We start from the raw sequence: 72,089 nt of genomic DNA, 5'->3' as shown, positions 1-72,089 counted from the left end.
TTTAAAGTTCCTTGTTTGGATTTCCTTACTTTGTCCCAGACAGTAATATAGGCCCCCTGTCTTGCCAGGAGCTGTTGTTGAATACCGAACTCAGCCTAATTTGTGCTGGGGAGGTTCGTTTGGGCAGGCTAAAGATAATTCTGTATGCAGCTATAATTGTATTGTCGAGGGTCTTTGCGTCTCTGCCTCTCTGTTCCTCACTCCCACAGGTAATTGTTGGGAGGAGTTTAGCATAAATTACTTGTACTAGGGGTAGGAGAGAGGGCCCAGAGAGTTTGCTGTTTAGTGTTTTTAAAGAGATTGACAGAGCAAGCCCTTTACCTCTGATGCTCGTTCTCTGCGCAGTAAACTGTCCGCTGTTTTCGATCTTTACTCCTAGGTATTTATACCCTGACGTATCATCGATTCGTGTGTTGTTCCAGTACCAAGACGTCGATTTTCTCTTGTTCTTACTGATGGTCATTGACTGTGTTTTCTCCAAATTTATAGTCAGTTAGTTTGCTTCAGAATAGCCATGTGTTGTATTCACAAGGTGTTGTAACCCTACCTTTGTGTGGCTTATTAAGACTTGACTGTCTGCGTATAGAAGACACAGTAATTGAAGCCCTCCCAGCTTGGGAGCATGAGAGTTGCAGCTGTTTAGGGTTGGTACAAGGTCACCTAAAAACAGATTGAATAGTGTGGGAGCCAAGACGCAGCCCTGTTTGAGGCCTTTATTGGTTAGTATGCGCCTTGACAGAAGTGATCCATCCCCCACCTTTATCTGAACCCAGGTCTCAGTATGAGATTAATCAGCAGGTCCAACAAAGGCCTCGGAATCCCCCAACCATTCAGTTTGGACCATAAAATGTTACGATTTATATGGTCAAAGACAGCCTTGTAGTCTATAAAACAGAAGTGGATGGGCATTTTGTTAGATTCAGCCTTATCTATTAACATACCCATAGTTAGAATATTGGTCGTTGTACCAACTGATTTGGTGAAGCCTGTCTGGTTGACCGGAATTAGGGATTTCTCTGTGGCCCATGCCTGCAATTCCTCCAACAGTATACCTGAAAAATATTTTGCCTCGTTGTCAATTAGGGCCACCAATCGATAATTTTTTGGGAGAGCCTTGTACCCTGCCTTAAAAATTGGAGAGATGATAAAGCCCTTCCAGGAACCTGGCAGGCTGTTGAAATGTCTGATGTCCAAAAAAAGGGGTTCGAGTGCTATTGCCCAACCGTTTGCATCTTGTTTGTAAAGAATGGGCGGGATTCCATTCGGTCCTGGGGCTCCCTCTCTTCTTCCTTTCTTGATTTGGCGCTTGATGATGCTTTGTAGACTTGACAGTTCCTCATTAAAAATTGGGTTCTGACCATCTTGGATGTTGGTGCACTTTTGGGGTGGCTGTGCTTTATATTCTATAAGAATATCCATCACACGATCCGGTATTAACCCCAGGTTGTTATCCATAACCTGATTAAAGTGGTTTCTAAGATAGCTTGCCCATGTTTCTTCTGTGATGTTGGATGAAACTCCATCATGCATCGGTCCTATGAAGGAGTTTATGGTTTTCCAAAATTTTGCCCCGTCGCTCCGTTTAGTATCAGAGTGTAGTCTTCTTGCCCACATGTTATCCTCCACAGATCTATTGGTTTCCCATTTTAATTTTTTCAGTGTTGCTTTTAGTTTCCGTAAGTGATCGTGCTTCCCTATGTCCATGGCGTTCTGCTGAATTTCTCTCATCATGTGATAAATTGCTTTTTTTGTGCCCCTAATTTTCTCTTTGTACTCTTGCCTAAACTGTTCCATGCTGCCCAGTTTGACATATATCTTAGGTCTTCTAGCGTAGATGGACATAGTTTTTGTGAATTGTTCCCATTTCCCAATTTCACTGGATCCGGAACTGGCTCAGAAGTAAGCGTGAGCGCAACATCTGTTCCGCTCGCGGATTTTGCGGATTTTCTGTAAATTCGCAATCCGCGAACTCCCGCGAATTTACCGAAAATCCACAAGCGGCGGATCCGGGAGGCAAAAGTTCAAGCCTTCAAGCTTGAAGTTGTTGTAACTATTTTAGGATGGCGCCGGCAAGCTGCCAGCGCCATCCTAAAATAGTTACTAAGTTAGCTTCAACAGGAAGCACTAATAGATAAAATAAAGCAGGTGCTCGAGCACCTGCTTTATTTTATCTATTAGTGCTTCCTGATGAAGCTAATTTAGTAACTATTTTAGGATGGCGCTAGCAGCTTGCCGGCGCCATCCTAAAATAGTTACAGGATGATGGGCAGCTCACTCAAGGGACTCCTGCGCACATCGGCGCGATTGCATAGTAACACACACATGGTCGCTGGAACTAGTTGAAGCTCAAATTCAGTGACTCATTCATCAGCCCAAAAACAATCGTGAGCGTCGTCGAGGCTGGGCAGGTGTGCCTTCTTCCCAAATCTACCGTCGAAAATCAGCTGTGATGCTGGATAGAGGCCTTTGTATCCTTGACTTTCACGAGCGCAATCCTCGTGCTGTTCCTGTGACCAGGAGCTTCTTTCTCTTCATCTGCTGCTCTGATCGGTCTCTGACCATTTATACACACAAAAGGCACTTGAACTTGCACAGAAGACCCCCCCATTTTAAGAATCCGCAAATCCGCAAATTCGCAGACTTTGCGAATCCGCAAATCTGCAAATTTGCGGATTTGCGTATTCGCGGACCCGCAAAATTTGCAAATTTGCGGATTTGCGTATCGTGGATCCGCGAAATCCGCCCATGCATACTCAGAAGTGCTGTTTTGACCTTTCTATTAAGGTTTCGTCAGTTGCTACCTAGTATTTGATTTTTTTTTGGTTAATGGTATAAACCAACTCTGTTGGTGCTGCGGGTCGCCTAAATTTGAGCTTCACAATTTTAAGGGGGATTTCTTGGGGACAGTGGTCGCTGTCTGTTTTTTTGCCTATCCGGAAAGAGGTCGTATATTGAAAAAAAGGTAATGAAATAAAAGTGTAATCCAGTATGGTGCTGACTCTTGTTGAGTGAAATGTTGTGGCCAAGGGGCTGTCTCCAGCAAACCTTCCATTTAGTGCCATGATGTTGAAATGTTCCAGATCTTCTAATATCTGTTTTCCTAGTTTTTTTTGTTTGGATACTTGTGACTTCCCTTGTGGTGGGATATCACAAGTTGAGTTTTGAGTTAGGATCTCATCATCTGACGTGATTTCCATGAGGTTGAGGTTAAAGTCCCCTGTGAGCACGAGATTTGTTATTGGTCTTTCCCTTATGCACTCCTCCAGGAAGTTGCATAATTCTTTGGCTGCCTTTGTTTTCGTTTTAGGATGGACATAGGCGTTGATCAAGGTAAATTCAGTTTCAACATTTCCTGGCTTTGATTGTGCCAAAGGAAAGTTTACTGCCAATGTCGCTAAAGAAGATGGTCCAACTTCTTTGACCGTGAGGGCACTTGTGGCTGAGACATAAGTTACTAGGCCACCTTGGAGGTGCCCATATTTGGCTGTCCTTTTTGCACCAGTGAAGAAACCCAAATATCCCTGAAGATGAGGAGGGTTTGCTAGCCATGTCTCTTGTAGTGCCACAATATCAAAATATCTTATATAGTCTACAAACTCTGAGTCAGAGATTTTAGTTGCTAGGGAGGTTGATATTCCACGAACATATACGTAGCAGGTTATGCTTGCTCTCTCTGTAGTTTGGGCCGGTTTGTCATTTGTTGTTGTTTATTGTTCTAGCAAACCATCTTAGATCTGACAATCCAGTTGAGGATAACTTATCGTCTCCAATCCGTCGAGTAATGCCGGTGTGTTGATCATTGCTTGTTCCGCATGTCCCTACCGCTCTTCTGAGAACCGAAGTTCTGTTTTTTTTTGCAGTGTCCTGATCCTCCGCCGTTACCCCCGGAATTAGTATTTCCGGGTATCTTGGCTTTATGTATGGGATTATTGTTATCCCCCAGTTTTTTAATATCTCAGCCTCAGCTTGTATTTTCTGTGAGATTGCCATAGTTGCCCAAGTTGCTTTAGTTTTTTCTCTGCCCGTACCATCATCATCTATGAATTCGATTGAGACCAGATCAGAAGTTTTCACTTCTTCCAGAGAGGGGATGTGAGATAACAACCGTAGGATGTTGCCTCTATTAAGTGTGTCATGTCATCCTTTCGAGATGTAGTCCGGATTGAACCATGTGGCACCTGTTGCGTTCCTTTGTTCGTCTGTAATCCTTGTCCCTTTGTAAATTTGGCTTAATGATATAGGCTCAACTCCTCGTGTTACTGATGTTTTTGCCTGGTTGGTGTTAACTTCTTTCACATTACTTTTTACTTGACCGGGTATATGTTGATTTGGTGCAGAAGGTTTAGTCAGTTGGTAGTTCTCTTCGAGCCAAGGGGGGTAGCACGTGGGTTACGCGTTTTTTGCGGGTGCTGGTGTTTTTCTTTCTGATCAGCCCATGTGTATATGGATGGAGTCACTTGAGTAATGGTAGCCAGTTGATTGTCCGGTGTCCCTTTGCACTTCCTTAACTTTTTAGGCTCCGGGTTGTTCCCAGACCATTTACCCAGAATGTGTTCTTGTTTGATAGTTTGAGTGGGAGTAAAACAAGTCATTGTGCTACTCTTTGGTAGTCGATTCTGATCGGGTTCAGGAGATGATTTACTGTCCCCGGGGGATTGGAGGCATATAATTGGCCTATCTTGTAGTGGGGCTTCTAGATCTTCACACATTGTATTTCCAAGTATATTCAAATTCTCAATTGTTTGCCCCTTTCTGTTGGTAATTTGGGTTGATGCTGTTACCTCTGCAGGAGTCCCTGCTGTGCTAATGCCTCCCTCGAGTTGGAGTATGCTTTGTTCTGCAACAGGGGTTCTCCCAAAGAGATGCATAAATCCTTCGCGGTTGGAATGTGTTTTTTGTTTCCTGCCTTTACGTTTTTTTGCTCGTCTTTGTTTAGCGTTCATTTTTTTGTCTGTGTTGACTTCTGCCAAGACTTCTGAGAGTAGAACACCTAACGTTCCAGTTTCACTGGCCTCTGTAGTTTTAGGCGTGTGGGATAGGACGTCTTTTGTATTGAAGTGCCCTTGTTTATTAGTTTCCAGTGATTCTGTGTTGCTTAAGACTTCGGTTCCTTTTCCAGAAAGGCCATCAGAAGGTTGGATTTGTAGACACTGTGTAGGCCTTTTAAGTTGAATGCACAGATTGCTCAGTATTGTTGAAAGTGTAGACAGTTTATCAATAATTGGGCCGCATCCACATCCACCTCTGTTGCCCCTGTTTACGTCTTGCGATTGATCAAGCCTATTTTGAAGAAGCGTATTTAATGTGCCCAACTTCCCGTCGATGGCAACCACAAATACAGCCAATGTGTCTAATAGCGTTAATTGAGTGTCCATCTTGTCTGATTGGTAGTGAAGGGCCTCTACCAGGAGCTGTATTGTTTTTAACAGGCTGGGCCAAGCGCTTTCGTGCTTTATATATTTTGGGGTTTCTTCTTGGCTTCCTGGAGTTGTTGTATCATTTTGAGCTCCCTTAGGCGCGCCCGGCCCCTCCGCCTGTTGTTCCCGGATACCTTAAGTTGTCTTGATCAGTGAATTTGCAGTCATCCCGCTTCTGCTCTTGTCTTGTGAGTATGCAGCAATGAGATCTTCCCACTCTTCCTTTCCCAGGTATGAGGATATTTCTATAACCTCTGAAGAAGGAGTTGTTGACCTGTCTGCTTTGTCTATCTTTCTTCCAGACCTCGATGTTGTATTATAGTTAATCCCTTGTACGTTGTATGGTGTTGCTAGAGCTACCAAAGAAAGATAATTTTCTTTTCGATGCTCCTTTACGCTCACATCCTTATTTTTGGTATCACTAGATTGCTTTGTTGCCTCTTGACTTCTTTGATCGCAGATCATTAATGCGTCGGTTGCGATACGCATGCTGGTGCGCGTGCTGATTGTGTTTTCCTCACGAAGTGGACTGCTGCTCCCAGCAGTGTCGCAGATGTCTATTTAACTGTCTTCTAATTTGTCTACTGACAAATCTTTTGCATTGTTAGAGCTGTGTACTTGGATTAGGTTGGTTTCTACTACAACTTTTCTTCCAACCTTTTTCCAATGGTTCTAGTTTCCTGGGGCATCCAACTTTTGTTATGCTGAGGGGTTGATGTTATTTGCGGTGAGCTTCTAGCTGTTGGGCTAGGGCTTTCCTTGCTGTTATTGCCACTCTGTATGCCGATAAACTGTAACGGCTGGAATGGTTCAATAGGTGACTGTAGGCCTGGCAATTCTTTGGTGTTTGAAAGTAAGGTGTCCCCCGGGTTTTTTAAGAAGCAGAATTTTGTGTAGATTTTTGGCTGGAACATGGTTTGGCAGTTTTTTGTTTTATTTTTTCCTGTTTTTAATGTTTGCTTGATTCTTGAGCTATTTGTATCTGCTTAGTCTGATGTTATGTTAATTAGTGAGCAATCGCTCTGTATTGACGGCCTGGTTTTGGATGGTGGTTCTTCCCTGGTCCCATCAAGCGTCTTGGAGGCTCGTTTGCGTTTTTTTATGCCTCCTTTACTCATCGGACCTCCTCGGACGCGTTCTGACCTCATACTGCACTAGGCAGACCGTGGGTCGGCAAGATTCGAAGGACAGAAGACAACCTTGATGTTCCACAATGCCCACTCAAGCGATTTTGCCCCTTTGCCTTTGCCTTTGCCTTTGCCCCCTTGCCCCTGCCTTCAGCTTCTGCTGCCGCTGCTGCTCCCAAAAAACCACAGCAACCACTGTGTCCCAGGTTGTCACAGGGAGATAGGCAAGGCAAACTAGACTGCTTTCAAGAAAACCTGGAGGCTGGTCCGACCCACTGCGCAGCTGTCTCTAGTTATAGTTCTTGCTCAAGGGGGATTTTTAGCATTTGAGCAAGTTTTGAGCAAATTTTGAGCAATGTTTTGAGCACTGACTTTTTTAATGCCTTTTTGGAGGGTTTTTTTTCGGCGGCTCTGGCCCCAGGAGAAATGTTTTGGCGGATCCGGCCGTGTTGGAGAGAGAATCAGCAGTCTCAGCGGCTTCAGCCGCACCAGAGGCCGTTCGACCGCAAGAGAAAATGTCCAGCATCTCCGGCCGTCAAAGGGACAGCCAGCGGGACAGACTCCGGCCGCTCTGCACCAAAAGGACAGCCGAAAGGACAGCCAGCGGCTTTGACCGTGCCAACAGCAACTGCCGACCTGCCTGGCAGTTCCTGGTAGCTCCCACCATGGAGAAAATGCCCAGTTGTGAGAGTAGTTACCGGCGGCAGCTTCAGCGGCCCCCGACTTCAATCGCGGGATCGAGTGTCTCCTTGAGTGTCTCCTCTGTGCGGCTGCGCGTACAGGCTGGGAATGGGGAAAAGCTCTGAATACAATATTAATAGGGCATTGGAATTCTTGATACGGAACCCAACATTAAACTGGGAAATAAAGACCACACCTAGAACATGGCTTTTGTTCAAAGGTCTCTCCAGTCTCCACTACTGGCATATTTACTTCATTATGCAAGAATAAATATTATTTGGACAAGACCAAAAGGGAAACGAGGCACTAAGTTGGAATAGTAATTGATAGAATAGAATTGATTCCCTATACCTGCCTAGGAACTACAAAATCAAAAGCTGAATTGACAAGGCAATTATGCCCCTTTCCTGCTGCCAAATGCCAGAAATAACTCAAGCCCTCTGAAGTGGATGCTTCTACAAGCTCATCCCAAGCTTTTCCAAGCAATTATCTATTGCTCAGCAACAGATGCTTTCAACATAAGCTACGTCTATTTGAGACCACCTTTTGAACTTGTTGAAATGTTTACCTGCCTTACTCAGCTTAAGCCTGGTTTCTGGAAAGGTGAAGTTGAAACATCCACCACAATCTGGTTTAGCCTTCGCTTGCCAATTCTTTTAAAAGAGGATCCAATCTACCAATTACATTCAGCAAAACTAGCAAAAGCCCAGTTTTCAGATAAACCAGGATTTAAGACTTTAAAATGTAATGGAGGCATCATTGAACTCACAATAGTAATACACTTCCCAAGGCTCATGTTTAATTAGCAAAGCAGCTTGTGGCCTTTTTTGAAGATTTCCACTATTGTGTTATTACAATGTGGAGAAGAAAAGAAAGAACAGAGACAGATAACCAGAGGCACAGTGTTATGGTCTTCCTGGTCTCTGAGAAGGACCATCTGTAGTTTCCATATAATGCCATTAGGGATATCTGTGTTGTAATCAAAATCACGGTCTTCAGTTAAAAACTACACTTTGTGACCCAATATAGCATTGAAATTAACCAATGCAGTAATATATTTAGGGCTATTCTCCAACAACGACTAGTCATTAAAAAAGGTGAATCAATAAAAAGGAGAGAGACCATGCCTGAAAACAACGTTGCACAATTAATTACCAATATAGATGTTCAAAGATACTAAAACAGTATAACTGCCATAAGGTTGGTTGAGTTTGTGAGGATAGGACAGGACCATCTTTCAATGTAAAATTAGGAGTGCCCTTGGTACCAATACCTTGATGAGTCTGATTTAGTGACAGGGCAGCAAGAGTATGGAATGCTCAGCAGTAGTAGAAATTAGAAAGGTATTGCATGCAAGATTCTTCTAAGCATGTAATATGAAATTTATATACAAAAGACAACCTATCTGGAGGAATCATCTAATGGGTGATACAAGCGAAGTTCCAAGATAACATAGAAAAAGAAGGGCATGAAGCATCATTAGTGATATTACAAGAACTTGCATTATGACATCAAGGTATCAGATAACGTTTCTAAACATCTGTGCGTCCGTCATTAGTATACAAAGAAAACAGTGCTCTAATCTTTTTGGAAATTGTTAAATCAGTAGTTTACCCCTTCAACACTGCGGCAGGAGCAAGGTGTTTAGGATGGCAAGGTGCTGGGGATGTCTTGGCAATATCCAGAGGCACACATTTTCAGAAACACAACTTGTTTGCATAAGGAAAGCAATATTTCCAATGGGGATGCCCTTAAACAGTAATTTTGTGTTAGAACCTTACTGAGAGGTTAACTGAAAGGGCCAGTTGTTTGTGAGTCCTATAAAAACTACCATAATCATGTTTGCTTCTGCAATACAACCCCCAGCAGAATACACATTCTTAGTAATAGCTGTCACTCTAAATGGCAAAACAACAGAATCATTGCAGTACTTGGTGGAGTTTTCATCCAGGAAACAACACCATTAAAATGTCAGCCATCTCCAAGGTCCAGGAACAAGCGCATTGGTTCAGCAAGAAATAGTGACTTGTTTCTAAGTGAAGTATTGTTCTTAATGGCAGTTCCATGAGTGAGGAATATGTTTCAAAAGAGCCACAACCGGGGCTATGGAGGATAGACCCAAATAAACAGCTCAAGTGTCTTAGAGGATCAGGTCACTTGTCTACAAGCCTAAGTGAAATGAGAATCTGTATCAAGGGCGGAGGGAAGCATGAACATACATTGCTCAAAAGATATAGGAATATGTAAAAGTACGCTAGGTGGAGGGACTCACCCTATGCAATTAAGTCTGAGGAGATTGTTGGCCAAAAAAGAAATACTAGTCATATAGATCGAACTCTCCCTCATGTTCCTCTAGCACTACAACTTTTGGCATCCTCTGTTCTAGTGTGTACATTCTTTAAATTACATTGTTCATCAGTCGCTCAACATGGTCCGAAATAAAAAAAACAGCATCATGGTCATGTAGGAACCACTATTTGCTAATGTAATCATGAGTTGTATGGATGCACATCCTTTAATAGATTTACCAAACCAGAATAGGTTAGAGACTGGTCTGTAATTACACAGAAAACTGGAATTTACTTATTTTTTTCTGAATGTAGGCCTGTTTTCAGGACATCAACAGAAATTCCCTGGGGGGAGAGTTGCATAGGTAGAGCCACATTAAAAAACGGAGGTAAATTTGCTTTGCTACTGTTAGCATGAATGATATTCTCAGTATTTTTGGTGGGTTTGAGGTGATTCAGGGTAAGAACCTCAGTGCTCATTAGGAGAAAAACATCCCAGGTGTTTTTCGATTTAGAGGAGGAAATTCTTCTGAGATTGAGGAGGAAGAGAATTTTTCTCTGCTGGATTTGTCTGAGAAGGAGGGTTGAGGTTCATTGCATTTTCATTTAAGGGACTTTCCATAGATATGACTGAGGAGGTGTACCAGAGTGAACATGCAGGAAATTGATTCATACAGATTTGAGGAACAATCATGTCTTGTTTGAGAAAAGTGGCGTGTAAAGATTCCCCCCTAAAGTTTTTAGTTTATTGTAAAGCATTGGGGATTTGAAAGCATTTTCCGTGACTGTGGCTGTCGATTATTTTCTTTAGGAGAATTACAGAGAATTGGAGAATCAGGGTTGACTTGGGTTTATGTATTTTTGAAGTTATTGTAATCCTTTAGCAGACCTCTTACGTTTGGTTAAAACCAATACATCTTGAAAGAATGTTGTCCTGGAGACCAAAAGGCGATACATTTTATGGGCCTTTTTGAGTTCTTTAAAAGCTGGAGTTTGGATTGCAGAAAAGGGATTGAAGGGGACAGCTGTGAAGGGACAGGAAAAGGTCAGACCATTCTAGCCACATGTAATGAACGATTCGATTGCCAGCAAAATGATGTATAATTGCCTTTTTTTTATGCGAGTAGGGAGGTATACGTTTTGCCGGATGCCATGACGACGTAAAAGGGAAATGTATTTACCATAGGGATCCTGTGAATTCAATATTTTTGATCTATGTTTTAGGCCTCAGACTTTTGTTTGCCATAGCAAACTTTTGAGTTGTTGAAAGTGTAGGCTGTTTGTTGATAATTTGGTTTCGATCTTGAATATCTGCTAAAAAGAACAAACATGGCTGATATAAAATAATAAAATGGAATTCGTCCATTTAACTGGATTACTATATTTTAGAACTGCAACTAACTTGTAATAGGATAAGGAGATAAAGGGATTATTATAATTTCTGCCCAAAAGCAAAGCACATAATAAACTCTCCTGGTAATGGGACAGAGATGTAAAAATGATCACATCATCACAAAGATTTGCGAAAGTTACCTGGATGTGTAATTTAAGGCTACACAACTTGTGGTGATTATTGTAAATGTATTCGACATCTGTTAGCTGCTTGGGTGCAAAAGTGACAGTGGTAACAATATCACAGCTGATTAGTTCACAGTTCCACAACGCAACTCCTCAATGCAGTAGAAATGAATGCCAGTAATGTAGATACTGCCACAGCCACATATGCGTATTTGCCAGCATCTTCTTAATCTGGGTGCAAAGGCGTTTTGAGGGGTGTGGGGCTATTCAATACATAACTTTACTTCGAAGCTGAGGAGACAAAGCAACAATAGGAACTGTTCTACTCAAAATCCGACACAGCAGGCAAACTAAATAGCGTCTTGAAACATGCTGATTACTCTATTATCAAAAATCCTCTTTGGAAAGCGTTTTTTAAATTGTACATCTGACGTGTCTACAACTCTCATCAATGGCAGGGTAAGCCATATCATCACTTTCTTTAAATCCACATCTGCTATATAAAGCTGTGCAGTATTAGCAGTAGAGAGAACATAACACTTGAGGGAGAACAGCGGAAAAATGCTGCTGATGAGGGGTGAAAGGCTGCAATGAATAGGGATACTGACACCTGACTTGGTCCTTACTGGAAACCGAATGTAGCCAAGGCAAATTTAATTACTTTCGTCAGACAACAAAAGGGTCAGAAGCAGTTCTGAATGGCCTCTAATAAACTATTCCAGTATTTCGCACTGTATGAACGAGGAATACAATTTCTCCGAAACTGCAAATGGTGTGGAAAACCACCCATTACATTTAAAACTCGGCCTTTATAACGTGAGTGCCATTACAACGCATTACCATTACCATGTAGGATTTTACAATGCATATGCCTTTAACACTCATGCCTTTACAACAAATTTCATAGAGAAGGCATGAATAGTAAAGGCATGTTCGTTTTGAATGTAAGTGTCAAGTAAGCATTAAGCATTCATATATACATGTGGGGAGTTTTTTTTTAATGGTTTATGGTGTGCATTTTCAGGTTTCTATATATATATTTCCTACTTGTGGGCGCCAGTATGTGGTCATAGTTAGGTCCTAGTTTCCATAGGAAAAGCGCTTTTTGTTTTGCCAATATATTTGGCGCTGATTGACAAATCCTTACAAAACTTGGAAGACTAGCTTGACACTCACTTCAGCTGCTATCCTGAAAGTTTCGGGGTGATCCATCAAGAAGGGGCCAAGAAAAAGGGGTGGTCCCGAAATGTGTTTTAATCATGGAATTATCCCAAATTTGGCAGAAAAATCCAAAGAAGTGCCTTTTTGTGATTTGCTGGAAATCCGTTGTGGAGTTATTAAAAGAAATTCAAATTTGTATATGTAGGGACACAGAGGATCTGTGCCCCGACACGCAGCTATGTGAACCCACATGCCAGGAGTTGCTCTGTAATTGGCTGGTCACAAGCTGTATCGAAAGTTGCGGCTGCTGTTTAATGAAGGGGAAGCGGTCCCGGGGAAAAAAATAAACATAAATAAGTATACAATGGATTAGGGTATTGTAGGGATCTCTCAGGGATCCGTTATGAGTTTCAGAATGCTGAAATCGGTCTTTTTTCCATGTGGATTGAGTCACACAGTAATGCATGTACTTACAGTAGACACTGACACATCCAATCACAGACCCACTCAGAGATGCATGCACCCACTCAAAGACCCACTCACAGACTCATGCATCCACTCACAGAACCACTCAGAGTGTCCGTCACCCACTTAAAGGCCCAGTCACAGACTTATACACCAACTCACAGACACACTTAGACACTTATGCACTAACTCACCCACTCAGACTCAGACACTCATGCACCCACTCAAAGACCCACTCAGACAGTCATGCATCAACTCACAGAGCCAGTCAGAGACTTATGCAGCGACTCACAGGCCCACTCAGGCACTTATGCACCAACTCATAGACCCATTCAAAGACTCATGCTCCCACTCATAAACCCACTCTCTCACACACACACTCATAGACCCACTCAGAGACTCTCTGACTCACTCACAGACTTACTTAGAGACTTATGCACCAAGTCACACACCTATTCAAACTCATACACCCACTTACAGACTCACTGAGAGACTCGTGCACCCACCCGCAGATTCACATAGAGACTCATGCACCCACTCACAGACTCACTTAGACACTAACACATTTACTCACAGACCCACTTAGAGCCTTATTTCCCCACTCAAAGACCCATCCAGAATCTCATGTACCCACTCATAGACCCACTCTCAGCCCCCAGAGTACCAAATCATATGGGAGAGGTATCATTGGAAAGGGGAGAATCTCCTCTTTCCAATGGTACCCGTCCCAAGTGGATCCCTTCTTGGGGATCGCTGCAGGAGGGTGAACCCAAAGCAGGGATCCACCCACTAGACACCAGGGAGTAGGTGCTTTTGCTCCCTCCATAATAATTTGAGCTTAGTCAGTCATTCTGCCCCCTGAAAGGCAGAGGGGGCAGTAGCTCCAATCTGCCCCCCTGGGGGGCAAAAAGCACACTAGACTGGAGGGATTCTTTTTTTAATGTTTAGGGTTGGGGGCTGCCCTAAGTGGGTACTATAATGACCCCAACTATCCCCCAACGTTTCAGCAGTCTTTCTGCCACCCCCGGTGTGCAGATGGAGGCAAAAGCCCCCAATGTGCCCCTCAGGGGCGCATAAAGCCCACTAAGCACCATGGATGTTTTTGTTTTGTTCATGTTTTATTAAAGAGAGGTGGAGGCTGTCCACAATGGGTATACCAATGCCCCCACCAAAGCACCACAGAGACAGTCTGTTTGTCCCCTGGGGAGGCTGTTGGGGGTTATTACCCCTAATCTGCTCCCCCACGGGGGGCACAAAGCCCATCACCAGATATATTTTTTTTTACTTAGGGGTGTGGACTGCCCTAAATTGGCACTATCCTGCCCCCACACCTACCAAAAATGTGCCACTGTGTTTCTGACCCCCAGGGGTTCATATAGGGGCAATATCCCCAGATATGTTTCCCTGGGTGTACGAAAGCCCACTAGACAACAGAGATGGTTGTTTTTTTTATAAAGGAGAGGTGTGGGTGCTCACAAACACAATTGGCATACCAATGCCCCCACCACCTGACACAAAGGAGACAGTCTTTCTGCCCCCCAAGAGGCAAATGGGGGTAATTACTCTCCATCTGCCCCCAGGAAGCAGAAAGCCCACAAAACACCGGGGAATATATTTTTTATAATACCTAGGCGTGAGGTTGCCCTTAATGGTCTCTATAATGCCCCCACTCCTCCAAACAATTTCCAACAGTCTTCTGCCCCCCCTGGGGTGCTGATGGGGGAAAGAGCCCCCAATCTGTTCCCCAGGGGTGCAAAAAATCCACTAGGCACCAGGGATGATAGATTTTTTTTATAAAAGAGGAATGGGGGATGCCCACCATGAAAAAGCTACTGCCTCAACCCCCAAAATGAAAGAGACAGTCTTTCTGCCCCCCTGGAGGAAAGATGGGTGCTATTTCCCCCAATCTTCCCACCAGGGTCGACAGAAAGTCTACAGGAAACCATGAATTTCTTTTCTTCCTAAAAGAAGGGTGGAGGTTACCCATAATGGGTGATGCCAATGCCCCCAGACCCCCCTTCCCCAAATAGCCAGAGTCTTTCTGCCCCTCCTGTGTGAGCAGAAAGCCTACTAGGCACCAGCGAGATGTTTATGGGAAAGGGTTGTTCCCCTTTTTTTGTGAACACATTTTGCCTGCTTCTGCTCCACTTGTGGACTAGCGCTTGGCTGGCAGTGTGCATGGACTATCGCTTGGCTAACAGTCTGCGTGTATGGCACATACTTGGTAGTGTGCGTGGACTATCGCTTAACTGGCGGTGTGCATTGATGGCGCTTGGCTGGCGGTGTGGCTTGCCTGGATCCTCCAGCATTTTATTACCCAGAATGCCCTGTATTCTTCAAATTAAGCTAACAATTCACACTTTCCTCACTTTTCTGTGTGGAAAATATTTCGGATCACTGTGCTGGCACAAATTTACCACCACCCATTGTTTATCTCAGTCTTCTGAAAAAAAGTGATACCTCATTTGTGTGGGTGCCCAAAGTAGAGAACCTAAAAAAGTACAAAATAAAAATCTGATGGGGAACCAAAGTGGGTCCAAAAAGGCAGATTTCCATATGTTTTTAGGCTGACACTGCTTTGTGCACCCACACAAATGAGGTATAATTTTCATTGGGAGACTGAGGGGAATGCTGGGTAGTGGGAAATGTGTGCGGCCGCGGGGATCTCACAACCTTGCCACACAGAAATGGGAGGAAAATTTGACTTTTTAGAGACATTCGACGTCTGTAGGGGGATTTGGGCAAGAAAACATTAGGATTTCGACACAAGCCACGTATACCTGAACTCCTCTGGGTTTCTCATTTTCAAAAATGTCTGGCTTTGGTAGGTTTCCCTAGATGGCTGCCGAGCCCCTGACCAAAAATGTTTACGATTTTTTTGGGGAGGCCTAGGGGAACACAGAATAGCAGAGCAAGTGTTATTACCTGATGTATTTCTATACATTCCTACCTTCAAAATGTAAGACAGTGGGTCAAAAGGAGACATTTTGAAAAATGCCCTCTAATTCACATGCTAGTATGGCTCCCCACAAATTCAGAGATTTGCAAAATACCATTGCTTCTAAACTCCATATCTTTTCCAATTTCTGAAATGCATAGATTTACTTGGTGCCTATTTTTCACTCTTTATATTTTACCAAATGAATTGCTGTATGCCTGGTGCACAGTGAAAAACCATTGCAATGTGCAGCTCAGTTATTGCCTATGCGTACCTCGGGTTCTTGGTGAACCTACAAGTCCTATATATCCCCTCAACTAGAAGGGTCTCACTGACATAACAGTCAGCTTGTAAAAATCTGCCATAGTTAAAAGAAGTTGCAGGTGAAAATGTAGGCACAATTGAAGCTAGTATGGTGCTGGCAGAAACTACAGCAAACTTATGACCTAGTGGTACAGTAGAGTGTTTGAAAGGAGGTTGCCATGGCAACTGTGCTAAAGCAGTATGGTGGAAGGGTTGCAAATACTTTGGGGCTAATTTATAAATCCCTTGCGCCTCCAGTGTGTCACTTTTAATATGGAGAACAGTGATGCAGTGGCACCTTAATGGGCTTGTAAATAAGCCCTCATGCACTTTAACATTTGAAAAGATAGTAATTTAGAGTTAATATAGGCATATTAACAAGCAACTATCACCACCAGAAGTTACTTGTTGTGGTGGCGATAGGGGTTTGCCTTATTTACAAGGCAGTGTTAGGCCACTTAACATGGCTTTACGACTCCTTGTAAATAAGACATTTCATGCTATGGTTAGCATGAATGGAGTGGGCAATGAGTGTTGCAGTGGGTGTTTTGCCGCAACACCCATTGGTTTTGATGCTGCCCCATATTTACAAGAGTGGTGTAGATATGGGGCAGCGCCAAAGTTAGATATGGGGTAGCGCCAAAATTAAGACCAGGGAAAACCTGGTCTTAACTGGGCTCAACAACGAGAAATACTTTATTTCTCCTTATTTGTGCTGTTTTTATATGTGCTACATTGTGCAGCACACATAAAAACACAAAAACACCATGCATGATTGTTTATGACCAGGAAGGTGTTCCTTCCTGTACATAATCAATCATTTTAAAAATAGCGGTGCAGGGCTGTCCAGTCTCTGCACCACCAAACCTGTGTGCACACAAACCGCCATATATTTCTTTTGAAGTCCCTGTCGGGCGTTCTTTGGTGTTCCCACATTGGTGCCTATGAAATAGGCACCTCAATAGGAACAACAAAGGCAGCACCTGCAAGGCATGGACTGGTGCAGTCCATGACATGCAGGTACAGGGGTGCATGCCCACAGAGTAGCAAAACGTGTGCCCCCCTGCATTTGCCCCATGGCCCAGGGGCACCAGGGGGCCCTGCATGGCCCCCTTTCTTTCCTCTCCACCACAGTTTTCATGAAGGAGGAACTGCCATTAAAACCATTGCTCTGGTCCCTGGCTGTTGTGGTAGTGCAATAGTGGCCCGACTGCCCTAGTAGTAATACAGCGGTCATAACACTGGTGGTCCGTGAACCGCGAGACTCAATCAGGCCCTCAGTAAGAAAAGTAGTTATGAACTGTCTCATATCATATAAATAAGGTGAGTAAAATGTTTTTGGGTTGTAAAGTGCATATTTTTACATATAGAATTGTTACCGTATGTACAATTAGTATATTTAATTTATTTCTGGGGCTGTAGTTGAGTGCTATAGCTATGGTTGAATTTGTAAGTTATACAGTAGCATACACATTGTATGTTAGATTGTAAAACAGAGGGATGAAAGAATATAAATATGTGTAAGGCATTCTACTGCAGAGCTAGTGTCTGCATTTTACACTACCAAGTCACCCATGTAGAGAACGGTCCCTTTAAACATGTCTGAGGTCTCATAGACTTGAGCTTGTGTATGCAGTTTTATTGATAGGCAGACTTGGCGCTTAAAACCCTTTCACAAGCTTTATTGTAGGGTTTTACAAGCCATAAGCCACCCCTAAGGTGGACTGTTTCTAGGCAAGAAGGTATGTCCCTGTGTGCATGAAACCTAAAACATATAGTTGGAAGTTTCAGTGAGCTACATGAATACTTGCAGACCCATATGATCAGTTCTACATCCACTCATTCACCCCGATTTGACTCTAATATAAGTACATTCAAAAGGAGAGAACCTAAAATACATGCCCTGAAACATCTAAACATTCACTCACATGAAGAGACGCAACTCTTATGTATCTATCACTAGTGGAGATGGTTGCACATTCACCTAAATAGCCCAATATTAACTAACAATCCACTGTACTCTTTCATATACATTTAGGGACTCATTAAGTAAGAAAGATAGGCAGTGAAGTATCAACAAGTTACTTGCATACGGACCCTCCCCCCACCCCTTCCACATTGTTTGGGGATGGAGGTTATATGTACCAATCTGAATTTTGGATCACCCATAATGTCAAGTGATTCTTCGAGCATTATTTCAAAAATGTGTTTTTGTACAATCTGCCTTACAATTTGAAGCAAGAAATATATTGAAATTCAAAAGATAATAACAGTGTCATAAAATTCTACAATCCCAAATAAAAAACAGTAAACTCACTCACATGAGTAAACTTACGACGCATGATAGGAAATACATACATAATGGTGATGTGAAGAGAGAAAATTATGTTTTATAACATAGACTTTTGTGGTGGTGGTTGCTTACAGTATTGAGCCTCACCATCTGCTCAAACCCAAGCAAACCCACCAACCCTAGACATTTTTGAGAAATAGAGATTCAGAAAGCTAGTATAGTATGGCTTACATTGATCCCCACCCCTTTCTATCACCCAAAATCCCCAGCAGATGTTGAAATGTGCTTCATTTCTTTGGTAGAATGCTCTAGAAATTGTGAGGAACTGCAAAACTCTCATCTTCCAGCATTCTGAAACCTGGCCCAATAAAGAAGTTACCCCAATAGCCTATTACTCAGACCAGTAACAGCCCAAAAACAATCTTTTACAAAGGGCCATTTTTTAATACGTGATGTATTCGGACTTGGGCTCAACAGGCAGTCAGGGAATCTACCAAACATAAACATTTCTGTAAACCTGTGATATTCTAGGTTGGTATGGCTTGTATAAATATCACTAATTCTTCTTCGCAGAAAGTTCTGAAATCATCACATGTTGCGTTATATTATAGAATTTCTTCGTATTTACTCGAGGACACATTTTATAATCATCGATGAATGACAAAAGTAATAACGCCCATTATTTCTACACTTGCCACTATAAACATGGTACAATGGTTGTGTGGGTGGGTCTATCAAACAGGACTGGTATGGGCCAAAAATGTAGTCATGGGAACGGAGAGAGAGATTCTTGTAATCTGATTGATTTTTTTCCGTTGTGAGTTACTAGGGAAAACTAATATCCGAAAATATTTCTGAAAACAAAACGATTGGTGTTCTTAGTGGAGTGGCACCACTCTTATCTCCCTGCTGCTAATACAGCATGATCGTGCAAATGCACAGAAGACTAAAAGGGCATTCTACACTCACCTTACCGGCAAGGAATGACAGTAATGGCAAGACCATGCGTTCGCAATTTTGGATTGGGCAGGGGTCTAAATTACAGTGGCACACCAATTGGCACAGGATAACTTTCTTCCTCACAACTTAGGGAAACTCGTCATGCAACACCCTAATGCTGTCTAGTGTGGGCTCTCAGGTATAGGCACCCTTCCAAGAAAACAAATAATAGCAATCTTTATTAGGAATATTTTATTTGGCAGTATACTGGACTGGTCCTCATTTTTTTTAATATTTCCTAAACGAGGTCGGAAAGGCCACTTGATTTTCGACTTTATTTATCTTCCCATACATCCAGATATGATCCATGTTAAAACGTAAAAACATTCTGAAAGATGTCTTTTCAGAGACAATAACTTAGGTAAAAACGGACACAGCACCACGTCTTGGGACTCAACTGTGGAAGCATTGACACTGAGCACTTCAATGCATGAGCTTAAGGCAATGAGTTTTCTATTGCTTCTGTGGAATCTTCTACGGCAAATAATAACAGATAATTGAAATTGATACATACAAATCTATCACTCTTCAAAGCCCAACTTGGCACCTCAAAAAGTGTTACGATGCCCTAGAAAATTGGGTTGTTTCAATTACTGAATGGAATAAAGCTGTTCCTCAGCTACAAAGAAAACTAACAGAATAAAACATCACAGTAGATGGCACAATGCGAGCTTATACAGACTCCTTGAAAAACAAGATGATGATGATATCTTGGGACTTTCGGTGACCTTTCCTCCCAAACTGTTCAAAGTTGATTTCATTCAGGCCGTGGATTTTTAGAAAGCACAGACACTACAATCAGGACAAAGCTTGACCAGAAATTTGCCAAGACTGATCTTAATGCGTCCTCTGTCACCAGTATACAGGAATTATCCAGTAAATGCCACACCTCAGAAGAGAAGCATTTTAGTTACAGGGTATCCGTACATTCTTGTGATCTCCCGTCCATGGTCGCCAGCACCTCTGCCGGATCTAGGATGTCATATTTGATTCCACACTGTTTTAGCACTGAGGTAGGGGAGCAATTTTCTCCAGAGACACTAATCTCATAACAGAAGTCAGCAGCAAATAATAGTCTGGTACCCCGTAAGAATAAGGGTAATAACTAACATTTATTGGTCCCACATGGTTTGTTTTGTACTGTAGCCCACATATCTTCAGAATTATCTCCCACCCTTGCAATCATGTCAAAGGTTATTGTTCTGTGTTACACACATATGTTAGTGTTCCTAAGTATGACTGAGATACCTCACAGTCTTTTTTGTACTTTATATTGAGAAACAAATTTACTATTACCTTTTCCATCAATACTAGACCCTCCTCCTACAGCCACAGAATCAGGCTCAATGTTTTAGTTATTTCGACAACTAAGGCCTCTCACTCAGGTCCCTCAGAGTGAATAGCCTCGCCAGTTTAGGTAAGAGAAAACACGTACTTTCCCACCTCAGATATAAGAAACCAGATAGAGCTCTACTATAAGAAATGCACGTGCCACAAGCAGAAGAAGACAAGAGGCATCTCAACTGTAAAGTGATAGTGGCGCCCAAATTCAACAGTGTGAGTCTTCCAAATTCTTAAAATACCCAAAGTTGTTAGGAGAAGGGTCGCTATCCTCATTAATAAATACCTCCCAGCAAGAATATTGAAAACTCTGGCACACCCAGCGGGACACAGCCTTTGTTAAAATTGCTTCCAAACCATGTCCTGGGAATAGGCTGTATCTATGCACCCAATAACAAAATGTCCTACTTTTGCTAACCTGAACAAATCTTCACAGAAATGAGTTGAGGGTAAGTCATAATTTGATGAGTCTGGATCTTAAAGGCAGATTTGGTGCTAGACTGGTCAGGATGACCTGACTTCTGAAATACTGCAGATAGAGGATTCACTCATGATTTAATATTCGGTCAGTCTCTCAACGATCCTTAGAGACATTTTCCAATCTACAGAACAAGGTTATTCTTTCATATGTTGCATGCACAAAATGTAATCCAGGTTAGACTTCTTCCTATGAGAAGCAGGAATCCTCCTATTCCATATGTACCATCAGGTTCAGTTGTGTATTGAATCACGGCCCAATCAACTTACAGATTGACCTAGGCCTTGTGACTCCAGCAGATAGCACTTGGAGGATTGACCCCTGAAGTATAAACAGCCTGAAGTCAAAATATTCTGTTACAATTTTTTGAAGATGATCCAGATCTTAATACATGCTTAGGGGCCTATTTATGAGAAACTAATGCAGCGCAGTGCCGCAAGTTAATTTGCTGTGCCACACTATATGTGTTTTGAGGCCATCGGATGCAACATATTAACAGCAACATGTTGCATCTCCGTGTCTTTCCCTGCTGTGGCTCACAAACTGCTGCCATGCCCCAGCACAGTCACCCTTGCACCATGGTGCAAGGATGCCTGTGTCGTGGGGAGATTATTTTTGTACATTAAGAGGACCTTCCTGCACAAAAACAATCACCTGAGGTGATTTCCTCTTCCAATGGGTGCTGTTGAATGCAGCGCACATTGAAAGAGGAAAAACGAGGAGAAATGAAAACATTTCTCCTCGTTGCAACTCTCCACACCACCCCTGGGGGTGTCGTAGCATTCCGACACATTTCCAGGATTAAGATTACTCGTAAATCTAGAAATGCATCAGTGGACATGGGTGTTGTGTTGGAACACCCACAGCAACACCCATGTCATGCCCCTAACATGTAACATGTAACAAGGTGACGCACTGACGGTGCACAGGGCTCATAAATAAGCCCCTCAGAATCCTCTTTCCAAACTCGCTGGGCAACAGAGAAATCCGATATGCAAAGTATTCTGATGACAGATGCCATGATGATACTGAAAAGGCAGTCCAGAGAGAAAATTTCAATGGAGATAGAAATGTCAGGTCTTCATTGGCTCTACTGGTTTGCTCCCTACAGCTGATAATTTGCAAACTCTGGCAAGCAAGCAGTATAAATTGAGCACCCTACTCATGCAAGATGCGCAGAGAACTCCATATCACTTTGAAGAATGTCATTATGAGCAAGGTGAAAAGATGCGCACATTCTCGCCCAGCAGCTGAAACAGAAGGCTAAATTCGCAATTTCGGTGATCTATGACGAACCATCCACTTGGCTTACCCATCCCCATATATTACTAATGTGTTCTGTGGACTTCTGCATTGATTTTAACAAGGTCTATAAAGGCTATATCTCTTTGGCTCTCAAGCTGGGGAAAGACCCTTTGCTTTAGGACAATTACCAACCCTTTTCCTTAAGATATTGTGATGGACAAAGTCCTGGCCTAAAGATGGTAAAAAGCTATACTCACACAAATCCTAGGTTGGGTTTTTTCATAGCTGTTTATCCTGAAAAAGTCTGTAGACACTGCTGCATCTCTTCTAGACTGCCCGCCATAGGGATAATGAAAAGGTGGCCCTTTCCCTCCATACCAAAAAAGTATGTGACCGAGTGGAGTGAGGCTAACATTTTCACACATTCACCAGGATGGGCATGAGCTAAAATTTCTGCTCCTTACCAAATAGTTATATGAAGCACCAACAGCTGTGTTCAACTGCAATGACTTCCTCTCAGACACCTTGCAATGAATCCAGCTATCACCTTTACTTTTTCTCATACCGTTGGAACCAGTATAACTGGACAGCCACTACCCTGATAATATCTTGGTTTTGACAGCCTAGATCGGAATCTTAAAATTCTACTCATGCGGATGATATTCTTCTTACCCTGGTCTCTCCAAAACATTCATAACCAGTACTGTTATCTCTCATATCAACTTTCTCAAAATTGTCTGATTACCAAATAAACTGGACTAAAAGCAAAGCTCTGTTTCTCACATTTTGCACCACGGCTCACTCAATCAGACTCCACCCATTCCAATGGATGCCTTGCCACATGAAATATCTATGAATATTGATTAGAAACAACTTCATGGAATGCTCAAAGATGATTTGGTGCTACTCACAGAGAAAACCAGCACATACTTTGCGAAATGGTGTAAGTTAAATTTGTCTTTTTGGGGAGCTTGGTCGAGTATAAGCTAAATGCAAAAATTGCTGACAGTGATCTCAAACTGCTAAAGATCGAATTATATAATGTGCCACAACACGTATTTAAACTGGCATACCATTTTACAGCTGATATGGAACTCCTGGAGTGGGTAGCGATTGAGAACCATCTACAGAAAGGTGCAGGAAAACCACAAGTGATATATCCACAGAGTTTATCCTCAGCAAATAAAGAGAATCCCATTTTAAAGAGATGGAGAAAGGTTCGTAATATGGTACATAAGCTCCTTCAGCAAAATAGCTCCCTTAATATGCAATCTCCCAATGTAGAACAATGCTGTGATTCATCTTGAGGGTCAACCCTTACATTGCCTGCACTGTATCCTGACAGGGATAACAGCAGTGAATCACATTCTTTCTAAAGGCTCTTCTAATTCACTTCAGGACCTCTGTTAGGAACTTGATTCACCTTCTATCCTTTTCGGTGCTACCTCTAATTGAAACACTGCTTTAATAAAGTGACTGTCAGTCATCTACTAGTTATTTCTAGGTCTACCCTTTTCTCTAATTTGAAATATTGGTACAGCTACAAAAACCAGGCTTCTGGCTTATACGGCAAACTGATCAAGGAGCTCTTCCTCAAACCAACTGCCAAATATCTAGGGAGTAAACGCCATCCTGTATTTAAAAAACATACAAAATTTCGGTGTCATAAACAGTCCACTTGTCTGACAAATCATTTCCTGTTAATGAAACATAAAGCAGAAGATCTGAAGTGGGTGATCCTAGAACGTCCTTACATCCCACCACACATCAGTGATAATTCAAAGTTTTTATTCATTAAGGAGTGGATTTTTAAACTCCATAGTGACGGCAGAGGATTGAATGACTCCATTCCGTGGATGTCTCTTTAAGCATCTTGTAATACATCCACATCCTTCAGTATAGCTTATTCTATCTTTAGTTGTAAAGAGATAGGAATGGATACAAAAAGCTTTAAGGCTTTTTGTCTAAGCTATATCGTTTTCTACAGCTATTTGCTTGTATACAATCGTCTGCAAACTACCTTATCACCTCCTGACGATTTCGAGTGGTGGTTAGTGCATCCTCCTGTGTGACTTTCGCACTGATCGTTCCATCACTGACACCTTCATCTATGTGTTAATATAAAATGATATTTGTCACATTATTTGACTCGTCTGTATGGATATAACTAGTTAAATTTCTAAATATTACACGCACGACTGTGTTTCCTTATACCACAGAGATTTGATATCGGGAACACTTAGATAGCTTGTCTGGTTACTAAAGCAAGCTCAGAGTACTATTGTCCCCTTAAATCTTTGAGGAAAGATGGATGCCGTACGGGTTCAGCATTACATTTCTTTTTCTTTTTGGTCACATTAAGTGTCACTGTACATAACAGTAGAGTTGCCGGCTGTTTTTTGCAATCTCAACTCATCGGGCTACTGCGATTGCGCGGCGGATGCGCGTCTCGCTGTTTCGATGATGCACGACGCCCACGCATGCGCCGCATTCAATTGAACTTTACATCTTTTGTACCTTTTCGCCGTATCTATGGCGATCATGACATCAGCATAATAGCTGATATCTGCATACTTTATAGTTAGCAGTCATCTTCTTCTTTTTTAATAACAGTAGAGCGGTTTTTAGTAGTTCACTATTAGGTAAGGCTTGTCCGACCAGTACACTGCGCAGGGGATAAGCGTCTTGCCGTCTCATTGACGCATGACGCTGGATGCCCTATCCCTTATGCACATGCGCGGAGTGTCCGCGTTTCGTGGAATTCATAACACCACAATAACGTGCAAGCCTGTTAATTGAGCCACGATTACGATTTGTCTACACACATGCGCAATGATAAAAGCGCCTCGTAATCACTAATCAGCCTCGATTTTGGCGGGTGAAACTGAGCTAAACAAGCTAATTATTCAATTGACTCCAGTATAAAAAGGAAGAGGCCGGGCCAGTCGGTACCTCCACTTCCTCTCGGATGCCAGAGAGAGGTACCGACGGGCAGGTTAGGTCTCTTCCTTCTGGTACTAGTGATCAGCCTTTAAAAAGTAATAACAAACAAGGTCTAGTTTATGACCCTGGAACTACTTGGTTTTTTAATTAAATCTAACCTATGAGGGATTGGGGAATGTAGTGAATAGTTCCCTATCTTGTTGTTTGGAGTATGTGCTCACCTCTTTTCCTTTGCCAATACCTGTGTGGTTGGGACTATGGTCTGTATTGATTCCGTCCACACTTAGATTGTTAGAGATTGGATGTAACAGCTATTGGCTGGGGCATATAACTTTGGTATTTATGCCTCATTCTTCTTCTTTACACATTAGAGCGGGCCTCATATTCCCGAGCAGTTGCCGGGTGAGGTGAAGTCGTCTCCCACGCAAAGCGGGGTGAGTATTCACAGATAGGTCATTTTTTCTGTGAAATAGTTAGTTTGCTCAAGAACAAGCTGAGTATAATATACTTATGCTAGTGTGTTGTCTGTACAGTTTCTTTGTGAAAATGTGGATATACATGTAAATATGTGTTTGTTTTTGTATGTTTTTTTCAAAAGGATTAAGACATAATTTACTTCTTCCTTGTGAACATTGGGGCTCCAAGTTCCTGGTAGATATAAGCATTTACATATAGTACAACACCAATTTTTGTTACTATTTTGCACGTTTTCCATGTTGCAGTAGCTTATCATTATCTAGGTCCTGACGAAAGCCGGATAGACTTCCAATTTGGCTGAAACATGTTGACCGTCCTGCACAGCGCCATAGTGTAGTTATATATTCAGGCTACCTGGCGTGGCTTTAACCTTGACACTTAGAAAAAAAATATGTTTAATGAGGATTGTCTAAGTCGTTAATTTTAATTTCACTTCACCACAGCACTGCACTACAACCCTTTAGCACTACCCTCTGAGTAACATTCTGGCTAGAGTTTCTAGTTCACATCCATATCCGCACCGTCATTTGATGGTTTGGGCGGCTTGTTGGATGGATTAACAAATCCCATATGATGAGATTCCGCCAGAAGGGTGGGCTGATGGGAATATCTCAGCCAGTTGTAACTCATTCACTTTTTGCATGAGTCCTGTTTTCTAAGTTACTAGTACAGCAACACATAGAGGACCGCTCATTTCTATGTTATATGATGATTGTGTTGGCCTAGTACCAGCACCAGGAAATGGCCCAAAATGCAACGTGGACACAACACATTTTTCCGGTGAAAACTGACCCTTTTTATGCAAAGTGCCTAGCTGTGGATTTTGAACACTAACCTCAGCCGGCACCTAGGGAAACTTAGCACACCTATACATTTTTTAAAACAAGACACCAAGGGAAATTCAGGATGGTGTGACTTGTGTGCCTCTCACTCCGTTCTCTCTTGCAAACCTCAAACTTTGTAAAAAGAAAAAAAAACATTTTCCTCTTATTTCTGTGATGGAAAGTTCTGGAATCTCCGTGGATCCACAAACTTTCAGCCTCCCCACATTTTCCAAAGTCTCACTATAAGAATGGTACCCAAGTGTGTGTTTGGGCCTCTTGCCCATGACAGGAAATGGCCCCAAACGCAACGAGGAAACACCACATTTTTACAGTGAAAACTGACCCATTTTATGCAAAGTGCCTAGCTGTGGATTTTGAACCCGAGCTCAACCCACACCTAGGAAACCTAGCAAACCTATACATTTATTTAAACTAGACACCCAGGGAAATCTAGGATGGGGTGACTTGTATGGCCATCGCCAGGTTCTGTTACCCAGAATGCCCTGCAAACTTCAAACTTTGTAATAAAAAAACACATTTTCCTCACATTTCTGTGATGGAAAGTTTTGGAATCTGCGTGGATCCACAAAAATCCACCCACCCTGCATTTCCCAAAGTATCCGTATAAAAATGGTACCTCAGTTGTGCGAATAATCCAAGTGCCCACAACAGGAAACGGCCCAAAACACAACGTTGACCAAGCACATTTTGACAGTGAAAACAGATCCTTTTTCTACAAAGTGCCTAGCTGTGGATTTGTAACACTAAGTCAGCCGGCACACAGAGAAACATAGTAAACCTATACATTTTTGAAAACTAGACATGAAGCAGAATCCAGAATGGGGTGGCTTGCATGTTTCTCACCAGGTTCTAAGAAGGGATTCTGGGTAGGAAAAGTTTGTGAGTCTAAACAAGCTTTACCTCCCTGGACTCCGACGGGTGTCTAATTTTCAGAAATGTGTGGGCTTGGTAGGTTTCACTATATGGCCGCCAAGCCCAGGGCCAAAACCAAGGTGACCCCCTATGCAAAACCAGGTCATTTTGTGATAGGTAATTTTGATGTCTCCACAATACGTTTTTGGCGCTTGCGTGACACAGGTATTTAGCCCACCCACAAAAGTGAGGTACCATCTTTTTTTTAGAGGCCTGCGGGAACGCTGTATGGTAGGAAATTTGTGTCAGTCCAGTGATCTCACAATTTTCCCACACAGAAATTGGAGAAAAATGTGAATTTTTCACTAACATTTTAGGGTTACAGGGGATTCTGGGAAGGAAAACGGCGGGGGTGCATGCAAGCCATACCTCTCTAGACTCCTCTGGGTGTCTAGTTTTCAGAAATGTGCGTGTTGGTATATTTGCCTAGATGGCCGCCAAGCTCGGGCTAAAAACCTAGGTGCCCCTTGCAAAACCAGGTCATTTTGTGATAGGTAGATTTTATGTCTTCACAATACGTTTTGGGTGCTTGACTGCTGCAGGAACTTGACCCACCCACACGAGGTATCATTTTTATCAGGAGTTCTGGGGGAAAATCTGGATGGTGCAAAAATTGTGGTTTATCCGAGATCAGTAGAATATGACACAGTAATGCAAGGAAAATATGTGACTATAGTCACATTGTGAGGTTTACCTTTGCATGGCATTGTGAGAAAAAACGTTGTTGGGATCCATGAGAAGCACACAACCCAGTACTCCCCATTTTTCATACGTTACAAAAATATCTAAAGTTGGTAAATTTTTCCTAGAGAAAAACTACACCTTAGCACAGAAAGACAGCTAAGACAAATATGACTGCCTATCCATTTGTTCCTCAAGTACACACACATATTGGTTGGATTTGGCATGAGGGTGAGTTAAAGGTTAAAAATGTATATTTTATTAACAAGAGATTTTGCAAAAAAGAAATCCACTGTTGATAATTAACAAGTTAAGAACCCAAACCAATGATTCACAGCTCGAGTGCTGTAAAGACTAGGCAACGCACCAACCTCTTAAAAGGTCATTCACACTCTTTTTATACTTGAAACACACTTTTACACCACTAACTGCGGCCCCAGCACATTACAACACTCACATCAACAGACTATGTAGACACAATGTACACCCTAGCAAAGAAATACAGAAAAGATAAATATTACTTCAAAATTAACTATTCCTTAAATACATACACATACTGGTTCGATTTGGCATGAGGTTGAGTGAAGTTTCACAGCGTAAAATGTTATTAACAAGAGATTTCACAAAAAGGAAATGGATTATTGATCATTAATAGGTTAAAAGCCTGAACCAATGACTCATAACTCATGAGCTGTAAAGCACGGCAAGGCACCAACCTCTTTACAGGCTATTCACACACCTTTCATATGTGACACACAAGACCATTTCCACCACCAGTGCAGGCCCAGCACATTACAATGTCCACATCAACTGAGAGCACCATTCAAGGGCATATCGCTTTCATATGCCCACATGACTGACACAGCAATCACACCAACTGGCGGTTGACAGTGTGTGCAGTCCCGTTTGGCTAGCACACTGTGTAATGACCAGCAGCAAGTCACTTCTCACACACTGCCAGCAAATGCCAGCTCACGCACTCTTCCAGTCAAGAGCCAAGCCACACACACCGCCAGCCAAATGCCAGTCCACCCACACCACCATCCAAACACCAGTCCACCCACACTGCTAGCCAGTGCCAGCTCACGCACACCACCAGCTATGCGCCAGTCCACACACATCTCCAGCCAAGATCAAGTCCATGCACACCACCAGCCAAGTGCCAGTCCACGCAAACTGTCAAAAAATTTCTTTTTAACAAGAAAGAAAACACAAACCAATAGGAACTAGATACAAAACTATAACTACAAACACAACAGCAGTAACTAAAGACATCATTCTAATGCCAACCTTGAAACTGAACCACAAATATAAAAGCATACAGACTAGGATGTACACTATTAGACTCCCGGTTGCTCTCAAAAACTCTTTTGAGTGATATACAATCTGGAACATGTGGGAACACACAGTCCAGGATTAAAAGAACAAGAAGCACCCTGCAAACGACTCTTCTTCCACATAATTCTTCACAAACAGACTCTACATCTCTTACAAGGACTGTTTTTTTGGGCGTGGGTGGAATTAAATCGGGAAAGTGGTGATCTTTCACTCTAGCCAAATCCTCCATCACTCAACTCTAGGAACACTTACTTCTTCTACTACAACAAGGCTTCCTATCACAGACTCCTGAAACTGAACAAAAGTCATCTTTGATGCTGGAGAACACTCCTTGAACACAACAAAACCATTAAAAGTTGCTCAATTGAAAAGATGGATGGCCAACTTCTTATACCAAATGTAAGCCTTAGAAACAGCAGTGTACGGTTCCAACCTATGATCTACTCTATCGACACCACCCATGTGCTTATTGTAGTCTACAATGCACATAGGTTTGTGCACTTCAACAACCTGACCCCAAGCAGTCACAGGTGAAGTACTGTCTTCATGGATGGTAGTCAGCATGTACACATCCCTTCTGTCCACATATATCACAGCTAGCAGTTCATCACTACTCAAGGCGCTGCACTGTCCCCTCTAAAGCTTTTTACAAACAAGCCCTTTTGAGTAACCTGTACTGTTAGACCGGATTGTGCCACAAGCAAGAGTGTCTACTTTGAACAATTCCTTAAACAATTGCACAGCAGTGTAGAAGCTATCTAGGTAAAAAAAAATGGCGACCTTTGGTAAAAAGTCCTCTAGCAAGTTCACACACAACTTTCTCTGAAACTTCTAACATGGATGGACAACCAGGGGGGTCAATAGTGGGATCCCTGCCAGTCTATGCCCAGACATTATAGACATATCCTGTCCTACTCTAAGACAACATATACACCTTAATTCCAAACCGTGCCGTCTAGGAAGGAATGTACTGCCTAAAAAACAAATGGCCCTTGAACAGGTCCAAAGACTCATCAACAGCTATTTCTTTCTCTGGAGTATAGATTTCTGAAAATTGGTCTACAAAGTGATCAAGAACAGGCCGAATCTTAAAAAGATGGTCACAGTCAGGGTGATCTTGTGGCAAAGCCGAAGCATTATCAACAAAATGTAGCATCCGAAGTAAGGATCATGACTCATAATTGCAGAAAATATGGTTGTTGCCATCAATGGACTGATAGACCAATATGAAACCAGGGATGGCTTCCTTATCAAGCCCATCAAAAAAGTTAATCCCAAAAACGTCTTCATCTCATCCATATTTGTGGGAGTCCACCGGGTAGCTCTAGAGCGGGGTCTAAGTCTGCCACTGTTGTCCCTCAAATACTGTTCAGCATACAAGTGAGTAAGCTCAACAATCTCAGCCATAAAACATCATTCATAAACAACTGAAAAAACATTACAGGCAAAACATTTTCACTTTTCACTCTACACCCTGCATCTCTACTAAAGACAGGCAACACCAACTGCACCGTGTTTGAATCAACCCACAGTCCAGCACTTCTAATGGGAAGCTTTGCAGCCCAAGGCTGTAATCTATATGCCTCTTGCTGCACCATCGACACATCAGAACTGGCCACAATAATCACCCCATATAGGGGAGCGACCCTTGCCCAAGCGGCTGCTCTCCAACAACAATGAAACAATCCATGGTGTCTAAGGGGGGCAGAAGGGCCTAAAAACATAAGACTGATATGCCACCAAGGAGGGCAGAAAAGGATAAAATATTCACCCCCGTAAAGGTGAGCGACCCTCACTCAAGGGGACGCTCCCCAAAATAAAAAAAGCAGAAATCCCTGGTAGCCTAGCTGGGCACACAAAACTAAAAATATTCACCCACATAAAGAGGAAAGACCCTTGCCCAAGGAGCTGCTCCCCAAGTTAAAATAAAAACACAGAAAACCCTGGTGGCCTAGCGGGGCACACAAAACAAAAAAAACAGCTGATCTGCCCCCCCCAGGTGGGCAGAAATGGCCAAATATTAATCCCAAAAAGGAGCGACTCTTGCCCAAGGGGCCGCTTCCCACAAACATATCCCTGGTGGTCTAGTAGGGCACAATTTTTTTAAATGGCCCGATCTGCCCCCAAAGGGGGCAAAAACAGCAAAAATAATGCTGCCCAAAGAGGAGCGACCCTTAACCAAGGGGCTGCTTCCCGCAAACACATTCCTGGTGGTCTAGTGGAGCACAAATGGTCCGATCTGCCCCCCACTGGACCAGAAACGGCCAAAAACATTGCCCCCCGCAAACAGAACAATACCTTTGAAAAAACAAATCCCTGGTGTCTAGAGGGCATTCCTGCTGCACTATCATGCCCCATGCGTCATTGTGCAGCAAAAATGCTCAAACAAAGCATTGGAGGAGTGGACACCCCTTTCCATTCCCCCAATGCCTCTTTTGTTTAAATCCCCCCCTCACCGAGGAGAAAGTTACCTTGTCTCTCTTCATTTGCTTCCAGTGTGTCTGGTTGCATCTAATGACTTCAGCGTGTGGTGCGTGGAGGGGGGATAGTGGGGCAACCTGAAGGGCGGCCCAGTGGAGAAGTGCTAGTGCTTACCCCTTGGGTGTGTGCTAGGACATCTGGGAGCCATCCAACATACACGCCCACCGGGACATGGGACGCCTCCCGCCATCCCATGCACAGAACAGGTTAAGCACTAGGCTGATTTGGTGTGAACTTATACCCAGCTCGTTTCAAGAAGGAGGCATTGCTGTCACTGGATGTCAATGTAATTATCTACTCAACCCTAGGAATTTGCACATTTTCCTAGCAGTGCCATGTAGGTTACGCTCCAACAATCCTGGTGTGCTCAAAGCATTACTAACGGATTTTGGGCAGTTCACACTTTTTTACAATCAGAGGGATTCCCCTCCATTTCCTGGGAAAGATTTTGATATTGAGGGTGTGAAAGCACATGATTTACAATCTCTCATCTGTTGGATTTTTTTTTAAGTTGACTGAGTCGCAAAGGGCGATAGCAATAATAAAACAATTCAACTTTCATGAAGCTCATTTGGCCCCACAATAAGGACCAAGGATAGGTAATTGGAATTAGAATTAAAGAGGTTGATTTCCAATTCCTAGTCAATTCAATATATATGAATGTCAGGAAAATGTTAAAAAGATACAGAATCACAGCTGGCAAGCTGAAATATCGCAATTGGCTCAGTCTCAATAGGATAACATACAAATGAATCATAGCCACAGAAATTGAGAAACTCAGAATTAGAAATAGGTATTCCTGAAAGAAATTCTGATTCTCTCTCTTAAACATGAATAAGTTCTAAAGACTTCTATCAAGATTCTAAGTCTAGAAAAACAATATTTCATAGAACAGGGTCTCAGGAAAATTCAGAAGTGCGGCAAGGTATCAACACAGTGAAGAATCCAGTAGAAATAAGTGTTTAGCTTGAAGCCTCACACTTGCAAGAATATAGGAAGCAGAGAGATCTCTACTCTTCCAGGTCAAGACAATCTGCTCAAACTTCGAACAGTGTGAATACCAATCAAAACAAACAGAAACTTCAGTAACAGTCGGATCACTTCCCACCCCTCCAAGAACCAATCATCTCAATGCTAATGTTGTGCATTTGCAACATTACCAGACTTACCCCTCCCACAGATTTTGGACAATTACTGCAACTTGAACATCCCTCTGTACCTAATATGCTATTAATAGGAGGCTCCATCTTCTCAATAGGTACTGAAACCTTGAGAACACACCTGCAAAAGAAAGAACACGCTGACCAGGAAAAGTATATTTCAATACTACAAGGCCTTCAGTCAGACTAAATTTAACTAAACATTTAAATGTGCACTTCGAATACATGGTTATATTTGTGCACATATGATCAAAGAACAAATGCAAATGTGAATAAGAACATACATGATTACCAGTGGCAGCTCGCAGAAGGAGGCAGCGGGCAGGTGAGGCGGGGTGAGGGAGTGGGAGGGGCAGGGTGGGGGGTAGTTGAGTTGGACCTATGACGGCCAGGAGCGAAGTAAGTAAATAAATAAATAAAACCATTTACCTTGTGCTCGCTGCATCAGCAAGTTGGCGATGCAGCGAGCGCAAAGTAAATAGTTTTCTTTATTTATTTAATTACTTTACTCTTGGCCGCCATACGTCCGATTCCACTACCCCCCCACCCTGCCCTTCCCCGCCTCACCAGCCCGCAGCACACCCTCTGCAAGCCGCCACTGATGATTACACTTTTAAAAATATGAGTTTCAGAATATATGCAAGTGTGACAAAGTATAAATGCCAAACGTGAATACAGAATACATTTTCATGTTTCAACTGAACATTAATGCACACGTTTATAAAGCTTCAGTTTCCAATGGGCATATTTCATTAATGCGTTTAATATTATTGAGGCACACAGCAGATATAATGTCAAAATAAATGCAAATTGTGCTTTGATAACGTTGTAAGAGATGGAGTCTAAATTGCGCTCCTCCAATATATATTATTATAAATCTCTGTTAATTGCAAAGGCATATTCCCATCAAATAAGAAAGACCTCAGAATACACAGATATGCAATTGGAGATGGAGTCAAGTGGTGAACCATTAAATAGAAAACCAGGCCCCCGTTGTTTTTGTTTAACCAACATTGAGGGAGACAAAAACATATAGCTCTCTCAAGATTGCAATATTTTGCTACTTAGAAAAGAGAAATATGCTTATCTAGTAGATTTTTCTCTTCCTCCATCTTTGTATCTCAGCAAACTGACATCTGTCTGAGGCTTAACAGCGGTCGTAGACGGGGCATATCGTTTAGGACTAAATGGTGATCTTGGCCCTAAATTCTATATCCTGCTACTCCTGTGGGGAGTATTGATGTTGAAATGGAAAGCCTTCGCCCAAAGGATAGATAGGATGGATTCATCTGCCTTTCCAGCGGACAGTGGCATCCACTGTATTTTGTGTGATAGTACCTTAGTATGATTCATCACGTGGCACTATCCCTATTTCGGGCTTTCCACCCTTTACACAATGCAGCATGACAACATCATGGCCTATTTCCATTAGCGGCAGATTGGTATTGAACTACTCTCCGATTTGCGTAATGAGATATGCCAAACGTGACCCTGTCCCACTTACTTCCCAAGGTGTTTTTATGTCTCGAGGGTTTTAAAAAGCCTAATGGGCGTGTGCCCGGCCTTCACCGCTGAATGCATTACAATGTGTATGTCAGATGCATGTACATGATAATGAGTCCTTCACCTCTTCTCTGGAAATATTTTTCCTTCCTACTCCTGCTCCCTTTACAGACATTTTTGTTGCTAAGCCTTGAAGGGAACCCTGAGCGCTTTAGAATCCTGATTCTTTTCTAGTAACAAGATCAAGGACGTATCTAAGTAAAGTGCTTTGAACGACAATTCAAATCATCACTATTGTTCACTGATGCAACTATTTGTTTGGTTCTAAATGTGTACCTTATATCAGCTTATCTATGTCTCAGAGATTTAGCCAGAAGGATTTATAAGAGAAAATGTAATACATTTAAAAGAAATGATAGAGAGATACGCGTACTAATAATGTCCATGTAATTGTGTTCTTGAAAAGAGTAAACGTAGTCACTTCATATGAAAATACATTCGGACAAATTAAAGAAATGCAGCGTCCGTACATTCTGGATCGAGTTTAAACTTTGATTCAAATTACATTTCAGCATGTTTTGGCCAAAAATACAATGATCTTAATTGTTTGTTTATCGAAGAGGCATTTTGGTGACAATGACAATTCAAATTCTTGCTCACTTAGTTCAAAATATTTGGGGAAGGCACAGGAAGGGGTAGAGTTATGAGCATGTTTGCACAGGTGAGAAGACCTCAGGGCAGATGTTCAGTCCCTCACCGCAAGTGTCCTGCTAATACATCAAACATCTGTGTTGCTTTTCCCCATCCCCGCTGAACACTTCAGGAAACTTTGCAGGGAGAAATGGGAAAGGGTCTATTTAATCGGAAGCGAAATTAGGAATTCAACTGTTTATTTCCCAATTCTTAGTGAAAATGCAATATTTCACCCCAAATACCTGCTATCTCCACAAACCTAGAGTTAAATGGACCCACAGTATGTTAACTCTGGAGTATGGACTTTCCAGGTGCAGCTGTAGTGCACTGGTGAAGAGGCCCTTAGTCAGTTCAACCATGTCCTGTATTCTTTCTGCGCGCAATAGTATATTGTGTAATGGCACAAAAGTAATGCAGGTGTTACTGACAAATTCTAGTTAGTAATACTCAGTAGATCATACGTCTGAAAATGGTTTATCTTACATAAAAATAGCAGTTTTTTTAAACATTTCATTTGGTGAACAGAGTTTAGTTTATAACTAATAATAGTTGACCACAAAAAGACAATCAGGGGCATATGTTCAAGGAAGTGGAGGAGTGAGGCGTTAGCCGTCATGGCTTAAGTTAACGCTTCACACCGCCACTTCAGAATTACAAGGCTGCACCATATTTACAATGATATGGTGCAGGCTTGTGTTTCCCCCTGCACTGGTGCTACACTTTGCAGTGTAGCGCAAACAAAGGCATCCTTGCACTATACTGCAAGGGTGTCTACATGCAGGGGAAAGATTGTTTATGTACAGGAAGATCCCCCTTCCTGTATATAAACAATCTTCAAATGCCATTTTGTCACTTCTATGTGTGCTGCTTAATGCAGCACACATGCAAGTCACAAAATGGCATTTTTAAGTTTGTTTATGGACAGGAAGGAGGACCTTCCTGTACATAAACAATCGAAGGCATTTTGCTTTTTTCCATGTTTGCCGTGCAACACATAGAATAATACAAAAACAAGGAGAAATAATGCCTTTCTCCCCATGTCACCAATTTAAGACCTGGTTTTCCCTGGTCTTAATTTAGGGATTACCTCCTATTTACACTGCCCTTGTAAATAGGGTGCAGCGTCAAAATCAATGGGTGTTGCAAATGAACACCCACCGCAACATCCACTTCCCACCCCTTTCACGCTAACCATAGCATGAAAGGGAACATTATTTACAAGGCAGCGTTAAGCCCCGTTAAGGGGCTTAATGCCGACTCTTAAATAAGGCAATGCCCCTACGCCAACACAATGGCATAAAAAGTGGCGTTGTGGTGGTGATAGGGGATTGAACATATGCCCCTCACTGTGGCCGGTCAAATCAGTGTCACATAACACCAAACAAAATTATTACATTTCATAATAATAATAATAACATTCTATTATGAGTTTTCCTGGATTGTAATACTTTTATGAAGTTCAATACATTAGTTGTCAGCAGCAGCAGCTTATAAAATGTTTTGCCTGAGAATGGCAACTCTTGTTACCCATAGGAATTTGCAGGCCACTACTGGAAAGGGGCGACCAATCGGTCCCCCCGAACGTATGGTCGAGTACCACGATCCCCCCGGGAAGCCATCTTGGGCGGGAGGCGAGTCTCGGCTGGTATGCCCGAAGCGGCGTAGCCGGGGCGCGCCTTTTTCCCGCCCTAGAGTGGGCTGGCCTAGACACCAACACGGCCGGCCACGCCCTTGGAGGCAGGCGGGGGCAGGTTCACGCCCACCCTGAAGACGGATAAAAGGAGCGGAAGCCAGCAAAGCATCCTCTTGTTTCTGTGCTCTGAAGCTGCACCTCCCCGCTGCACGTGAGCTCGAGACGGAACGAAGAGCAATTTTGAGCGTTGTAATCCCTCTTTTTGTCTTACAGATATCCCGTCTAAGAATGCCCAAGAAGGTCGGAAAGCGGGTCGGTACCGATGAGATGCTCCGCATGCTCATGAAGGAGATAGCCGATCTGAAGAGAAAGGTTGAGGCTAAGGACGGGGAGGGAGGACCGAAACGGCCTTTACAAGGAACAATTCCCGGTGGAAAGAGCAAGAGGCCCAGAAGGGGAGCACTTGGGGGGGAGACCCCGGTTCCCGAAGCGCCACGAGAGGAGCCAACCCCGGCGCCAAAGGAGGGGAACCCAATCCCTGTGGTGGTCACCCCTGCGAACAGGGAGGATATGCCCCCCGAGTTAGCGGCGCAATTGGCAGCGTGGTTGGGAAACGATAGCGAGGGCGCCACGGCTGACGACGCCCGGGCAGTGATGAGGCAACTGCGGGAATCTAGGGAGGCTGCGAAAACTCCATCTCCTGTTCCCCCGCAGGTCCCAGCGGTTGGAAGTACAGCAGGCCCAAGTTCGGCGACAAGCGTGGGGTCTACTTCAGGTAAGCGGCCATTGCCGATTGCGGGGGGGGACTCTGCACCTTCTCGAAAGGAGAAGATTGCCCAGCACGTCCCACTAGAAGTCAAGGAATTGATTTGGGCGGACAAATATGTAAACATGTTTTCATTGCTTACCGACCATTACGAGATCGAGCATGTAAAGAGTCAAAAGGAGCTCATGCATCCGAGTGTTTGGCGCGCTAAAATGGCCGCCTTTAAGGTTGATGAGACCATTGGTACTTGGGGCAGAGCGTGGGGAATTTTTACTTCCATCATGGGGGAGCGCAGACCTGAGTTGTTGACCGAGTTACCCATTTATCAGTCACGTATTATGGAGTATTCTGTGGCATATGGGGGCAATCAGTGGTTCTGCTATGATAATCTGTTTAGAAAAGCTAAGGAACACAACCCATTGTTGTCCTGGGACTGTTACGACTCTGTGTCTTGGCAAAAAATGGAGAGTACAGGGATGTTGAAGGTGCCATTAGTAGGGAGTAACGGGGGGGAATCCTCCCGCCAAAACTCTGGGACGCCCTTTCGGGCGGGTACAGGTAACGAGTCCCACACGAAGCCGAGTGGCAACACAGGTAAAAGGGGGATCTGTTGGAATTTTAACAGGGGCAAATGTACCAGGCCCCAGGGGTCATGCAAATTCAGACATGAGTGTGGGGGATGCGGGCAGCCATCCCATCCTGTGTCCATGTGCAGAGCCAAAACGGGTGATAACGGTGGTAAGGGAGGCGCCAAACAGGTCTAATATAGTCCGAGGGGCGCCTTTACCGACCCCGATTGATACCATGGCAATGATTCCTTGGCTCAGCGAATACCCAGATTATGCTTCCGCTGGGGTGTTGCGGAACGGGTTTTCATATGGTTTCCGCATCCCAGTGGGGGATTTTCAGGGGGTACCGGACTGTAAGAATCAAATGTCGGTCTTACAGCACACGGCGGTGGTGCAGGTAAAGATTAGAAAAGAGGTGACTCGAGGTCGTGTCGCCGGTCCATTCGATTTGCCACCAGTTGCTAATTTTGTGTGTTCTCCTCTAGGGGTGGTTCCCAAGAAGGACCCGGGTGAGTTTCGGCTGATACACAATTTGTCAGCCCCACATGGTCTTTCCGTAAATGACGCGATAGATCCGGAAGTATGTTCGGTGCGGTACGCATCTTTCGATGAGGCCGTTGCCATGTTGAATCGCCTGGGGCCCGGGACGCTGATGGCCAAATCGGACATCGAGTCAGCGTTCCGGTTGCTCCCGGTACACCCAGACGATCAGCGTCTCCTTGGTTTTCAGTTTCAGGGTCGCTATTACATGGATAAATGTATGCCAATGGGATGCTCGATTTCTTGTGCCTATTTCGAAAAATTCAGTTGTTTTCTGCAGTGGGTATTCACGAGGAAGACAGGTTTTCAACATGTTATGCACTATCTTGATGACTTTCTGTTTCTGGGGGCAGCCGGGGATTCTGAGTGTGGACAGGCCTTACATGAATTTTGTGTCCTAATGAATCAATTTGGTGTGCCATTGGCGCCAGGTAAGACGGTGGGTCCCTCGACCTTAATCGAGTTTCTGGGGATCGAGCTCGACTCGGTGGAAGGTTGTTTTCGTTTACCTAAAGAAAAGGTGTTAAAATTCAGGTTATCCCTTGAGACATGTATTCGTGCAACGAAAGTGAACTTACATCAATTGCAACAGGTGGTGGGTCAGTTGAATTTTGCCCTAAGAGTAATGCCGATGGCGCGCCCCTTTTCCCGCTCGATTGCACAGTCCATGGTCGGCTTGAAGGAAGGACATCATCGTACGAGACTCTCGGCAGAGGTTCGCCAGGACATGCGCATTTGGATTGCATTCCTGGCGGATTTCAATGGTCGAATTGTCTGGAATAAACCAGCAGTGTCTTCCGAGGAGTTGGGACTATGGACAGACTCGGCGGGGAGTGTGGGTTTTGGCGCCATATTGGGTACACAATGGTCGGCTCAAAAATGGCCGTCATGGTGGCATGAGTGCGGGTTGACGAGTAACATTGCTTTTCTCAAACTATTCCCTATTCTGGTGGCCTTGAGAACATGGCCAGAAGGGTTTAGGGGTCACTCTGTGGTTTTCTGGTCTGATAACATGACCGTGGTTGAGTGTATCAATAGTCAGGCAGCACGTTGCAAATTGATTCTGAGACTACTCAAGGAAATTGTGTTGTTGTGCATGCAACTAAATGTACTGTTTAGGGCGCGGCACGTGCCGGGGGTGATGAACCAAGCGGCTGATGCGCTCTCTCGTTTCCGTATGCAGGCCTTCTGGGGTTTTCTGCCCACAGCGGACCCGGTGGCGGCACCCTTTCCCGAAGCTCTCTGGTCTCTCGGTGCCCCGAACTACAAGACCTCGTGGGAGAGAGTTTAGCACCCAGGACGAGGAAGGCATATGAAGGGGCGTTCCGTTCCTATTGGGCCTTTTTGGGTACTGCCGGGAGGGAGCTTTGGGGTCTGGAAGAGTCTGTAGTAAGATTCCTGCTCTCTTTACGTCACGCAGGCAAGTCAGTAGCTACGGCCCAGAGGCATCGGGCCGCCATTTCCTTCATGGCAAGGGCTCATGGGATCCAGGACCCGACAGCGTCTTTCGTTGTGCAGAAAGCGCTACGGGGGTGGCAACGCCTTGAGGGTCGCAGAGTAGACGATAGGCACCCGATAGGTTTGGATAGGTTGGCCCTGTTATTATCCGTGCTACCGGTAACATGTTCATCCCAGTACGAAGCAGTGTTGTTCCGAGCCGCATTTGCATTAGCATTCCATGGGGCTATGCGGGTAAGCGGATTAGTGGCAAAGAACAAGCAGGAGACGATGGGGGGACTGTGCCGGGAACACATTCGGGTCAGAGAGGAGACGATGACGGTCTCGTTTGTAAAATCCAAATCCGATCAGGATGCAATCGGGGACTGTGTAATCATCCAGAGGATCCCCGGGTCTGTCATGTGCCCTGTTGGGTGCGTAGAAGCATATTTAGCGCAGAGGGTGGCAGCATGGGGGGGGACCTTGTTAAGACACGCTGACGCCACCCCACTGACGAGGTTTCAGTTTCAGCGGGTGCTTGCGATGTCGATTTCTGCCGCGGGCTTGAACCCCGGCGACTTTGGGACCCATTCCTTTCGGATAGGGGCTGCTACGGAAGCTACAGCCAGGGGTCTGAATGTTGATCAAATAAAACGTGTGGGGCGTTGGTCCTCGAACTGTTATAAGAGGTATGTACGGTTGCACATGTTGTGAAGCTGTAACGATGTACTCACGCTTCTTGTTTTTTGTTTGGTTTTCAGTTGCGCAAGCCTACGAGGCGGGGCGGACTGTCCAGTTGACCCGACGCCGGGGGGCCAGCGGTCAGACATTACCGGCTGTGAAAAAGGAGGTGTGGGTCGTGGGCCACTCATACGTGAGGCGTGCCGCGGACGTATTCAAAGCAGGTGACATGACTCACGTGGCTGGGGAATACGGGTACAGTGTGTCCTTCTACGGAAAGGGCGGGCTCTGTATTGACCAGTTTCAAGCATTTTTCGAGGTTTTGTTAGGGCGGACAAGGTCACCGCCGTCTGTAGTCATAGTACATCTTGGGGGCAATGATTTGGTGACCACTGGTAGACGACTTCTTCTTGAGGCGATGCTTTCCACGGTAAGTTGGTTAGCGAGAAGAGTTCCAGGGTGCACAATTGCATGGTCCCATATGATCCCACGGAAAGTGTGGCGGGGGGCTATTTCTGTTCCTGCGCTGAATCATTCAGTAAGGAAAATTAATAATAAAATGAGTAGATTGTTTCGTTCAAGTACACTGCATTCTGTTTCACATGGTTGTATTAAAGGGGACAGTATGTATTTGGGGGACGGTGTTCATTTGTCCCGGGTGGGGAACGAATTACTCATAGGAGACTTCATAGCATGGTTAAGGAGTTTACAGCATGACCTTTAGGTAGGAGTGTTTTGTGGGGGGTCCGGATAGCCGGTCAACTATCCGGCCTGTGGCGGTAAGGTCATGATCGGTGAGCAGTAATTGGAAGATCCCTATGAGGGGGCGTCACCCATTACGGATGGGAGCGCGCGGGGGAGGTGGCCAATTGGCCCCTCAATGGGGAGGCGGTCCTGTCTAAGGAGAGGCCGCCGGAAGGAAAGGAAAGGTGGTCAAGGCCCCTTCCTGGATAGGAGGGGCTACGGCCCCTCCTGGGGAATTTCCCGGGGCCAGGACATCTGCGACGGCAGATGGGTAAGTTGTGTGGGGTGCGGGAGGGGGTTTACGCTACCTTTTAGACACCTCACACGAGTCCTCGAACGACCGTTAAATGGCGTCAAGTTTATTTGGGCCCCCGTCAAGTACAAAGGGAAATTGGTAAATGCACTTGAGGTACGCCTCTGTGCGGTCGCCCCTCTCACAAGTGAGGGGGGTATTTCTGGTTTAGGGATCTGACACCGGTTACGACCTTGCCGTTGGCCCTTAACGTTAGGATGTACAATTTCAAGTCAAATGTTTTGTAGGATGTTAGTTCGGCTAGGAGAACCTTTGTATTAGAGATCTGTTAAGGTTAGCCAACATCGTAATATGGAAATTAAATTGTACATTATATGAAACTGTTATTTTAATGTTTTCTTTTGTTTCATATTTTAATAAATACGGCCGGGAAGGGTGACTCCCTTCCCGCCTTCCAAAAGTTCAAGAACTGTTTCCGGTTTCCCAATTCTTGGGGATTGTGTTGAGAGGGGGTGGCGGGTATCTCGGCCATATGGAAAGGGGCGACCAATCGGTCCCCCCGAACGTATGGTCGAGTACCACGATCCCCCCGGGAAGCCATCTTGGGCGGGAGGCGAGTCTCGGCTGGTATGCCCGAAGCGGCGTAGCCGGGGCGCGCCTTTTTCCCGCCCTAGAGTGGGCTGGCCTAGACACCAACACGGCCGGCCACGCCCTTGGAGGCAGGCGGGGGCAGGTTCACGCCCACCCTGAAGACGGATAAAAGGAGCGGAAGCCAGCAAAGCATCCTCTTGTTTCTGTGCTCTGAAGCTGCACCTCCCCGCTGCACGTGAGCTCGAGACGGAACGAAGAGCAATTTTGACCCACCCACCAGCCCCTGAGGACAGCGATTCGTTGTAAATACAGTTGATATAGTATCTTTGATTTTCTCTGCTTTCTTACAGGTTGTGATGATTGTCGTGATAGTTCTTAACGATGCAATAAAGATTGATGATTTTCAGTATATTTTGCTAATAAGGTAATTTTGAACAAGGATTGATCAGTATTTACGCTTGATAATAAATGCTGTTTCGCTTTAGAGATCTTAGTAACTTAGGTAAAACTGTCGTATTTATTTAGGTCGGGCGGTAAGGTCATGATCGGTGAGCAGTAATTGGAAGATCCCTATGAGGGGGCGTCACCCATTACGGATGGGAGCGCGCGGGGGAGGTGGCCAATTGGCCCCTCAATGGGGAGGCGGTCCTGTCTAAGGAGAGGCCGCCGGAAGGAAAGGAAAGGTGGTCAAGGCCCCTTCCTGGATAGGAGGGGCTACGGCCCCTCCTGGGGAATTTCCCGGGGCCAGGACATCTGCGACGGCAGATGGGTAAGTTGTGTGGGGTGCGGGAGGGGGTTTACGCTACCTTTTAGACACCTCACACGAGTCCTCGAACGACCGTTAAATGGCGTCGAGTTTATTTGGGCCCCCGTCAAGTACAAAGGGAAATTGGTAAATGCACTTGAGGTACGCCTCTGTGCGGTCGCCCCTCTCACAAGTGAGGGGGGTATTTCTGGTTTAGGGATCTGACACCGGTTACGACCTTGCCGTTGGCCCTTAACGTTAGGATGTACAATTTCAAGTCAAATGTTTTGTAGGATGTTAGTTCGGCTAGGAGAACCTTTGTATTAGAGATCTGTTAAGGTTAGCCAACATCGTAATATGGAAATGAAATTGTACATTATATGAAACTGTTATTTTAATGTTTTCTTTTGTTTCATATTTTAATAAATACGGCCGGGAAGGGTGACTCCCTTCCCGCCTTCCAAAAGTTCAAGAACTGTTTCCGGTTTCCCAATTCTTGGGGATTGTGTTGAGAGGGGGTGGCGGGTATCTCGGCCATATGAAATTTACAGGCCACGAGTAATGAGGACAATCGGGCTTTTTTTCAATGAAAACATGCATCATTTAGCCACTTTCAAAACACATTGTACAAGATATTTTGTCAAATATTTCACCGTTACTTCCTAAGGTTTGATTTTTTTTTCTACATGTCAAAAAAACAGTAAAAATAATTTTAACTGGCGAAAAATAGTCAATCTACTTTTAAGTCTACTGCAGTTTGTCCCATTGAAATTTGAAGTAATATTGAGGGAAGCAACGTAATACACAAATTCAATAAGATTTAAATTGAAAGAGAATATTGAATGTGTTGCCCCTTTTGAAAACAAATAACTTGTTTTGAAGCACAAAAGGAACATCCAGTTCTGAATGAGAAAAACATGAAGGAGCTATTTTGACATGAAGCAGTAGTTATTTTGACATTATGGATTAAGAGACAAATATATGGAAAGGATAAAAAATGTACTAGTATCATACTAATATAGAATATACATTATATAAGGTATAAAGTACCTCCTGCCTTACATTGTAAGGACTTTGCAAACCATGAGGAGATCCATATCCATATAGAAGAATGAGGCTGAATGCCAAGTTCCTTTACAATGTTATGGAACTCCTAGGTGACTTACAATATCATTATCATATACCACAGGGGTTACTTTATACAAGATAATAGTTGGTCACACCAGGATGAATGAATGAATGAATGAATGAATGAATGTTGGATTTATAGGATCTTTCCCACAAACCACGTAAAACCTTGATGTGTGGCTCTTTCATATGAAAGAGAGAGCATGTTTGCAAACATGAAGAAAAAAAACATAACCTCTAGTGCAATACTAAATATATCCAAAAACATTAAGTTAGTTGCTGCAAAAAGATATTCGAACCAGTTCAATACAAGTCAGAATGTGTAGAAACATGCAAAAGGATTCTAACTTTTCTATAAATATCTATGGAATGAAAAAAATAATCATATTTATTCTGCCAGTCACTGTGAGCTAGAAAAACAGAGAAGAAGAAAGAAAAGCAAATGTTCATTGTTGTTGCTTTAAAAAGCTGCTCCATGACCTGACCTGCCTTTCAGTGGCTGCTCAATTTGGCAGCATGCATTGTGATGTCAGAACTCGACTGCAATGACTTATTACAGTATAGAGTTCTGATGTCTTTTCATTATAGTCGGCAACTGAGTGCAACACAATTCGCTGATTATACAAAACATTTGAGATTGGCATTTATACAGGTATTGCAGAATCCTATGTATTATATAGTGATATTTGAAAGCAAATGGCACAGTCAGATAGGCATGAAAGTCTAACAACCCATGAAAATCTTACTGTAATTGAAAGAAAACTACAAACATTGAAAATCTTGTACCTTGACAGTGGTTTAATCGACCACTAGGCAGTTGTTTGAAATTTGCTGTTTCTTTTCCATGTAGCAGCAGAAGATGGCTGATGTATAAGACATCAACATTGGAAGAAGATGTGACTGATTTGATAACTTTTGAAATAGTGTTTTGTATGACCAATGAGTCCCCAGAGGATATAACCATTGTTTGGGACGCCTTCAAATGTACTACCTGGGGGCTTTTAATTTCCATACCAGCATATTGGGTAAAGTCAAATAGGGAGGAAATCTCCTTCCTGCAGGCTGATGAAGACATGGCTTATCAAGTTTTAAGGGTGAATAGCACAGATGCCTCAGCAGAATGAAGTACTTCAAAGGAGAAGATAAGGAATTTTTTTTAGAAGTACTTAATAATCAGACTTCCCATCAACAAGTTCATGAAGAAGGGAATTTATAGGCCGAGGATACAAAGGCACTGAGCAGAGAGCAGTCCCTTGAAGTGTTCCTGTCACTAGACAGAAACTTTTCAAACCATCTTCGCACTGGTTAAGAGTGGATGACCCAGCGATCCGGCCCCTCTTAATATCTTGAAGTCTGTAGCTGCTTCAGTAGGCCCCACTATTATGGAAATGATCAACGCTTCGCTTTCCCTTGGGGTGATCCCTCCCCTATGGAAAAAGCTTAGGTAAAAGCCCTGCTGAATTAACTCCGCCTAGACCCCAATTGCCTCTGCAACTATCGTCCTATCTCGCTCCTCCTAGGGGTGAGTAAAATTGCAGAAAAGTAGGTCAATTTGGTGCTCTCCGGATACCATGAAAGGGAGAACCTTCTTCATGCGTCCCATACTGGGTTCCGTCCAGGACATGGAACGGAAACTGCCTTATTAGCAGTCGTCGAGGATTCTAGAAGGATCCTCGATGCAGGTGGTTCTCTGGCCGTGCTACTCTTAGACCTTAGCTTGGCCTTGATATGTTTTTTATTTTTATTGAATGCGATTTTATATAGCGCAAATTTTATCCGAAGGTGTTAGAGCGCTTTACATAAGAATCAGTTGCAAAACATAAGGACTAAGGATTACATGTGTTACATAAAAGATACATACAGAAAAAATTGCAAATTTACAAGATGTAGAGTCACACAAGAAAGAGATAAAAAAAAAAAAGAAGAGATACGAATGGAAATACTCCAAGAGTCACATAGGAATTGTAGAGACTACAAAGGTCTATTGCATATGCTAGTGATTAGACTTATCTCTATATACATAGGGAAGGGATATGAGTGGCTATACTCCAAGAGTCACATAGGAATGGTAGAGTGTACAAAGGTCTACTGTATAGACTAGTGATTAGAGTTATCTCTATATACAGAAAAGCAGAGTTCAATTAAGTGGGGTCGGAGGGGGGATGCAGTCACAGCACCAAGGGAGGGTGGGAGGGATACAAGGGTATGGAGAAAAGGCAAATCAGAAAAGGGAAGAAACATTTTAGGATTGTCAAGGGGGAAAAGGGTTAAAGGACGAGGGAATGGACTAGATGGCGGGTCAGAGTCCAGAGAAAAGCGGCTGAGATCAGCAGCAAAATGGCGGCCAGGACAAAAGAAAAAGTAAAGAAGTCCAGGAGAGTCCGTGACGTAGTTTCTTTCATTTGAATGTGGCTGCAGGGCCGCTGCCTGCATCTGGTGTTTTCACAGCCCGCTGCTTTGTTTTGCGGAGGGGTGTGTGTGCTCAGAGTGCCGCTCCGCACCAGCCCTCTCTGCTGGCCCAGAATTGCGGGGGCTGTTGCAGACGTGGGGCTCTGCTTGCGGTGGTTGCTGAGACAGAAGGTGCAGATCTGCTTGGGCTGCGAGTTATCACCCTCCCGGTTCGTGCTGCTGCCCTGCTGGTGGTGCTGGTGGTGGTGGTTGAAGGTGGTAGTGTGGCACGGCTGCTTGTCGCCCACCAGCAGCATGTTGCCGAGGTGGGAGATGCAGCTGGAGGCACGTCTCGATCTTGGAGAGCTTGCAGTCGGCGGGCTCGATGGCGATGAGGGTGCGCAGGGCGGGGAATGCCGTGTTGACGCTGTCGGTACGGTCACACTCCCGTGCTCTGGCCGTGTGGCGCTGGCGTGGCTCCCAGGGCAGCCGGTGGGTTGTGTGTGGCTTCATCCGTTCTGGTTGTTGTGTGGGTTCATTCGAACTTGGCGAGAGTACTAAGTAGCTACCGCGCTTTAGGTTTCTGGGAGATGCAGAGCCTGCCTGCTGTGGTAGCCTCTGGGCCTCTACCCTTGATGTGACCACTCTTGCCCTAAGGCAATGCACTGCTGGGCTATGTGCTCAGGATGTCCTTATGTCCGCCATTTTGGAGTCAGGCAAGCGGGTTTATACCGATATTGCCGGAATCAGCTCCTAATTCAAATAAAAGCTCACCAGAGCTTCAGATGTGTGTCGGACGTCACTCGGCATAGATGTCCTCTATGCAGCTTGTGCCTGCCTGGATACGAGGGGCTCATCCAATTCGCTCTCGCCGAGTTGAAAATAAAGGATCATCCGCCATTTTGAGTGAGCTGCGCAAACGGCAACTTCACTTGCTGAGTGTAGAAGGCGGTGTTATTTCCGTCGGCAAGGATTTGCTTCTTCTTCCCGAGACCTTCCGATCACCATGGCTTTGGTCAGCAGGCAATTTCTGCGGCCCTAGCCCGAGGCACAGGCTAGGGCCTTGAGGCTCAGCTAGGATCGTGACCGGCGGCTTTCACCAGCACTCACCGTATCCTAGTCCAACGTCTCCAGGACTTGGGAATTCTTGGAGTTGCCCTTGACTGGCTGCAATCCTTCCTGGAGGGCAGATATTTTCAAGTAGCCGAGGGTGAGGCCATCTCAACTTCACAGCCTCTCCATTGTGGGGTTCCTCAGGGGTCGTCCTTGAGCCCCACTCTTTTTAATGTTTACATGGCTCCTCTTGCTGACATTGTTCTTCCTTTTGGGGTGCAAATTGTCACTTATGCCGACAACACCCAACTGGTTGTCGCTTTGAACCACACCAACAAAACATCTACCTGTCTTGGCCCATGTCTCGAAGAAGTGAAGAGATGGATGAAACATTCCCATCTTAAACTAAATGGGGAGAAGACGAAGCTTATGCTAAGCATGGGCGTAAAATCCATTCCGCTCGCGGAATTTGCGGATTTTCGGCGCGCAGCGTTCACTTACCGTCATTCAGTGTTTGCAGAGTTATTTTTCTCCATATTTTGCGTGTTCTGCGCCATTTTGGATCTTGCTGCGGGATCCCGTGGGAGTTTGGTGACCGCAATTACGTCATCGCGGCTTGCCACCTTGCACAGCGAGAGTTTGTCAACGCGAGTACGCGTAGATGCTGCGGGCTGCAACAGTCTCACACTCATGAAATTGCAAAATTAGCAATTCTGCACAAGAAATCCACCAGCAAGCAGCATAAACCTTCTGAAAATGATGATTTTTATCAGAATAACTCCTCAGGTTGACATTTGACTGCACTTTTTTTGCAAGGAGTCTATTTTTGGGGGGGCTGGGAGGAAGGTAGTGCCCCACAGTCTCCAACTTCCTGTTCCTGTCCAGCAGGCTCCTCCCAGTGCTTTCTTCATGTGCTGGTCACTTTCATTCGGATCTTGACCTGGAAGGATTACTTTTTGTGGATGCTGCTGGATATTTGGATTTGAGGCCTTTTTGACTTTCTTTGGATCACTTTTGGATTAGAAATTTCACAAGTAAGTTTGTTTGTGGCATTACATTTGCTGCAACTACAATTTTGGAATTTTCGATTTTTGGTCTGTTGTTAGGGCCTTTTGCCCAGGGGTAGTGAGTGGGGCATGGACTGAGTCTTTCTGTGGGGTCTCTTTAATGTAAACATCATGGAGGGCATGGATGGCATGGGATTGTGCTGATTTTTGTGTGTTTTTCGATTTTTGGGGTGTTGATGGGGACGGGCCATGTGGGTGGGGGCCATTTTGAGTGTGATACAGGCAGGCCCTGGCCATGTGCTGGGGGGCAAGGGGCCATTTTGAATGCAGGCAGTGTTCTCAGGCCTGCACCCATTTTGCCTAGCTTTCATCCATTATGCCCAGGGGTAGTGAGTGGTGCATGGGCCTAGTCTTTCTGTGGGGTTTCTTGAATTTAAGCATCATTGAGAGCATGGATGGCATGGGATTGTGCTGATTTTTGTATGTTTTTTGCTTTTTTTGGCAGCTGTTGGGGCCTTTTGCCCAGGGGTAGTGAGTGGTGCATGGACTGAGTCTTTCTGTGGGGTCTCTTTAATGTAAACATCATGAAGGACATGGATGGCATGGGATTGTGCTGATTTGTATGTGTTTTTTGACTTTTTGGGGTGTATAACTGATGTTCCTCTGTCTTCCATTGCTTTTAGGTGCACAAGAGAACCACCAGTGTCAGGAAGAAGTCCTGCAGCGGTGTGTGTACAGCATAACGTCACGCGACGTCACGTGTGGCCACAGACAAGACAGCTCTGCAACTCGTGCAACTGCGGCCTTCTGTTCTTACATCTGAAGAAGATGGCCCCAAAAAAAGTTCCACACAGCTCCTCTAGCAAGAAAGTTGCCAGTAAGGAGCAGAAGAAGCAAGTTACCAAGGAGACTGGTGTGCCGCCCGCCACATTTTTTGGGAATAAAAAAAAAAAGTATGCCTGCAGCAGCAGCGGGATCTGCTGGGGACCAAGCTGGGAGCAGCACCCCCGCTCCATTGGGGTCAGTGCCACCACCACCATGCCAACTTAAGTCCAAGCCCTTGAGTGCTGCAGAGGCACTTAGTCTAGTTGTTCAATCACCATCGCCCAGTGATGTTGGCTCATCGCAAGAAAGTAGCGGCAATGTCCCTCAATCAACACAGGTTGTTGTAACTCATCTGACGAGTGTTCAACAACCACAGCCGCAACAAGAACCACATGTGCAAGTACAAGCCCAAGTACTTGTGGAAGGAGAGGCAGCGCAAGGAGATGCGCAAGCAGAGGTGCATGGAGCAGCACAAGTGCCCACAATAGTTGTTCCTCCCGAAGTGGGGGCACATCAGGAAATCAACATTCAAGCTGAGGTATCATTTGAGGAAGCCACTCCTCCTGATCATTCATTGTCTTCCACATCCCTAGCAAGGAAAAGATCAAGGATGGTGTCTACATCTTCTTCAAGCCCCCTTCCTTCTGATGATATGGATCTTACTTGGGAACCACCACAGCCGTCTGAGAGTGAGGCACACCATGATCTGACAAAGGTAGCTAAGCGTAACAGGAAGGTCCCCGAAAGACTCATAGTTATGGGGTGTGATGATGACGCTGAAGAAGTGGCGTATACTTCTCCTGCTGATGAAGACTCTCTCGACGACGCAGTCATCATACACACCACTCCAGCCTCAGTGGGCATGCAGAAAACAGACATTTTGACCTTAGCCCGAAAAACTGCTGAGCGGGATGTTGTCGACGAGGAGGCAATGGGACCCCCATCATTGGAGTTAACTAGTACACCACCACCTACCGCTTCCATATTTTTTTCTCGCCAGAAGGGACCTCCATCCACCTCGACCTCAATTAGTGTTGGTGCAAGTGCACAACGTAGTAAAGTTCGGCAACACACATCCTCCACTTCATCTGGCATTAGCACTAGCAGCAAGACTAGTATCGCCTCCTCAACCCCCCACAGACATTTGAAGTCCGCAGTTTGGGACTTCTTTAGTGTTTGCACAACAAGGGAAAACATAGCCATTTGTTGCATTTGTAAGCTTGCAGTTAGTCGTGGTAAGCTTGGTACCAACAATGGTACTGGAGGCCAGAGAGGTCATCTTGAGAGACAGCACACTGTCCAATGGCATGCGCACCTAAAGGAGATCAAGGAAGCCCGATTTGGAAGTCAACAAACTGTATCCGTTGATGTTTCATCTGATGATGATGAGGAGGAAGAAGCGTCAAACATTTCTTCACTTACACCCAGTACCAGTGTCAGCAGCACACCCCATGCGAGCCACACTATGAGTGTGCGAGAGAGTGAGAAACCAATGCGAAAAAGTTCATCGTCACCGAGCGTAACTGGGTCTAAGAAGTCATCATCATCATCCCGTAAAATCATTGTCCAGCCCACCATTAGAAGCATGTTGTTTTCAGAAGCGCCATTTGAACGCAACCACCTAATGACGTGTCTGTATAACACTAAGCTGGCTAAAATGCTAGCTCTGGACCTTCTCTCTTTTTCTTTTGTGGAAGGGGTTGGTTTTCTTGAATTAGTGGCAACGCTCAGCCCTAAATGGAATGTTCCTAGCCGGTTCTATTTTGCCAGAGTTGCGGTTCCAGCACTACATGCAGATGTGCTGGAGGTGATTGGGGCAGCTTTGCAGAAGAGTGCTGTTCACACTATACATCTGACAACAGACATGTGGACCAGTGGTGCAGGCACTGATTACATGTGCATCACTGCACACTGGGTCTCTTTTTCAGGAGTTACTGCAAAGCTAAGGGCAGGTGTTGACCCGGACAACGTTTTTAAAGCTGCTCGGAAACAGGCAACACTAGCCATGTTTGGCATGGAGTCAAGTCATACAGGAGAAAACATTTTGCAGGAGTTTAACACAAAGGTCTTTCAATGGCTGTCCCCAAAAAAACGCAAGATTGGTTGTTTCCACGGATAATGGCGCCAATGTAGTTAAGGCCATGTACAAGGGTAACTATTTCACAGTGCCGTGTTTGGCGCACTGTATAAACCTGGTTGTTAAAAAATTCTTGAGTGAAGAAAGTCCAATGTGCGAGTTACTGACCACCTGCCGAATAATGTGCACACATTTCAGCCATTATTTTAAGGCCCTGAAGCATCTGAGGGGCCTGCTACATGAACGTCGACTGCCAGTGAAAGCACTCATCCAGGAGGTGGCAACACGTTGGAACTCAACCTTCTACATGCTTGAGCGTCTGTATGAGCAGTTTACGGTAGCCGATCAGTATTTCTTTACACTGGGTACAGCTATGCAGGACCTGAGGTTACATGTGGCGCAATGGAAGCTAGTTAAAAGCCTGACAGACATGCTTCGTCCTTTTGAGGTCTTCACGCGTGTCGTCAGCAGGGAGGACTGTAATTTGGGAAAAGCTATCCCATTGATGCGCATGCTAGAGCACCAACTGAAGGCGGTGTCTTCTACGTTTCAAAAAGATGAAGAAAAGCAAGAAGCTTTTGATTTGGCGGAGAAATTATTACATTGCCTACTTTGCGATGAACGTCTTCAAAAGATCCACACAGAACAGCATTACATTTGTGCTACTATTCAGGATCCATGCTACAAAAAATCACTGGCAGGCAGAGCATTCTTTCCTTTTGGTGACGCAGAAGTTTTAAACTACAAACGTTGGCTAGCTGTGTCAGCCATGAGGTTTGAAAGAGAACGGCAGGAAATTGAAGGAAAAGGCAGTACATCAGCATCAGCAGGCCATCCGGAGTCAAAAGAATCCACTTCTGCACCTGTGGCTGTGGCAGAAGTGACCTCTCAGCCGTTAAAGACACCAGGAACCGGATCATATGCACCAGTCACAACAGTAACATTGTGTGATGAAGAGGATTGGCTAACTCAGCTTGGGTTTGCTTCTCAAAAGGTCCCAGCAAAAAGTAAGCAAAGTACAGGAACCGTGGAGTACCTTGAGTCGATGGTGCAGGACTATCTGAATGACTCAACAGAGGTCTATGTTCATGATGACCCATTGGCGTACTGGCATGCGAAAAAAGAATTGTGGCCAGAGATCTCCAACCTGGCTATAAACTACTTGTCTTGCCCACTCGCAAGCGTGTCTTCTGAACGTGTTTTCAGTGCTGCTGGTGGCATTGTAACTTGCAAAAGGACCCGCCTCTCACCCAAAAATGTGGAGAGGTTAACAATGATCAAGATGAATCAGCACCTCATACCACCAGATTACAAAGTATGAGAATACACGCCGGAAGAAGACGAGGAGGACACCAACTTAGATGAGGGAATTTCTTCTCTGTTAGGTGACCTACTCCCGCCTGAATTCGCAGAGTTTGAGGACAAACTCTTCTTCCCTGACACTGAGCCCTGAAAATGAGCCAATGAATCAATAACTTTCTTTTTCATCCTTATTCACTTTTATTCCTGTGTGTATGTCTTTCTTTGTTTTGCAAAGTCAATATAAATAAAAACTTTAATCACCTAATCACAAAAACAAGCCCATCAGCAGAACTGTCTTCACTTATTTGCTTATTGATTTGAAGGTGCCGCAGTCTGCATTCTCAGGTTCACAAGTTCACAAGAACATGCTCCTCTATCCTCCTCCTCCAGACTCCTATTTCCCTCAAAGCAGAGGGCTGGATTACGCCCAATGAAGAAAGACTATGCACTTGTGACTTGTGGGGGTGTTCTACTTCTTTGCGGGTGAGTTGACGGCTCTGGGGCCATTGCTGGGAAGGTCTAATACCGGATAAAAGTGGTTTGGCGAAAATCAGACTTGAAAAAGTTTATGCCTTTTTGCTCACTATCATGTTTTTGGGGGCCTGTTTAGGGGGCTTCCTGGTGTTTGTGGGTGGGTTTCGGGGTCTGGGAGCACTGCTGGCATAGTCTAATGTTGATTGCATTTGTTTTCTAGGACATCCATGGTAGAAAAGTGGAGTCATGACATAGCTGCATAGCGCGTTTGGACAAAAGGCCGAAAAATATTGTAAGTATGAGATTTTCCATTTTTGCTTTTTGCCTGTACTACCGGGTACTGTCGAGGTTCTCGCTGATTCATCTCAGCCGTCCATGTGATGGTTAATACCAAAGATGCGACACACCATAGGAGTATCCGTGTGAGCGGCAGGTTAAGCCGTACTGCTTTCCAGGTTACACGAGGAGACGCTGTAAAGCTGAAACGGCTGAGACGAATCAGCGAGAACCTCCACAGTACCCGGTAGCCGGGTCGGAATTGGAAGCGGCTGAAAGCACCTAGCCATTGTGGCAATAGCTTTGGAACCGCTGCCCGCAGGAGCCCTGATGAAGTCGCGGGCTACTAGCCCTGACGAAACACGTGTTGGCTGGGCGTGGTGGATAAAATCTGAATTGAAGAAAAACTTCTATCAAGACTACTTCCACATTGTTTGTCTATTGGTTGTGTTGTTTGATTACCTACAGCATTTACTCTGTAAAAGGCGACGTGTGCACAGATTCCTGTTGTAACAGTATAACATTTTGGCATGTATCTTTCCGCCGTCTTTGTAAGCCTGAGACATTACTGGGAGTTTCAGGAATTCTCCTAGCAGCACTATGGGTGGACTCACTACTACATACATAGTCAAAGAGTACTAAAAAAGGCCTTTTCTATTTTTTTCTCTTGGGTTGCAAATATATATCACTGGTACGTGAACTTGTGCTCACAGCCATAATGGCAGCTCACTCTGCTTTCACCCAAGAAATACAGACACAGGCCATGATGATGCAGACTCGCAGTACTTTAAGCAGTACATGCAAGTGGGGATCTGAATGTCTTACTTTTCTATAGGGGTGGCACTGCCACTGGCCATACTTCTTCCACTCAGCGTCTGTTCTACTACATCATAAAACTCTGCTATCGACGAGGAGGATAAAGAAGATAACATCCAGGCTTCGAAAGGACGTCTATGATTCTTCTTGATGTCTCAAATGTACCAAAATTTATTTTTGTCAAAAACCAACTAACACCCTTTTCATTATATTTTGGAAAGGGCTGTCTTCTTATGTTGAATTGCATTAAAAAAAAACATTCTTTACAGTCATAAATATTAAGACTCGCTCGTCCTTCGTTTCACCCTTCGTTAACTTTTCGTTCTTCACATCCCCAAACTTCATCTGCTATGACTTTGCTTCACAAATCACAATAAAAATTTGCCAGCTGAGTTGAAGTGAAATAGAGGGGGCCATTGGTTACCAGAGAAGTACCGCAGCTAATGCTATTAAAAGTCAAGGTTGACTGTCTTCTCCGTGATAGCCCAAAAAGTAGTTCTAAATTAGTAAATGTTCTTGACAGTACAGTGTACCTATACTAGTGTATTGTGTACTACTGTACAGTACATCATACACTCCTTTGCGAGGCTACTCAAAAAAAATTCAATAAGTAAGGAGTATAATAACTTACCACCGTCCGCGGCCGCTGAGTCTTCCCCCCCAGCTCCTCCTGTTGGCGCCACCGCATCCTGAGTGGACCCCTCCGCACTGCTGGCCCAGCACTGGTTGTCATCTGTGCCGCGTCAGATGTTGCAACGTCTAGGAAAAACATGTCATTTTCAGATGCCATACACAACCCCCTATTTTGTCTCGTAACAGAAGAAAATGTTACATAACACATTTTTTTTATTACTGGGATTGAAAAAAAGTAACGGTTTTGGGGAGGGTGTTACCCTTTTATATGCTTATTCCATTAAATGCTACACTTGTTCTTATGACTACTGATGAATGCTTGCTTAAAGGGGAACCATTTTTCTCATTACAGAAGGAAGATTCCATTGCCCTTCTGTCAGACAATTCTCCAACTACTAGTAAGTCATCACCAGCAGTACTTTAAGTACTTTAAAGATGGTTGGGGCTCCCGCACAGTTATTCTAATAATTTCATGTGTCTGTTAACTATTATTAATTTTGAGTCATACTAATGTCATTCATGGGAATGTTGTTGCAACTTTAACGTCATCTTCATCCATCAGAATACTATGCTATTAAAAATAAAGAAATAGTGTTTTAATTTCTTAATTGAAAATAAAACTTTAAAACTAACAAACACTGTGTGGTTTTTGTTTACGAGTGAGTGAGCGGAAAGGTTTTAACTACTGCACTCGGCAGTCATGTTTTGGTGACTCAGATAGGCCGGGACTCGGAGGTAGTCTTCTTCTGTTCTTCTGGGTCGTAAAAATCATTGGTCAGACATTCTAGATAGTCGGTCAGGGGATTGGGGGTTCAACTTCTGTTCGGACTGCGGTATGTCGAAAGACAAACTGCACTTATCATCTTGTCCATACTTCTTTGTGTGCAGAATAGTCCCTGAAACACTAGCGGTATGGGATGTGCTCCTCTCAAATCAAAAAGGACACTGCTACCTTTTACTTGGTGTAAACAATTACATTTTGTTGTTGCAAATTGTCAAAGCACTTACATTAAGAAGACTGGAATAGACAGCAAGGGCAACCCAGAGGACTACACTCAGTGCCTAGAGCTATTGCTGTATCAGAGTTTTGTTTCACACCGTTTGCCGAATGGCCAAGCTTAGCTACCTACACAGACCGACTCATAATTGTAAATAGTAGTAGCACAGAGAGTGATGGTAGAGGCAGGATAAGAATGTAGAACGGAGTCTACATTAGAAGAAGATCCAAGACTATTTTGTAAAGCATAGAACTATTAGGAACCAGTTTATAATAAATAGGAGCTGTAAATGTTAGGGAAGTATAAGTATTAAGATAACAATAAGACAACTTACTGGGGCCAGCAGAGGAGCCTGGAAGGGACTGCTCCTGTCCAACTTCTGCCACCGGAGTCTCTGTCGCCGCTGTCGCCTTGCCCCTGGGAGTTGCTGGTGATCATGAAATAAAGAAACACAACATGGATGATTGTTTTTTGGGAAATATTTGACTTCTTTATACTCAATCTAAAAAGATCTTGGGGAAACAAATTAACTTCAATTGCATCTGATCTGGTCAACTAAGAGGATAGTAGTACAGTATTGCAGGATTCGCAGACTCTCTAATAGGAAAGTTATGTAATTCACTAACTACATCAACAACAAAAAGGTTCTACTACAACTGCCATCACTCAGCAGCACGAGACGTCGCGTGACAGACACAGTCCGTCAGCATGATTGCAGACCAATAACAAATGTCCTAGAACAAGTAATAAATAGTATACTCAAAATATTAATCCACCACTATCTCTACAAAGTGGCAGCAGCAGGAGTACAAAGAAGGACTAGACTTGAATCTACTGTCTCTAGTATTACGTAGTAATGCTCTCAAATGACTAAAAAGTTGCATACAAGTAAGCATAGTAGCAAAGCCAATAACCAGGTGAGCACCTGCAATGACAGAAGCTATTTAAACATTAATTTACCTGCAATGTAATCTAATCAGTAGAATTCGTACTCTTCAGGAAAAAAATAGATTAGCAATATAACAGAGCAGCAGGAAAAAAAAAGTTATTAAATAGCTACTTACCAAGCCCAGGGATCTCCACACCAAGCAGGTTGAGCATGTCATGCTCCCGGTCCAAGATGTCAGTCCACCGGTGCGTCACTTGCTGGTAGGTGCGCCGGACCCCAGACTCCTTATACATACCCCGGCACACCTTCTCCCACAGCTGGCGACGCTCCCGGAGGCCGTAACCAATCCACCCACCTGATGCCACGGTCTTAGGGAGGTGGACCTGGACAAAAACCAGCAAGGTGGCCACCTCCACCGCAGAAAAGATCTCCCTGGGCTGCACTTCCTCCCCCCTTCAATGCCCGCAAGGGAGCCGGATACTTGGGGCTGGGCCCTTCCCCTTGCCCTTGTCACCTCCCTTAGCCGTGGTCCGAGGCACAAGAAGGAAAGAATAGGTGTGAAAAAAAATAAGAGAGAGAGCAAAAGAAATAAAGTAGGTAATAAGGTAACAAAAAGTTAAAAAAACACAAAATATAGATGTAGGTAATTGAAGAGAGAGATAATAAGCAAATAAAACAATAAAAGTTCAGAAAAACATAGCATTGCAGAGATGTAAGGTGGATAGAAAGGTAGCATGCCCAAAACCATAGCAGTGAATTAAAAACAAGATGGCCGCGCCCATAGAGGACCTCGTGGGTAAGTTTGCGCGATATTTCCCCCGCGAGCACGCAAAAACGCCCACGAATACGTAATCGCGCGCCGCATACGACGCAAACTTGAACGAGCGCCCGAAAATGAAAACACGTCATGCAAACAAGATGGCCGCACCCGTACATGACCTCATGGGCAACCTCGGGGTCGGTGCGCTGTAAGCGGCTCACGAATAAGCAAAAAACCGCCCGAACACGCTAAAAAAAGAAAAAACGCCCGAATATGCAAAAAAAAAAAGAGAAATCCGCAAATTCGCACACAATTTGTGGATTGCAAGTTCGATTTCACGTCCCGCAAATCTCGCGAAATGGAAGAAAAACACATTTTGGAAAACTGAAAGCACTTAGCAGGTGCAAAAGTTCAAACTAATTTGTAACCTTCCCTGTAGTGCTTCCTGAGGGGCCCCTCCAGAGTTCAGTTGCCTACTTTCAACTATTCTCTGACCCTGTTCTGACCCTCAAAGCAGGGTCAGAGAATAGTTAAAAGTATGGCACAATGCTTCTGTAAAAAAAATAACTGCAACAGGAAGGCCTTACAGCTAAGGAAGCAGGTGCCAGACTTGAAGCACAAATTCAGTGACACATTAACCAGCCCCAAATTAATTAATCTCAGTTGAGCCTGGGAAGGTGTGCTTTGCTTTCCCCCCATAATCTACAGTGGTGAACAAGAGGGTGGTAGTGGTGAACCAGAGGGTGCTGTGATAAACCAGATGGGGACAGTGAGGATCCAGAGGGTGGCAGTTGCAAACCAGAGGGTGGCCCTGATGAACCAGAGGGTGGCAGCCTTGAACCAGAGGGTGGCAGGGATGAACCAGAGGATGGCAGGGATGAACCAGAGGATGGCAGTGGCAAACCAGAGGGTGGCAGTGATGAACCAGAGGGTGGCAGGGATGAACCAGAGGATGGCAGGGATGAACCAGAGGGTGGCAGCCTTGAACCAGAGGGGGACAGTGATGATCCAGAGGGTTTCAGTGGCAAACCAGAGGGTGGCAGGGATGAACCAGAGGGTGGCAGGGATGAACCAGAGGGTGGCAGGGATGAACCAGAGGGTGGCAGGGATGAACCAGAGAGTGGCAGTGATCAACCAGAGGGTGCTGTGATCAACCAGAGGGTGCTGTGATCAACCAGAGGGGAACAGTGATGATCCAGAGGGTTTCAGTGGCAAACCAGAGGGTGGCAGGGATGAACCAGAGGGTGGCAGGGATGAACCAGAGGGTGGCAGGGATGAACCAGAGGGTGGCAGGGATGAACCAGAGAGTGGCAGTGATCAACCAGAGGGTGCTGTGATCAACCAGAGGGTGCTGTGATAAACCAGAGGGGAACAGTGATGATCCAGAGGGTGGCAGTGGCAAACCAGAGGGTGGCAGTGATGAGCCAGAGGGTGGCAGGGATGGACCAGAAGATGGCAGTGATCAACCAGAGTGTGGCAGTGATGAACCAGAGTGTGGCAGTGATGAACCAGAGGGTGCTGTGATAAACCAGAGGGTGCTGTGATAAACCAGAGGGTGCTGTGATAAACCAGAGGGGGACAGGGATGATCCAGAGGGTGGCCTTGGAGAACCAGAGGGTGGTATTGATGAACCGGAGGTTGGCCGCGATGAACCACAGGGTCGCTAGCAGGCTGGACACGTAGAAACAACTTGGTCGCGACCGTTGCGACCACACAAGTAAGTTCGCGTTCCTGAAATTGTACAAAACCCTCGCGAACTGGCAAAAACAGCAAATTCGCACGAATTTGCGAATTTTGCGAATTGCGAGTTCGCGAATCCGCAAATTCGCAAACCGCAAATTCGCAAAATTCACCCATGCTTAGCTTATGCTCCTTGGCAATCCTTCTCTCTCTGAAATAGCCTCTACCTGGCCCATAGGGATGGGCCCTATGCCTGCCCCGAAATCAGAAATAAAGAGCCTTGGTGTCTGGCTCGATTCTGAGCTTGGTTTTAAAACTCAAGCCAGAAAGGTTGTCGCATCTTGTTTTGGCATTCTAAGAATGCTGCAGAAAAGTGCTTCCCCTGCTACCCCCTCAGTTCAGAAAGCTTGTAGTCCAAGCGCCTATTTTATCTCACTTGGACTACAGAAATGCGTTATATCTTGGTGCTCCTAGCTTGGTGGTGGCCAAACTTCAAACTGTGCATAATTGTGCCGCTGGGACTCTCATGGGAATCCGTAGCCACCAAACAGCTAGACTAGCCTTAAAGGCTCTCCACTGGCTTCCAGTTATGGAAAGAGTCCAGTTTAAAGCATTGTGTATTACCCACAGGTTGAGGGGAGAGAAAGGACCTGCTATCATCTTATCCTTGGCCAAGCCCTACCTAACTAATATGGCCCTTCGCTCTAATGATCTTTATCTGACCTATGTCCTGAGAATTAAGAGGGCTCAAAGCAGCGGTCATCTTTTTCCTTACATTGCCGCTAAGCTGTGGAACTCTCTCCCTCTGAAGCTACTTAAGGAACCTAACCATATGACCTTCTGCAGGTAGTTTAAAACTTGGCTTTTCCCCAAATGATCTTGCCTCAGCTTAATCGGCTCAGCCCACAGGGCTGGGATGCCCTCGGTAACCATGCGCTTTATAAATATCATTTTCATTTCATTTCACTTTTTAGCCAGGAGTTCAAAAGAGGGGTTAATCAAAATCTGTTCTCTAAAATATGGAACCCTCAAACTAGGCAATACACAGAAAAGGCAGAGATATGAAACACATTTTTTGGGGAGTAATATTTCAATATGTTCTTGGAGGAGTAAGACGGGAATGTATGACTGCAGCAACAAATGGAAGCTTTTGTTAATAATTTTGAATTGCCCACCCTGATGGACAAAGCAGCTTCAATTCGATTAAAGCCAATCTCAGAGAAGGAGGTTCAATGCACTTTAAGCAAGCTAGCAAATGATAAAGCTCCCAGGCTGGATGGGTTTGGCTAAGAATGTTATAAACATGTGCTACCTGTTTAATTGGTCCTTTGGCCACTCTTTTAAATCATTTGCTGGCCGGTACTCAGGACCCGAACTCATTTCAGAAAGGGGTTTTGAAAATCTTTTCAAAACCAGGTAAAGAGGATGAGGATCCAAAATCCTATAAACGAATAACTCTTTTAAATTCTGAATATACAGTCTCTATTAAAATTTGCGCCAATCTGATTTATAAGGTAGCCAGCAGCCTTACTCATAGTGGGGATCAGAATAGCTTCATTAGTGTTCGGAACTTACACTATAAAACATATTGTATGAGTGAATTTATTGATCTGGTGATGGTGGATGTTATCCCAGCTGTAATCATTTTGTTAGATGCTGAGAAGCCCTTTGATCTCAAACTGGATTTGTTAGTTCAAAAGACACATAGTTAATGGATGAAATGCAGAACAAACCAAAACATTCACCCCCAGTCAAGAGATCTGGGTAAATCCATCATTATTTTGCTCGCCATGCCACCCCAGTTTAGACCTGGCCATATGCAATCCCTCCAGCAAACTGAAAGAACCTGGAGGCAGCACCCCTCTGTTGCACATCCAAAACGTCTCTGCCAGGCCAGAATTACAGGAACATCCTCAATTAAGAACAACATGTTCAGAACTGAACTAGATAAGGCCAAGAACAAACCCCACTAGCTCTTCAAACTGGTCCATCACCAATCTAATAAACTGGCCAAAACATCAAAAGAAACCCCCATGTCTCTTATACCCTCTGAGGATTTCTCCTCTTTCTTCGCTGACAAAATCAAAACCCTAGGAATTGAACTCATCTCCGCCACATACTCTCAACCCCTTTCTTACCTGCCTCCTCCTGCCGCAATGTCCCCACAAGCTCCACCTAAAAATCAAGCTCTCTGGACCAACTTCAAAGTCTATGACAAAGACTCAATCTCTAAAATCTTATCTTCCTTAAAACCGAATAACCATTTAAATGACCCGCTCCCTTCCAACGGTCTAGTTGCCCTGACCCAATCCATTATTCCTACTTGGACTGCAATAAGTAATGCTTCTCTCCAGCAGGGATCGATACCTGACTCTCTAAAAGCCGGCCAATTCGTCCCCATTTTGAAAAAGCCATCGCTGGATCCAGCTTCCCCTGACAACTTCAGACCCATATCTAACATTCCCCTCCTAGCCAAAGTGCTGGAGAAGTGTGTGCAACAGCAGCTAAGTCAACACATCCACAACTTACACCTATTCGATGACTTCCAATCCGGACCTAGATCTGAGCACAGGACAGAAATCAACATGCTCCACATTATTGATGATGCCCCCAAGCCCTTTACCAATGCAAAACATGTCTCCTAATCCTCCTAGACTTATCCTCAGCCTTCGACACGGTCAACCATGAAAAACTACTTGAATGCCTCAAATTCAGGATGGGATTGTATGGCACTGATCTATAATCGTTTAGGTCCTTCCTCCTAAACCAATCACAGTGGTTTCTAATCAATGGCAACCTATCTGCAGCGTCCCTGGTCAAGGTTGGAGTACCTCAAGGTTCAACCCGGTCCCCTACCCTCTTCAACCTTTACCTAGAACTACTGGCCGAAGTGCTACGCACTGCAAATATCTACTACCATATGTATGCTTATGACACTCATATCTACATCAAACACCTCATCTCTCTAAGATATTTTCTCCCTGAACGAAGCCCTGAAACTCACCGTCCAAGGGCTCGCCTCCAATCATCTCAAACTCAATGCGAAGAAAACTGAATTTCTCCTAATTTCCCCTCCTAATACCAACCACGAGATTCAAACATGGATTAACGCTATCACAGCCTTAAATTGCCCACCGACCATGGTGGACTCGGCAAAATCCCTGGGAATTACCCTTGACAGCAACCTGAACATGCGGGACCACATCAATTCGATGGCCAAATTAGCCAGATTCCACCAGAGCTACCTTGGGAAACTAAAACCCTTCCTTGATGCTCCTGACTTGAAAATGGCTGTCCAAACACTCCTCATCTCTAGACTGGAATATGGCTGCTCTACCCTCTCAGGTTTGCACAAGATCTCCCTGGCACCTTTAAAAGCCTGCCTCAATGCGGCACCCAGACTACTTACCAGCACAGGGAAATTCAACCATATTTCCCCAAACCTGAAAGCTCTGAACTGGCTTCCCTTTTGAAGCAAGAATACAGCTCAAGCTAGCATGCATGCATCACACACAAGTCTTTATACTCAAACTCCCCTGCATATTTTGCAGGGAAATTTGTGATTTCCAGAGGAATCAGAAGCTGCCAGAGACCTCTTGCTCGAACCTGCATGCTTTCGGGAAAAAAACTTATAATCGGGCTTTCTCTGGAACTGCTCCGAAAATATGGAACTCTCTCCCACCTGACATCAGAAAAATCCCTTCTTTGGCCCGCTTCAAAAAGGACGCCAAAACCTTCCTTATGAGTAAATTCCTCATTTAAACTTTGCCCTCAACATCGGATTACCTAGTCACCCCACCTAGAAACCTGGGATCTTGTCGTGAGTAATGGTAAATGTAATCTGTAAATACATGTCTCATTTGCAGTAACTGTAAATTGTATTCGTAAATACATGTCCTTCTATCTCCTATGTATCCTATACCCCACCCCTACCTTCTGTTTTTCTTTTTTTACTAGGTGATTGTATGCCTTTTGTACAGTGCTAATTTTCCTATAAAGCAGTCTGATACCCTAACGGGTCACGTTTGCACTCTATAAAACACAGTAATAACATTTTTTTAAATCATTCATCCAATTCAGATTCGGTATTTTGAAGGGACGCTCTAAACACGCACCTTCCAAGTACCGAATCGCAAACACAAATTGCAATTCGGTAATCTGTTACTGATTCGCAATTTGTGTTATATACATATGGAAAAGCATTTTTACGGTCGGAAACAGACCATAACTGCCGTTTCTAACCGCAAAAATGCTTAATATACCTGCCCCTAGATGTGTGATAAATGAGAAATAACTATGTCTGCCACGCAAAAGGAACCTTCCTCAAAGACACTTTTTAATTGTCTAAGAATAAACTCCGAGGTAAAGGGAAATCTGGAAGTGCTAATTTTAGACATGTATCAGCCAAAATTTTGGGGTGACTGCTGTCTTAAATATTTATATGGCTCCAGCAGTATATTTTTATACGCGCTTAAATAGTGGTAAATGCTTACTTATCAATGAACCTTTAGAGGGATTAGCTGGGTTAAGATGGAATTGTAGCATCATTTGTTGACATATCTAAATAATTATGGAGCACCATAGAACACAACAACAAAAAATGCCAGGAAAGCCCAACAAAACCATTCAGACCACATGGTACAACATTATGTAGTGCAGCACACAATAAAAAAAACACAACAATGCATCGCAAAATGCAACATAATTATTATGCCTACATATTATTGTCACACAATATCACCTGCACAAGTCTGCTTTTATAATACGGTGTCAAATCTTTTTTTGCAATAAGCACTCCCTTACTGCTGGCTTAGTCCGTCCTCCTTTCAAACCAATGATTTTGGTAGGTCATTTTATACTTATCTCCACCCCCGCATTGTCCGGCTCCTCATCACTCCGATACCATGCGAGTCTGTGCACCCCTCCTACCCTGCGCTCCACACCACACAGTGGCAGTCCAGGGCTTTTGTGACAGAAGTGATAATGTGTGATAAGAATATGCAGGCTTTGTTGTGTTGCATTTTGTTTTGGTTTGAAGTGTTGTTTATGTGCTGCATTGTTGCATTTTTTTATTGTACTGTCTAATGACGTACTGTATGGTCAATGCTTTGTTGCGTCCTGTTTTTTTTTTATTGTGCTGTCCTGGTATTTCGTTTGGTGTGGTTTTGTGTTGTGTTTTATGGCGTTTCATAATTCCTTTGGCGATGTCAACAAATGATGCTACATTTTCATCTTAAACCAGCCCATTCCTTTAAAAGTGCAATGATAAGTAGGCACTAATCTCTATCTAAGGTAGTAAAAAACTACTGCTGGTGCTATTCAAATATTTCAGACACCAGTCACCCTAGAATTTTGGCAGATCCATGTCTTAAATTAGCAATTCCAGATTTCCCTTTATCTGGGAGTCTATTCTTAGACAGTTAAAGAGTGGCTATTTGGAAGGTTCCTTTTGTATTGCAGCCATAATCATTTCTCACACATCTAGTTCCTTTTCTACACGACCCAGAAAAAGTGCTATCTACTGCACCTTTTTATAAAAATGTGCTGGCCCCTTTAAGATTTGTATATTTAGAGTGGAGCTTACTTAGGCTGTAGGTGCTCAGTCCCAAGGAGGACATTTTACTTGATTTATATGTTTTTCAACAGAACAGCAAGTCCTTTGGAACACTAGCTCATGTCCGAAGTCGAATAAGACATCACTGTGCTAGAAGGCCACACATGCCCACACTTCCAGGGGTCTGCACACATATATCAATGAGGAGGCTTACAAACAGCACTGGTACGCACACAAATCACATGCATGAAGTACATACCTCTCTGCAAGATACCCCGCCGCCACTTCAAGAAGTGGCTCAGGGGATAGAACCGGCTCTGGGGGGCAACCTGCAATATCAGCTTGGGATTGTTGGCTGTAACTCCTGTGGGTTATGTCACTGCAACTGATAGTGATTGTACAAAGGTGGGAAACCTTCCACCTGCAATTGAGTGCACTACATTCCTCTCAGTGCTGCTGCGCACTGAGTGGCTGTCTGTATCATTAGTCTTCAATCACTACGTGTCTCAGCCATTCGGATACTGGAACTCCTAAGCCTTAGCCATGCAGTTGTATGTTTGTGCCATTCCTGCCTCTGACTGTAGTTGTGTGCTTTATGTATGTGCCCTGTTGCGGTCAGTACTTTTATTGCTCCCTCAATGTGCCATATTGCTGTATGTATGTACCTTGCTACTACCTGTATTGAGTAGGTGCCCCCTGGGCCTAGTGGAGGGGCGCCCTTAGTCGCACCTCAGAGCTGAGCCGACTTCCCAGGGGGATGGTTGAAGATGGGGAAACATTGGTGACATCTCCAATACATAAATAAAACAGAAACTTAACATTAAGTTATTTAAGGCAGAGTTCAAGGGATCTCATCCCCTTTGTCTCCTTGGATCCCAGAGAAGCCACAGTAGTGTTGTAAACTAGGTGAAGAGGGCACGGTGTGTTCAAGTTGGCTCAGTTTAGTAGTCTTGTAGTGCCCAGAATCCTTGTTTGCTGGTTCTATTCTGTATGGGCTGATTTGTTATCAGCGCACAACAAATTCTTTCCATTATATTGTTAATTTAATGTGGGTTGCGTCCAACAAATTCTTGATATTTTGCATGTTGTGCCACTGTGGTGGTGATGGAGCAACGTTTCATACGTAAAGAAACTTGCTCAGATTCGATCATCTCAAAATAACATGTAAAGAATTAACCAACATGTCTTGTAAATACTAATAATTGTACCACATGACATTTATTCTATGTAGGGGAAGCTTGCTTATGTGTTTTACTAATCAGTAACCAGAGTGTATTAAAATGGCTGCTGAAAACATGAGAACCCTTTGCGCTTTCATCTACTGCATCTACGTAGTATGACACCTTTGCTTTTGGTGGGAATTCTTTGCAGCTGTGCTCCAGCACCCCAAATGGCCCCTTTAAACCTCACATGCTAGTGCACATGCTTTCGCTTAAGCTAACACCTTGTGTGTCTTGCTAATTAATAATGCTATAGTTAAAAATAAAATAATGGGATTAGAGTAGGAATAAGTTGCATACAGTGCCTTCATGTATTCATGTATTCTACCATGTCCTTCTTTAACTTTATTAATAGCTCGTATTTGGGCCGGAAGGGTGTCTGAAAACTCCATTTTGGATTTACTGAGCTTGCACACTTGAATTCTGAGAACCTCGAAGTCCTGGCATTGAACCCCGCCAAGTCTCACTTTACCAGCGATGCGCCAGGGAAACTCACCCCTTGACCCGGAGTGGGAAGGACAAACTGCAAATTTGTTAAACATTGCATATTAAATTAAATAAATGTTGCTGGGTGGAATAAAAGACATGGGAAAAAAAATATGTGTGGGAATCTAGTTAATTAAAATAAGGGAAAATCACTTCATACTGGTATGGTGTGATGATCTCTCCCCGTCTTTCTGACCAATCAAATAAAGGGAATACACAAATTTGCAACATTGGGGGTGGTACACGCCCTGGAAATGGTATAACTAAGGTAGGCTAGTCAGTTAGATTGTCCAACTTGTCACAGACCGGTCACTGACCCAACATATGTTGAAGAAGAATCGTGAATGCCGCAAACGTCAGAGGGCTGGTCAGTTCGGAGATGGATACCTGCTAGGTGAGTAACACTCATGCAAACATCCATCCATCCATCCATCAAAATGAAATGGTACATACAGTTTCTATTTTCTCTCTTACTTGCAGGTGATAGTGCCTACGTAGTGCATGATTTCATACTTACACCATACTTAAATCCTGCAAATGCAAGTGAAAGACGGTACAACAGGGCACACCGTTCCACACGTGGGGTAATTGAATGTACTTTTGGAATATTAAAAAGCCGTTTCTGATGCATACACAAAAGTGGAGGCGCATTGCAATACCATCCAGAGACATGTTGCAAAATTGTTACAGCATGTGCAATGCTGCATAACATGGCAATTCGCAAAGGCACAGAAATTGAAGTAAGTGACTCTGACGCATCTGATGATGATGATAACCCTCCACCAAGAATGGCAGTGGCAGGAGTAGGAGCCATGGCTGGCCGTCAAAGAAGGTCAGAGATTACACAAAATTATTTTTAGGTAAGAAAAAACAAAGTACTAACTCAAGTTTGTAATTGTTGTTTTAATTCACAACATACAAACTATACTGCTATATGTATTAAACATTTCTTCACAATGTTGTAAATCAAATTATCCATATGTTGAAAAGTAAAGAAAAAACGTTCACAATGCATTTCTGCAGCATAGGTAACTAATCACACAGTTATTTTTTGCGCTGGCGGCTGGAAGCATGTTGCTCCTGTGAAGGCATGGCCTCTTGCTCAAGTCCGGTAGTAGAACACCTTCCACTTCTGCTTTGGCCAATTGGGTTTGTTGGGGTAGGGTTTCTACTACTCCTACTGGAGGTGTCCTCACTTTCTCCAGAGCATAGGAGAGCGCTTGCACCCGAGTTGGTGGTTTGCATACTTTCCAAGACTGAGGTCATTTAGTCCACACTCTTCGCCATTTCACGTGTGCAGTCACTTAATTCTCGCTCTATGTTGATGCTGCGCCTCGTGAAATTACTTGTGACTGCACAAAGCCTGTTGATTGCCTTGGTGTAGGTATGCATCCTGACTTGTGCAGCCTGTGCAGCCCTGTTACGTGCTTTTTCTGTTTTTGCAAGGGTCAGGCAGAGTTGGTCTATTGAAGCAGCCATGCTTTGCGGATTTTTATTAGATTTGAGTAGCTGCCTATTTATTGATCTGAGTGCCTTGTGTTGCAGGCGCTGTACAAGAAGCATGTCCTGCTCAAGGCCAGCGAACACAGTGCCTCCTTCACTTGGACCTCTGTTGCTCCCACATGCCTCCAGACGGAATGAGCGTGCCCTCCTTGGACTTTGTGGTACCTGGTGTGAGTCCTGAGGGGACACTGTTACTGTCTCATTGGGGACTGAATCTACTTCAGAATTTTCTTCCACACCCATTGGTTCCAGAGGTGCAACACGTCTGCGCTTCCTGTGCATGTTCGAATTTTGTACAGGGGCATCAGTGACTTCATCTTCATTGTCAGACGTCACATGAGGAGGAGTATTTTCAAAAACATTTTCTGGCCTGGAGTCTCTTGTATGTTCTGTGGATGTAGAGTGTGAAATATGAATTTGTGTTTCTTTAAAAAAAATGATTTCATTGCAGACTACAACTTGTACTACACTGCTTCAGCATGCCAAATTACTACTTGGTCAAATAACATGTGTTACTATGATGATGAGTGTGACAGTCTTAATTGGACTACAACTCCCATAATGCATTGCTCACTTCTGGTTTTACAGTGTAAGTGGACTACTATTTATCTGACAATGAGTTTCTGCACAGCACACACACACATTCTGTACACACATACATTGATGCAATTTGCATTCATCTTACCTTGTGTAGATGCTGTAGGTTCAGAGCTATCAATGGTAGCCACTCCACTCACACTCTCTGGTAGCAGGGTGGATTCTAGCAGTTCCTCATGGGGAGTTGGTTGGTCCACAGCAGAAGTTCCACCACCTGTTTTGTTTGCCTCTTTAATTCTATCAGCAAGTCTCTCTTTTGATCTGAGTCTCATATCGTACCACCTTTTTTTAATTTCATCAATGGAGCGAGTGGTGACTCCTACAGAATTAACTTTTTCCTGGATGGATCTCCAGCCAGATTTTCCTTTTCCTGGAGTCAGGAACTTTCAGTGCTTTTTTTCCAAAAAGGTCCTCATGGTTGCACACCATTTCCTCAATGAGGATTTCTTGCTCCTTTACAGAAAACTTTTGCTTCCTTTTTCTCTTTTCCAATGCCATTTCCTCCTGTGCCTTCTGTGACTCCATTGCTCTCCAAACAGGTCTGCTCTGCCTCAGAACACTCTTCCAACTGCCACTGGGTGTGGCTCTGGGTAGCAGGTGCAAGCAATCACTGGAGCTTCCTGGTTGTGATGTCATCAGGCTGTTCCTGCATTGCATGATTCCCATTTTTGCGATTTCTTAATTTGCGAAATTCGCTTATTAAGAAATCGCAATTTTATTGCAAAAAAATCTGCGATTTTTTAGGAATTGCACATTTATCACAGAATCCATCATACATCCCATTTTGCGATTCCAAAATTGCGATTCACAAACAATCGCAATTACGGACTCGCAAAATGGAATCTTGATACATCTGCCCCAAAGTGTTTAAAACTTCCTGAGTCTGTGGTTATTTATGATAAAGTGAATTATTATGCTACCTTTTATTCTAACTGCCAGATCTATTCGCCTAAGTGATTAGAATAAAGAAACGTGACAAAGACTTGGTAAGTTATGGTGTTCAGGTACATTTAACCCATTGGTAGGCAGGAGAAAATAAGATTACCGGTTTAAGGTGTGTAAGTTTATGGGCCCAGTTGAGTATGGTATTAGAAAATATCCTGAACTGGTAATCCAGCGCCATCAGTGGTGAGTTCCAGGCGGGAAGCAGACTGTTTTTGAGGCTGCCGTGTTGTTAAGGGAGAGCCCGTACATGGTTGGTCGTGGCTCCAATGGTGGAGTGTTGTCATCGCCCGTGCCTCTGTGTGCGTTAAGATGCGCCTTTGTGGTGCACTTTGTAGCATGGTGCTCAGGGGATGCCCCCGTCTGGACCGCTGCAGAGAGGAGCTGGATCACTTTCCCTTCCTCATCCCAGAAACTCTTAGATAAGCAGGCGACACACAACAACAATAGCACTCTTTTCTCACAAAGCAAAAATCCCAGGCACCTGTGTAACTAACATGTTACATTTTAAATAACTAGCAATACCGTTCCAGACTTTTATCTTGCAGGCCAATAAACCATTTACTTTCAAATAGCAATGATGTATGTTGTTTTAACTCTAGGAGGCCTATGTTTGTAGTATGCACTATATAATGGTTCAAGTTATGTGTTTTATGGTCTCACTAGAGGGCTGTGCTCCAAACGCTGACATCTTCTCTAACTCCCAGATAAAACGTGATCTAAACCTTCCATGGGCCCATAAGGAAGAATACACCCAGATGTTCCTGTAAAGAGTTATACACCAGATGTGCCTGTAAGGAGGAATACATCAGATGTGCCTGTAATGAGGTACACACCAGATGTTCCTGTAAGGAGGTATATACCAGATTTGCATTTAAGGAGGTACACACCAGATGGCCTCACAAAATCTCATCTTTAGTTTTTCAGTCCCAAATGAATCGTTCCCTGGTCTTTTCGTGCTAGGTGCCATAAACACATAAGTTTCAGAGACGTTTTGGTTAATTGTATAGATTTTCCAGGACGTTCAATGCTAGAGGTTTTGCATTTGGCAGGATTCGATATCGAGATCGAGGTGCACACAAGTAAAAGGCAGTACATTGTGGCGCCTATAGTGCAGTGGTTAAGATCGGCGAATATAGAAACTGCACTGAGGGTTTTGATTCCTGCCATAGTTAGGTGGAAGGAAGGGGTAATTGGAAAATAAATAAAAATAATTCAAAACGCAATGCATGACAAAGTAATATTTTTATTTTATTCTTATTTGTATTATTCTTAGTGCTTTGGCTTTCACTTGTTTTAACCGGATGTATAACGCGGCATGCTTATAAAAGGACAAGGTATTTAATTGCGCTCTCTTCTCTGCACAATTGTGCCTTGTTTTCAAAAACACATTGGATAAAGCAAGCGCTGATATTTCAACTAGGCAGGGCTTCAGTTCAGGTGAGGTGGCAGAATTCTTTTGGCAATACGTGCGGCTTTCAGTTGAGAGGCTTTCGAAGCGGTGGCTTCTATAGTGCAGCAGGGGTAGGGGCACCGGGTCCTAAGGGGTGAAGGAACTAGTGCACTCCCATGGAGGCTTTTTACTGCGTAACTTAAGGAAGGGGAGGGGAGGGGCAAGTTATGGGCTTGTTCAATATCACCCTCTACCGGGCCCTAAGGTGTGAAGGAACCACTTTACTCCCATGGGGGATTCTTATTGCGTAACCTAAGGAAGGCACCCTCTACAACTTGTCAGTTGAAACTAAGGAGGTGTGCCATGCTTAAATTGCTTCATAAATAGCAATACATTATTATTATCACAAGGTGTCAAATCTATGAATTACTATGATGTCACTTGGCTCATGTACCATAATATAGCTCTTTCCATCTGTTTTTGGTTTGTCAGTATCGCCTGGTGTCCATTGGGAAGCTCCTCAGCATTTCTATAATTTTTTATTAATACCTTTTGAAATTCAGAATAGGTGGTGTTACAGCCAGACCTGCTGAGTTAGTGAAAACCTAATGCATGCAGAAGGATGCATACTGTCTCGGTGGGCGTAGGAGACTTGAACACTATCAGAAAATATTTTGCAAGCAAGTAACTTTTGAGGTTACATGGACACAATTAATAATCGGTGGCGTTACAGCCAAACCTGCCGAGTTAGAATAGAGGAGTACAAGGTTCAAGTCTAGGTGCTATATCTGCACATCATTTCTGAGGCTTGGGGTATATATTGTATTCGGGCAATCATAAGA

The sequence above is a fragment of the Lissotriton vulgaris genome, chromosome 11, assembly GCF_964263255.1.
Source record: "Lissotriton vulgaris chromosome 11, aLisVul1.2, whole genome shotgun sequence".
NCBI lineage: Eukaryota > Metazoa > Chordata > Amphibia > Caudata > Salamandridae > Lissotriton > Lissotriton vulgaris.
This window is presented reverse-complemented; position numbering follows the sequence as displayed.